Source organism: Epinephelus moara, chromosome 1, assembly GCF_006386435.1.
Source record: "Epinephelus moara isolate mb chromosome 1, YSFRI_EMoa_1.0, whole genome shotgun sequence".
In the NCBI taxonomy this organism is placed as follows: Eukaryota; Metazoa; Chordata; class Actinopteri; order Perciformes; family Serranidae; genus Epinephelus; species Epinephelus moara.
The window spans coordinates 16898923-16971011 of record NC_065506.1 but is presented as its reverse complement, the minus strand read 5'-3'; the positions used below and the strand labels follow the sequence as shown (position 1 = coordinate 16971011).

General features: G+C 41.5%; 1 protein-coding gene across 2 annotated transcripts; it reads left to right on the top strand.

Annotated features, from left to right (window-relative positions):
* The first annotated feature begins 14096 nt into the window (after positions 1-14096).
* insyn1 (inhibitory synaptic factor 1) lies at positions 14097-71472 on the top strand. Of its 2 annotated transcripts, none has more exons than XM_050046145.1 (3): positions 14097-14615; positions 15174-16815; positions 70268-71472. In XM_050046145.1, the coding sequence occupies exons 2-3, from the start codon at positions 16672-16674 to the stop codon at positions 71084-71086; spliced, it is 963 nt and encodes a 320-aa protein (XP_049902102.1). In that variant the 5' UTR covers positions 14097-14615; positions 15174-16671; the 3' UTR covers positions 71087-71472. The 2 variants fall into 2 exon arrangements, with proteins under 2 accessions (XP_049902102.1, XP_049902094.1); XM_050046137.1 differs by having other exon boundaries at positions 14097-14869.
* The last annotated feature ends 617 nt before the right edge of the window (positions 71473-72089 follow it).

Here is a 72089-nt window from a genome sequence, read left to right as displayed (position 1 = left end):
TGAAAGATACAAATAAAACTGGGCTGACTGTTAAAGTACTGATGCATGGTAATAGGACCAAACAGCGCAAAAACACTATGGGATTAAATGTTATTATGGATTATGTTTTTTTCTAATCTTTCTGTGAATTTGAACCTTTATGTCCTATCCCTAGCACAATTTGAGAGGATTTGTAAAAATCTCCCCGGTCTGCATGAATATTGAAAACATTTTTGAGTGACATTCCCTCATCCAGTTTCAAGTGCTGTGCCAGTTTGAGAGGTGCCAACTGTCACAGCTAATGTAAATGCAGAGTCGGTGACACTATGCTTTTTGTTCGGCAGAGTGAGGATGATAGTTGCACCTGCAAATTAGCAACTCTTGTCACACACACACACACACACACACATACACACACAAGGGAAAAGTGTGTATGCATGTGTGTGTGCGTGTGTGTGTGTGTGTGTGTGTGTGTGTGTGTGTGTGTGTGTGAGTGTGAGAGAGAGAAAGAGAGTGAGAGAGATGATGTAACCTGAGCTGCTCACAGCACTCTAATGCCTCATTTCCTTTGCATGGTTTGACTCGTCTAGACTCAACTCACTTTTGTTACTAGGCCCTTTACTTTAGTTCGTTTTCCACTGCAGACAGTACCTGCTCAGTGTTGGTGGGATTATCATTCTGATCACCATAGCTATGCCAAGTGAAACTGCCATGACATCAACTTCAGTGCAACAGTCGCTGCATCCTTTCATCAGCAACCAAACAGAAGAACATCTGGACTTTGTCAATTGTGCGGGGTCTGCCCATTGGTCCGACAGCCCATTATTCTGACATCCCATTGTTCTGACCATATTAAACCCATTGTTCCGAAGTCCCGTTGTTCCGAAATGCTGATCATGATGCCCTGTGGTTAAGGTCTGGTTAGGTTTAGGCACAAAAACCACTTGGTTAGGGTTAGGAAAAGATCATGGTGTGGGTTAAAATGAAAAAGAAAGTGGCAAACGCATAAGCCGTGAGCCTGGTTCGCCTCAAGCCTTTCCCAGCTGACCTAGAGCCGGTCGCGGAGCCGCCGGGAGCCGTTCAGCACCGCGGAAAGCTCCCCACACAACCCAGACCCCAGAGTTAATAACAGAAGGTTATGGTGTTTCACTCTCTCCTCTCTACAGTATGACACTTGTATCTCGACCAGTAGCCTACTTTTGTTGCGTTGCTGATCCTCTATGGTACACAAATACAGTATAGCCTAGTATAATCACATATCGGAACAACGGGATGTCGGACCAATGGGCTGTCGGACCAATGACATGGAGCCAATTGTGCAACATAGTGTAAGTGATTGTGGGCACTATCGACGGTAGCTTGACTATCCAAAAATAGCAAGTTGTGCAGGATGTCCCATGTTGTGCAAGGGAAGATTTTCAATGACCAATCAGTGGTCTGCAGTATTTAATTCCACCTTTTAGTATCAGCTCAGCTCGTTTGGAACCTAAACCTAAGGTGACTCTAAAAAAAGTACCAGGTACTACCATCTAAAGGGTCAACCGATTTATTGATTAGGTCGATTAATTGGTTTGACAAACTATCGTATCGGGACGTACCTTACATCACCGACTGTAGCTGAAGAGGGGAGGGTTGTGTAAAATGGAGCCAAAAAGGAGCTGATCAGCGGGTACAGCTTCAGAAAAGGAGGTCCCCTTTGCTGCATGACTGTGTCTGAGTGTACTGTTCTTCATTTTAACATGTATTTACATGAAGGTTTTGGCTGGACTGCAACAGCTAGACCAGCACTGTACCGCTATTAGCACTAGAGCGAAAGTCTCAGTCTGTGTGAATGCCGCTGTATCAAAAAAAAGCCCTCTCTTGTTTCATACACAGTCCAGTCATTTACTAGTTTTTGACCTAGTCTTGTTTTTTATGTTTTATGAATCATTGAGACAGTATATTGAGTATTAAAAAAAATCATGTCAAATTACATTTCAGTTGTTTTTTGTTTTTTTTTACCAATTACAAAATACTTAAAAGTATTTAAATACATACTTCAAATGCAACTAACAGAAACACTGACCAACTCTGATCACTGTTTTGCATGGAGGCTCCATACATGAAGTCACGGTAATGTCACAACCAATGTCAGGTTGATTTTGAAAAAAGTAATCACTGAAAAAGTAAAAATCACTCCCACCTATATCATTCACGGCCAGTTTGATGTTTATTTCCAGATTTAACTGTTCATTAGTTTAGACACTTGTTTAGTGACTTCCAGCATCAGACACTGACGAAAAAAGCTGTCATTTCACATCTGCGTGATGCACGGTCAGTTGCTGTTATTGTTTAACAGTGCTCTGTGGTCAGGAGGAAACGTGGCGGGTCAACAACGAAAGTTAGGGGGGTACAAGTCCAAGTAGGGTGGGTGGGAAGGTTGGTGGGATGGGTCCAACAACCATAGACTTTCACCTGGGAGACTAGTGTTTGTTTCCCATTTAAATATAACCAATGCCAAACCAAGTTTTTTTTCCTTAACCCAACCACGTGCTTTTGTCGTTGAAGGAAAAAAAAACGTCTATTTGCCTTGCTGTGCCAATGTACAGCGCTTTGACTTGTATGTTCAGGTAATTTCCAACACTGTTAATTAATTTATTTATTTATTAATTCATTGGCAGGGAAATGGGGAAATCGGTCGATTATTATTATCATAATTATAATGATCTCTCAAATATCCAATGTTAGTTTACGTCTACCACCAACAACTTTTGCTAATGTAAAACTACAAGAGGAAGAATCAAGTTGAGTGAGGTCATGCTGTACCATGCAGTGCAAATGCAACTAAAAATGATTGGTTTGGGTGTTTCAAAATGACTATACCCCTTTGATTGTGTTATCCACATGGTTACTAATAAGTTAACAGATTTTCCATATGAGNAAATAAATTAACTCTTCTGCAAATGCAAGATGGGGAAAAAAAAACTCAAATTGAACTAAGGAATCACTTTACCCCAGTACTCAAAAATAATGCTTACCATGATCAAACAACAAAGCTTGCACAATGTAATTTTAAATTCAACTGCTGAATAATTTATAGACATATAGGCTGCATAACCTTATATTGAAGATGTTTTGTATAACCTGCAGCTTTGAATTTCTCCACTATCCTTTCCCCTTTATCTTCCTGATCAAAGGCTGGATTTTGCTTTGACATCATGTACATCTGATGATGTACATTTTTCTACCACTTTCCACAGTGCAAGATAAAGCCATTTTCTACTGTTGCTATGAATCACAAATTTCTTAGCAGCTCATGCAGCAGAATAATCAGGGAAAACGAGTCCCATAAATGCTGCATAGAAAGTCTGCCATCACAAAAAAATATTAACATATAAAATCATTACCTGCTCGCAATCAAAGTTAATTTTACTAACTATTACAGCAGTATTCAAACTGCTCCAAAAATATCCAAATACTATACAGGTTCAATGTCAACTCATCAGACAATCCAAAATGACCTGAGTATTTCTGCACATTTGTTGAGCAATTAATCAGACCAAGATTTATCTCAGGTGTCAGATAGCTGAGTGCTCTTTACCCATTTTATGCGTTTACCTTTAACAGAAGCCAGCAAGAAATACATAAACACCAGCTACTTTACAGATAAAGAACACAGATGGGTGGGAGGGGATTGGCATGTCTGGGTATATGTAACACCAACATGGATTTTCAGTATGACAATAAATAAATTACAAAGTGATACATCAGCCAGTGGCAGCTATTGATGGGAGAATGTTGATGTATTCAGGTTTCTCACTGCATATGGCTTTCTATCCTCAGGGCAGTGGAAGCATATATAATGGAAGCCACAGCATGTGCTGCCTCATTTCTATTTCCACTGCATCCTCACAGCGGGAGATAACCACAGTGACCCACAATAAGCAAGGCCAAACCGTGACGGCCCCCGTCCTCAGTCGTGCAGTGTGGACAGCACTGTAAACTTTTTGGCTCAATATGTATGTTATGCTGTTAGGTTGTTAATGGCAGCTGAACACTTCTTATTGATATTTCACATTGACATCTCTGCAACAGCAAAGCACTGTAAGAGTGTAAAGCATCAGCAGGATGTTTCAACTTAGTTATTGAGGTTATGGTGATTAGTGTTGTGTCGTTTGCAAATGTTTTGTTCAGAATAACAAATTTTAGGGGTAAAGGAACTGAACTGAATCACTTCCTGAAATGACCTATGCATTTCTCAGTTCAGTTAAGCTCTCAGGCAGTTGTGAGTGAACGTGCAGGGACTCGCTGAGTGAGGAATTTAAGTCATTCAGTGATTCGTTCACTAAACGTAATACACTGGCCTGAGTGATAGACAGTGGCTGCCTTAAAGTCTCAAAGTGGGAAGTAGTACCAAATATTTTATTTAGTAATTAGATGTTGTGATAACATACATGCTGTTCCAAATAGGTTAGGAGTTCATCTTTCAGTTTGCTTTTCAGTTTGCAAACAGTTGCTCAGCTAACTAGCTTATCTGTCCTGAATGTACTAAGCATCACTCATGTACTGTGAGGAAACCGTGCATGTTCAGTGACTCGTTCACTGAACGAACTACACGGTGAACGTATGACCTTAGTGAGTTGCTGAGTCACTAAAGCTCCACCCCTCTCCTACTTCTTCCTTCTCATGTCATGAACTCTCAAAGTAGGAGGCAGTTCCAAATATTTTACTTAATGATAAGGTGTCACGAAAATATACGAGTTCAGCTTTCACTTTGCAAACAGTATTTTTATCCAACTAAATTCTCCGTTCTTAGATCACTGGTTAGTGAGCTGAGCTGAACTGAACTGAACGTTCAGCTGTGTTTCTGTTCAGTGAGTGGGACTATGTGCAGTCAGAGCTCCAGTCAAGCACTGAACTATTTGGTGAACAGATCTTTTGAACAAATCTTTTAAATGGTTAAAACATTTTTGTGGATTTAGTAGACTGAAAAGAACTGCTTTGCCCATCACAAATGGTGACCAACCTTCAAATTCACTTCTAGACTCATCTGCGTATAACATTTTAAATGTTGCAGAACTGATGACGTAACTCATAAGTTAAACCCTACCGATTTTAAACATCAAAGTCTCTTTGAAGGTCTAGGAAAGAACAACTGCATATGTGAAAGTTGTATGAAGTCCTTTATGGCTCCAGAGGGAGGCTGTGTGGAATCTGATATATTGCCTTAAATGATGTCACACAAGTCTGCAAGGATTGGGTCTAAAGACTACATGTTAGAAAATGAAAATATCTGGGCGTTCTGGAGACCTCTGTAGCCCACTCTCTATCTCTGCTTGAGGCTAAAGGCTGGAGGCTACATTAGCTGCTACCAGGATAACACACCTGAATCTCTGATGAAACTGTTGGCAGTCTAGCATTGTGGGTATGTACTAGGTTATGCACGGAATATGAATGTGTGGGGGAAAAAATAAAAAAACAATATTTCTGATTCTGCTGCATCTGTTTTTATCTTTTTTAAAAACTGCCCGTCATGAGCTGGATAATATTTTAGGAATGCAAAGCTAAATCTATAATGTTTTTAACGCAAACCTGGCGCTGTGCCACTGCTGCTGTCCAATGAAAAACCAACAGGCAGAGGCCTAGACAACAGAGGTTGGTCAAAGACGCTGAACTGCAGCCACGTGGTGGTGCATATCCTTGCCCCAGTAATTTTTTCAATGGGGACGTTCTCACCCTGAGATTTATGCTTGATTTGATAACCGAGGCTACGATTTATAATCACAAAATCTTGTCAACCCAAATTAATTAACAATTGTTTGGACATTTGCCTAAATTGCAGCTACTTGTAGTCACTGAGGAACAGAACTGGATTGTTGTCATTGTCAACTAATGTGTTGATTATTTTCCCTTTTAACTAAGTAGTTGTTTGGTCTATAAAACTTCATAAAAGAAAAAAAACAGTCAGTCAGGGTTCCCAAGCCTGAGATGACGTCTTCAAATGTCTTTTGTCTACAACCCAAAGATATTCAGTTCACTGTCATAGAGGAGTAAAGAAACCAGAAAATATTCACATTTAAAAAGTTGGACTCAAAGATCTTTGATGTTTTTTTTTAATTACTCAAAATAATTTATCAACTATCAAATTAGTTGGCAATTAATGTAATGGTTAACAACCAATTAATTATTGCAACTCTAAAAACACACCAACACATCAGACACGATGCTGCATATCGGTGCAGAATTCTGAAACACAACAGACATAACAGCATTACTGATATTTTGCCCGGCAGCTTTGCTTACATCTTCAAAAAAACAGAAAGGTAGCAACCAAAAAAAAAACTAGACTCTTTTCAGCCTCCTCTACAGTGTCCTTTTTATCTGTCCCATGCTGTGATATCCTCTCAGAGGATGAAATTGGTCAGCCAATTTAGACTGTCCTGAGCCCTGCTGAATGCTCCATTAGTAATTTTGGATTAGTTTTGATTTAGAAAGGATCACTGCTGTTTCAGCTGTGTGACAGGTGTTATTTTTCACAGCTTGCTGGGGACTTTGGTCAGAATTCTTCTGCAGTACATTTACAGATTCAGAGTTGTTTTGCTAACTGCACTCAAGCATCTCTAATGCCAGGTTTGGACTACATGATATGTTGTCCATTTCGACACTTACAATGCCAGACTGGGCGACTATGGAGTCAGAAAATCATGGTACGTCAACAACCAACTTTCACTGCTCATCTTTCACAACGTGTGTGATGTCATGGGATTATTCTAGTCCTATTTCTACTATAGTATTATTATTATTATTATTATTATTATTATTATTATATGTTTGTCTACCCAGTTTCTTCTCCGTAATGAAAAATTAACATTCTTTGCTGGCTTGATAAAAACGCAGTACTCACCAGGTCACTAAAGTGCCTCTGCTATTTCACACCAGAATTTTCCCTTTTTAACTGTCGTGGTAGTCTCTGGAGGAAACATCAAAAAGGCTGAGGTTTTGTTGTTATATAATTAACCTATGGCTAAGCCATGCCCCCCTCCACTCACTCGGACAAACTATCAACATTGAGTGACTGGGCGCTATGGCAGGTGTCACAGTACACGGCATTTCGCAGGAGGCGACATAACGATCAGATGTCACTGAAAAGTAACCAAAAAGGGCCTAAACTACGCATTGGAGGGATATATTCATCATTTTATAGTTGAGAAGGTCGATGAAGAGCTTAAATTACAAGCCATAATTTACAGGTCACAGTGTACGCTTGTGAACCGCATCTCGTTGCCTTCGCCATCAAAGACAACAAGTTAAAGTGCCACTGAAGTTAAGGTTTTTGGCTCAGAATATGAGAAAAAGATAACGGCCTTTTTACCATCTTTACCAAGAGTGTCTCTACGTTAGTTTGGTGCTACTGTATTTACATTGAATCATTCAGCATAACTTTTGCCAACATTTGTTATCTCTGCGATAACAGATTAATGAAGCTAAGCTCCAGAAGTTAACATTAGCTTAACTAGAGCCCTTTGGACAACAGCTAACAATGATGTACGATCACCAAAGTACAAAACTAGAACAAAATAGGCTAATGAACTCCCAGCAAACAAAGTGACATGATGAACAACGCAACTAGGAGCTAACGTTAGGCTAACTTTAGCTAACGTTAGCTAGAGATGTTAAAGATAAATTTATATTTCTTTCCAGCAAAGTGACAATATGTTGCCTCAAACACAATGTTGACTTACCTTAGAACAGATGTAGACATCATTGTTAATCTTATTCACGTTGAGTTGATGTTGTGGTCTAACGTTACCGCACAACTTTATCCAAAAGAGACACTTTTCTCGGTTGAGATGTGGTTTAAAGTGTAAAAAATACACCCCGTCGCCAAACCTCTCAGCATACCTTGTTTCAGAGTTGCATGTACCCCATGCACACCGTTGACCATTTTTAAACTTCAAATCTCTGAAAAAGCTCATAAAACTGAACAAAACTGACTTTCTGTAATGCATTTCAATGAACGTCCCGGCGAGTGAATGGCTATACGCACTGTGATTGGCTCATCGCGTTTGAGGGTGGGACTTAGCCATAGGTCAATTGTCCCAGGCCCTTAAGAGAGCAGCTCGTCCTTGCGGAAATTTTTCCCAGTGGCCACTCGTAGTATTGCAGCGAACAAATCCCCAGTAACTACTGTAAACGAGACGTCTGTAAAACTGTTGACAGGACACTTCAAACTGCAAACAACGTTAATTATGATTTTTACTATTTTAAATCTTTTGAGCCATGGTGGTTTTATAATTATTAAACTTTCCTAAAGCCCAGAAAAATTTTAAAAATTTGTGATGTCATCACAACGTAAAGTCTATGAGGCGAGCAGAAGTTTGCAGACGTGGCCAGCGGAAGAAACACTATTGTGCATATTCAGTGGACCGCATACTGCAGAAGTAAACCTGGACGCTAGAAAACTTTCTTGTCGTATACGTTAGGATAGCAATTCCATTAAAATGAATAGGCAACATGTTGGCGTCCTGTATCAAGTTATTATTAAAATCCATACAGTTGTCCACAGCAGCTGTTCGCTCTGTGTTCCGTAAAGTGACAGCTATGATGGAAAGAGTGGTTGAAGACAAAAAGAAATCAAACATGCTAGTCTTTCTGTCGGAACAGCGTAAGGTGTCCCAGACACGCCATTGGTTGTCATCTACTTTGACAAACTACACGGGATAAAAGAACACACAACAGTCATTGTTGTTCATGATCCAGGCAGACGGATGGCCGGGTCAGACCATAATCGGGGTGATACCGTATAGTCTCAATCCTGCATATTTAAACAGTCTGGATTACTACTTCTATCCACACATGCATGTAGGTTCTTTCCCTTTGTGCAGTAGGCTTAAATAACTTTTGTGGCATGCTGCATTTGTATAAGAATCTGTACAAATTTTTTTAATAGTAAACAAAAACAGTAGCAGTCACTCACTATTAGCTTTAGCTGTATTCACACACATACAGGCTACCCCATCACTTCACACTCTAAATTATAGAGACTAACATTGATCTGGGGACAGGGAGACTGAGTACTGAGCAATAATAATTTCAACTCAAAAGCATGTCTGGACACAGAGCCACTCTTCTGAATGAGACCACAGGCCCTTGCAGACCAGGGGCCCCAGTGCAGCCATATGCACTGACTATATTTCCACCGCTGGTGAGGAAAGTAAATGAGAAATCAATCAAACACTTAAGCTTCATTTCATTGTGTAAGAGCACTGATCCATCACAGGGTGTTATGGTCTGAGACAGCCTCTGCTCCTCTGCATGCTGCATGGAGAAAAACACACACACACACACACACACACACACACACACACACACACACACAGAGGACTGAAATATCAAAAGGTCAGCAGACAGGCAAGAGGAGAGACTGGTGTCGTTGTAAGACAGGCCAGGCCTCTGAGCTCTCTGTCCCTTAGTGTTCATCTGTGTGAAATCAAGGACACAACTGGAAATCGTAAACAGGGCACGGTGACTATGTTTGGCCATGCATATTGCAGATGCCAGATGCGCCTTCCAATTCCTTTGGTTCATAAATCATCATTCAGTCTCAGTCGTCATAGATCCAAAAATTCAACTACGGAATTATGATGGCAGAGATTATATTTAAAAATACTTAAGCCTCTTAGTGAGAGTACATTTTATCAGTGGAAATGATTTCACTATACATACTTTTAAATAAATGATGCCAGACATGAAGTGACTGCCAAGGATCTCTTAATTTATTCATGACTCTGTGTTGAATGTGTACTGAAAACTGCAATTAATCCCCCTTTGATTCTGCATCATGTTATCGTGTGGTGTCTTCACACAACAGTCATGTCATGTAACAATTAATATTTCAGTGCATCAGGCGTATAGCAGGAACATGCAACTTTTCTCTGTCTGTCCACCATTTTAGTCCTCAGTCAAGAGCAGAGAAAAAGCAACACGTCATGACTACACCACAGTGCCACACAATGGCCAGGAGAGGAAAAACATAATGGATGTAGATTAATTAAAGGGATAATTCTTAAAACACTATCTTATCTCTCAACAAAAGTGAGAGGAGGGTTGTGTTTTCTTCTTTGTCTGTTTGTTGGCGAAATATTTCAAACATATTTGGGTGAAACTCAGAGTAAAGACAATCCTTTGCCCGTGAATCAGCTGAGTGGATTTCGATGATCAGGATGTGAGATTTCCACTACTAGACAGTGTTTATGTGTTGCTGGGAGAGTACCATGTGTGAGCACTAAACAAAACAGTATCACGCTAGTATGTTTGAGCATCAAACCCAAAAGAAGTCACTAAAGAAACATAAACTGCGATTAATGCTGCTGCATATCCAGACTTTTGCAATGTGATTTAAAGCTGCAAAACTTGCATCTGGTCCATCACATAATTTCCTGTGACACATCCCCTCCAAGCCAGCTTCAAATTCGTACAGTTACTTCACTCTCATCTGCTGGGAATGGACAGTTAAGGCTCAGAAAATGATACAGATTAATAAAAGATAAGCTCATGATGAGGATGTGTGTCAGCTATGCAAATGAACTCCACCTTGAAGTTCGAAGATGAACTAAGAATGTTGGTTAGCTGATGAACTTGGTTTTGTTTGAAGCATGTAAGACCTATATGCCTTGTACAAGACAGGAGAAACTGTGTGTTAGCAGCTTTTTGAGCAGTGAAGAGAATCTAGGGTATTGAGGACTAAATGAAAGCTAATTAGTGAAGAGGAAAGGGTGATGTATTGCTGGAGAGGAGTTGGTTTGGGGGGAATATGGTCGCACACAGATTCTTCAAATTGAAATGAAAAGTTACTTTTCAATGTTGTTATCTTTTTTTTTTCAAAGTATATGCCTACAATATACAAATTTCAAAACAGGATATCTCTTAATGCACTTTTATCGAAATCATTTTCTGACTTCCTGGAAATCATGAATTTTTCACCTGTAGGTGGAAATACAAAAGAATTATTTAAAGAAATTTTATTCAAATATTCAAAACTTTATGATAGGAGACTCAGTTTATTCCATAGACATCTAACTGGTTTTTGATACCAGTGTCATGTCTTTACAGTAAACAAAACCACCGTCAGCAGCCAGTTAGCTTAGCTTAGCACAAAGTAGCATTGGGTACCAACTGAATAACATCAGTACTGATTCACATTAAATCCATCCGTGCCAACCTGAGAGCACATCTGGGTGAGAACGCTGGGTTTAGACAAGGGGTGAAAGTGCTGTTAAGGGCCCTGGGTTCAACTTCAGACAGGAGGCGGAAGTGCCCCAAAGCCGGGGAGCCACCCACAGAGATCTGCGGAGGCTCCATCGGCTTCCCAGTGAGCCAAAACTGATGCTGCAGCGATCTGCCACAATAGCTCAGCATCTGGTCTGTTTTAGTTTCTATATTATTTTAATAATAGCCTAGAATCACTGCTAGATGAGCAGACGCACATACACTCGCGCACACACACAAAATCAGACAGACAGACAGAGACAAAAGATTAGCTCTGTGTGATTAGAAAAGAGCAGATGAGCAGAAATGTGCTTTAGTCTGCTATATCGCCCCTGCAGCTGGTTAAATCATTAACTTTCTGTTATTACAGAGAAAATAAAGTTCCCAAAAAAAGAAACCACTGGATACCGGTATCGGTTCAAATGTGGATGGTACCTTGGCACAAAGAACAGAAACAGAGGGAAACAAGTAGCCTGGCTCTGTCCTATATAGGACAGAATAAGACAGCTCTTTTAAGTCTATATTTCTGAGCAAAAATCAGCCACCAGAACAATAAATCTGGACTAAGCAAAGGCTGGGCATTACATGAAGGCCAAGCATGGCCCACCATCCTGTCTTACTTTTTCAAGGCCAATGAACCAACAGTAAGCCTAATTAGTACAGGAGGTAATATTCCAAAATACCTTTCCCAAAGAGAGATGTTTTGGATTGACAGGCACAATGGTGTGTCACCTCATTTCTTCTTCTGGACTGATTTCTATGTCAGAGGTTGAGCCTCCACTTGGAACAGACTTGGCACCTTTTTAATTTTGGTGTCTCTTTTCTGTGAGACATAACATATTTTATTCAGTGTTTTCGACACTCAGGTCATTTCTGTATCTTTTTGACCTAGTGTGCTGTTCATAAATAAGTGAAAGTACTCTAATATATATCTCACCCACCCATGTAATCATATATGTGTACACTGTGTGGACAGAGGCAGAGTATATAGTATCTGTATCGATCACTGTTATTTCCCTCTCTCCACTTTATTATAAAAAATAAATCCTGTGTACATCTTGCATCAGTGGCTGTGAACCCAGAAACTGTGGGGGAAGGTTGCCAAAAAAAGAACAGTAATAAAGACTGTTGATCCCCGCTGTAACAAATAAATATGTGTATGATATCTTATTGGGAGGTAAACAAAGCAAGTCAAATAAAATCTCTCCTGGGCTTTATTCTTATGGTACCAAATTACCAATATAGTTTCCTCTGGATAGGAATGCCCAGCCTGGTGTTTATGTGTTTGTATTTGATGTGTGTGTTGTTGTGGGTCTGTGCCTACGTGTCTATAAGTGTGTTTATGCATCTCTGTGCTTGTTTGTGAGCCTGTGCCCAACCAGAAAAAAATTACGTTCTATAAAACGTCTCCATAAACGGCGTGGCACAATAAATCCAAGGCAGAAATATTAAGTGGAACCAATATTTTGCTGGACCCACTCCAGATTCCTAGTAAAACTCACGAGTCGGGATGACCTTAGCATTAAAAAAATATATTTTACAGGTGGAAATAATCCAATTCCCTTCCAATGAAGGCATCACTGACATGGAGCTATCTGTGCTGTGCACCTGGGCCTTTCCACTGAGAGGTCATTTAGTATATATTCTCTCTTTTAGGGAGAGCTCTATTAAATACACCATGAATATCCAAGCAAAAAAGGTATTTTTGCAATGTCAAGAAAAAAGAAAACGACAGCAAGGAAGAAATGGGCTGCAAACTGTTGCTGTGTTCTAAGAAGGGAGGCTCCCATATGTGCAGAGAGACTAAGCAGTGAAGCTACAAAGGAAACATGCTCAAGGACACCTGTTTCTTGCAGGGAGCAGTTTGTGAGAAGCATCTTGTCTGTGCAACGCTGCAGCAGCCATGTGTAAACGCGAAGAGAGACACAAGATCCCCATTGCAGTCCATCAACTCCACACAGAGCCATGATGTGCTTTAGAATGTGACGACATGCTAAAAATTTGATGAAGTCCTAAGATGACACTATGACTGTGTACTTTGAATAGGATAACATAGAATATGGAGTGTTTATTATATTTTTTTAAAAAGCCAAACGTGATCATTTATTAATCAAAGAAAACATGTGAAAGAGAATTTATTAAATTGCAGCGAATCCGTCCAATTAGCATCAGCGTAACGTCTGTGATGCTAGTAGTTGAAACCACAGAGGGCCCCAGTATAAATTCATCTGCATGGAGATTCACCTAACCTGAATTCACTCTGCATTTCTCTTTTCTGTACAGTTATCTGCCAAAACCCTCTGGAAACTGGCGTGCATTGCTCAAGAAGTTGTCATTAGGAATTTGCTTAACTGTTACATTATCTCCTGTAGAAAACTAATTTCATATTAGGGTAATTGCCTCTGGTGGGCTTTTGCAGGGCTGTTGTGTTGAGGAGAAAAAAAAAAATGCTGATGAAGAGGACGGGGGAGAGAAAAAGTCATACTGGCCCTCCCTCCCTATTTCTGTCTCTCAGTCAGATGAGGTCATCAAACACCAACCTGCTTTGTATATTAATGATGTAACAGCCAGGGATTTTTGGACACCCCGTCCCCAGAGACTGCTTGGCTGGAGGCAGAGGAAGACTTCATCTTGATTTAAGAGAGAGATAACACCCTCGATAGAACTGTGACAAAGGCTCGATAGGCAGTGCGAGAGGAGATAGTGAGGGAGTGTAGACGCCAGCAGAGAGGAGAAGACAGGAGAGGAGGGGACTGTGCAATACACTGTGCCTTTAAAGCACCAGGCCCCTCCTCCACAGAGCCGAGCAGAACAGCCGAGTGGTGCTGGCAGGAGCCTGAGCCCCACGATAAACTCTGGCATCAGCTTCCCTTCATCCGGCAGTCAGCGAGGACACAGTGAGGGCGCAGGGGCAGAGAGACGGGGACGGAGAAAGGGAAAGAGCAAGAGTGACAGAGGGGGGGGAGAGAGAGACAAAAACAGGCAGATAGGCAGAGAGGGAGAGGCTGTCATAGGAATCACACAGCTCCCTTTTTCACAGCAGCAGCTCAGCCGCTCTGTCTGCTGCCTCCCGGTGCAGGCGAACGCTGATGGGGATGACGGGTGGCGTGTTTTCGGCAGCGCAGTTATCTGAGTGATGGTAGCGGCCGTGGCGGCATCACAATCCGAAACAGGAGCTCTCCTCGCCGCTCTGGCTCTTAGTCATCTTCAGCCTCCTCTCTCCCTTCTCAGAGTGCTATCAGGGCCATTCATCGTTCCCATCTCATGCCTCCTGCCTCCTCCTCCTCCTCCTCCACAGCTTCATCCTCCACTTCTACTCCTCCTCTGATGAGCCACAGCCTCAGAGTGAAATAACCCTGCTGATAGAAGCTTCTCTCTCTGTCAAGACAGTAAGTAGGGGAGGGAGGGAAAGAACTGCGTGTGTGTGTGTGTGTGAGAGAGAGAGGGAGGGAGAGAGAGAGTGTGTGAGACAGAGAGAGAAAGAGAGGAAGAGAGAACAGCAAGGCAGCGAGAAGAGAAGATGTTAGCGTGTGCGACAGAGGGACTGCTAAAGAACCAGCAGGTTGTGTGTAGCTTGAATGATCCTGCTGTGCGTGGACAGTGAGCTCTGGGCATAGCAACAGCAAAGTGATGCACAGGAAAGGTGAGTAGGTGTGTGTTCTGGTGTGTGTGTGCGTGTTTGTGTGTGTGTGTGTGTGTGTGTGTGTGTGTGTGTGTGTGTGTGTGTGTGTGTGTTTGTGGAGGTGAGACAAGTGCTGCTGAAGCAAGAGATGCATTTTGACAGCAGCTAAAAATCATCAGCGCAGTTAATTCCCGTCCATCTCTGAGTCTCCTTCAGTGTATTGTTGTTGCTTTTTTTCCGTGCTGCCATGATTTAGTGGAAGAGAAAGGAAAAGGAGGCTGAGACATTAGAGAATAAGTGATTGCTTTCCTTCCCGTCTGTCCAGGTGCCATGTGTGATTGGCCAACGCACCCTGTGGCAGTGGCATCGCCCTGGATTTGGCGAGAAGCTCTCCCCCCTGCTTGTTCTCTGGGGCTCCTCTGGGAAGCTTTCATGGGATTTATCTCTTCCTGCTGGATGGCACTGAGCTCTCTGCCTCTCTGAAAAGAGTCCAGAGAGAAAACATACACTACAAGGATAAGAAGTAAAATAATTATCCAATCACAGCACAAGGAGGCAGACCGGGTTCCCTTAGCAACAACTGAAGGAGAGAAGAGAATCCTTTTCTCCGTTTCTGCTCCCTTGGTTTTTGGGCACACCCCTGTGGACTGCTGTGGGTCAGTGTTTTCTGATAGGACTTGGAGAGCGCTGTTGCATAAGACAAGCTGCCACCCAAATTCCAGGGGAAGGTGCTCGTTCGCCTTCCAGCCCCCCTCATAACTGTGTCTCATAGGCACCATGATTTTTTTGTTATCCCTCCACAAATTCTCATCACAAGTCACGTTCCGCTGGCTTGGAAATCAATTCATTCTGATCCCACGCCACCTGGAATAAGCCCTGCTTTGGGGCGAGATTGGACGCTCTGTGAAAAGACCCACACCTACCTTCCTCCCTTTCATGGACGAGAAATGAAGGACAACATGATTAAGTCATCATCTGCAAAGAAAATGGATGTGGAGCAAAGTTTATTTTCAATGTGAGTTTCTACTGAGAATCTTTTTATTTTTCCTGGAGGGGGAAACGCCACAAAGCACAGAGGAATATCCCCCTTTTTCCAAACAGGATCTGTCCTTTTCTCTCTTAAAAAACAGTAGCCCTCAGTGAAGGACTATATTTAGAAGGCAAATCTCATCCCTGCTGGCCACCAATAATGTAGAACACGATCATTTTGAAAATTGAGCCACTGCCGGGAGTTCTATTTTTCTATCTATGTTGGATAGCTTTCTCTATAAGAGGGTTAATATGAGCCCCTTTTCTGCTTTCACTTTTGTATGTTAGCCTGCCATTATGTCACTGTGTTTCACAAGTCAAAAAGGTTGTACCGGACAAGTGAAAGAGGGGCAAAGTCTCTTCCCTGCATAGACAGGTGTTTTAAATAGCATCTCCTCGGGAACAATTTCAAACGTACACACTGACACATGAGATGAGTTGGCTCAACACGATTATGTAAGAGTTTCATACCAGCTTCAGCCCATGTGTTTTGCCTCTTCCTTTTCCATGGATTTACAGCGTTTGACTTTTCCCATGCTCATTTTCTCTTCGTTTTTGGAAGCGTCTACCAGAGGGCATGGATGTCAGAGTGTGACCCTGTGCCGAGTGTGCGGGCGAGGCAAGGTGTTTTGGCTGCCCAGGTGCTTTTAAGATGTTGAGGTCTCCCTGCGTGGCCGGGGCCCCTGTTCGGATCAGTAGCACTGAGGCTCCTTGTAGCCAAAGACATGGACCCCGACTCGGCTCCCCCACGCCCTCAGCCTGTTGGCCACTGGCCCCACGTCGCCCTGTAAAGGATGTCCCTCAGCAGAGCTCCGGCCCGGGACACCTCTGAGACCCCCAGCCCGAGAGAACGCATCCGCAGCCACATGAAGATGGTGATCGACCAGCTGGACGGCATTCTCAAAGAGCTCAAGGATGTGGCCAAGGAACTCCGGGAGGTGAGGTTCAAAATCAGCTTACGCATATCAGGCTTTTGGGGTGGGGTGGGGGGGTTTAGAGAGGAACAGGGGGACGAAGAGGCGGAGGCAGGGAGAGATTGTGGGTGCCAGGTGGGTGTGCTTCTCAAGTAGGCTGCATTTAATTAAGTGTAAAATTATTTTTCGCAGCATGGAGATTTTGATTAAGATTTGAAAGTGATGAGATCTCACTTTTTTATTTTTTTTGTTTTCTAGCAGGAGGATATTGTTGATTACAACCGCGGCGAGGCTGTCTTCCTTTTCCAATCAAACAATTGCTTATCGCCAATTACAAATGTCCTTCATGTGTTCAGTGGTGTCTTGTGGGAGGTACAGTAGATGTGAAGAGCTGTTGAAAAGCGACAAAGCCAGGCTGAAAGGAAACACAGAGGCTGGCTTAGATAAGATACAAGACTTAGCGCCGCAATAGTTATATAACCATTTTGTTAAGGATCAGCTGGATTCCTACTGTATTTTTGCAACTGCCATGGTAACACTGGGAGATTTGTGTTTGTGTGTATAGTACACAGTTTGAACAAGGATCAGCAAAGACAGATAGTGTGCGTGTGCATGTGCTCTTATATGCATCTCCAAGAATATGGACTCAACAAATGTGTGTGTGGTGGCTGATAATCAGAGTACATCTGTTCATGTTTGTGAGAGTACAAAATGGCCCTCATCATCTCTTTGGGATCTTCCCCCTGCAGTGTCCTTAAAGCTGCGAGCTCTTCCCACAAAGCTCCTCCAAAGAAAGAGATAAAGGCAGATAGAGAGACAGAGACAAATGAAACTTGAGCAAACAGTTGTGTCTGACCCATCCCACATCCTCCGAGCACATCACATGATTGGCCTCCCACCTGCTTCTGATCAGGGATGCAGAGGGAGTGCATGTGTGTGTTTCTAAATGTGTTGAAGAAGCAAAATGGTGGATGTTAGCGCATGTAATGACCTGAAGGAGGAGGAGGGTTTTGAACAGTCGGGGTGAAGCTGCCATAACTCACTCGATCACCACACAGAAACCCCCCCCACCCCCACCCCTCTCCTCCCTGACTCCCAGCTCTGTCCCACTCACCACGCTCTACTTTATGTACTTGCACAGTTGGAGGTGCAAGGGCACAGCTCACAGTGCACCTTCTCTCTGGTGAGCAGGAGAAAGCCGGCCTGCGCGCAGGAGTGATTGATGATTATGGGACAACTGCAAGTGGAATAATGCTGGCTGGAGCTATTTATAAACAAAAACACGGCCTGTGCCTCTGCCAGCTCCAACGCATATTACCATCCTTATCCCAGACCCCATTAGAGAGGGCTCTGCACAGTGGCTCAAATGTCATTTTTTATTGGGAGAGCACAATCCCACATATTGAAATGGCTAAGGAATCGTATTAGCTGCAGTGGCAGTCATAATGCTGGTATCAATATCCTGCAATTAACTGACCTGTGAGAGTGCAGATGGAATCAAAGGGAGATGAAGAAACAGAATCAGAGTAGCGCCGTCAGACGCATGGAAGCCTAATGTTCCATAAAATCTCTCATTCTTGGCCACATGAAAGGAACAACATAATAGATAACAACTGTCACATAAATAAATGATGAATTGCCGTGTGAATGTAATGAAATAAATAACTCAGTGAAGGAGCCGTAATGACTGATTATCACCCACAAGGTCTTTGGGGAACTGGGAGATACTGCAGTGCTCCGAGGAGTAAGAGCTGACACTCCGAAGCACGTAGCTGCCCAGAAATGAGGAAGTTACTGGTCTGTTACGATACTTACTTCACGGTGCTGTTTTCATAGCTCAAAATCACACGCGTACAGTGTCATTGTGCCAATTGGTGAGAAGCTGAATTAAAAAAGTCATCATTAGTCACACTGCAACAGAATCTGCCTACATTCAATTTTCTGATTGCCCATTGCCTAAAGTATTGCATATGTTGAAGCATATTGCAGTCTCCAGTTAGACCATTTAGTCCATACCTTCACACCAATTAAATATAAGAGGTTGTGGGAGGTTTTCTCGTCCAGTTTTAGCCATCTGGTCTTCATAGCCTTTTGCATCAACCATTAAATAAACGTTTGTTCTGCAGATTTTTTTAAGACCATTAAAGTGCAGGGAATAATACCTTCATCTCTACGTTTTAAATGAGGACTTACAACATTTATTGGTTTTAATTGATAATTGACTTCATACCCCAAGGAAAATTTTAGGAGGGCCAAAGGGCAATCTCACATTCACAAAAGTAGTTGACACAGAAAATCACTTGAATAAAGTTTATAAATCCAATTGATTGGTTTAGTTTGTGAAAAGTCCAGGGGTGGTCATTGCCAATCATTCAAAAACAAGAACAGTCCATTCTGAATGACTACTTTCTCAGCACAACGAGCACCAATAACAAAAGTTATGAAATATGTGACAAAGTCAACATGATGGTATAAATTAGGAAATAAGGACACAGGTTGAAAATGAACAGAACTATTCTTTTAGAAAGAACTTCACCTCCTCTGATTCTACCCCAAAGTGACTTGCTTTCTACATAAAGGTACAGAAGTCTTAAAAAGGAGAAATCCATTGATCCTACTTTCTTCTCTGCCAAAATTCATCATCCTGAGTCTGAATCACTACAAACAACACTCAGCACAATCTACTTAAACCCAGTGGTGAACGTACCATTGAATTTTAATCACTGTCATGTGAATGAGAATTGTTTTTCTTGTGTGGCTTCAGAAACCTGCCTTTAATAATCTCTTATGCTGCATAATTGTTTCTATTGAAATTTTAGCCAATGCTCAGCAAACAGCCATTTTTAAGGGAGCCTAAGAAATGAGCCATAATGAATGTTAAATTAAACAGCAATACCAAGGAAATTTCCATTTAAGTATGGGAGGGCTTGTGCTTTTTTTAGTCAAATCTTCACAGAGTACAGCAGTATTACCCATCTTAGTACTCTGATCCCTGACTACATTAATGCTGGTTTTGTGTTTTACCAAGTAAAGAGGTAACATCGTCATTCCACAGAATTAACGCAGCAGCTAATAACATAACAAAGTAGTCCCTGATTGGCTCTGTTTAAACAGGAGGTACAATATACCACGTTCCTTTGGCTATTTAGCTAAAGGGATTTTAAAATCCGCAGACATTTAGGAACTCAATGTGGCTACCTACCCCCAAGCAAGCAGATAAATACATATTAAATTATACAATGTGTCTTAAACCATGCTTTGACCGTATTATACTGCAATACAGATATAACACTGTTTTATTAGAGAGAATGTTTTGACTTAAGCATGTGAAGCATCACCGTGATAGTCTCAGGCTATGAATCTCCTTTACATGTCAAAGACAAATCTAACATAGCACACAGTTTTTCTAGATTGCTCCCTTCACAAGCCTATTACAGCCAAATACTGCCTGTCTTACTTGTGAATCCCATTACAGGCTCCATGACAAGTAAAATGAGAAGGATCTAAAGGAAGGACATTGGAAGGTAATATACTGATAAACCACTCCATTTGTAATAATAACAGTGGCAGGAGTGGCAACTCCAGAGGAAATAATTCATTTGGGTATCATTTCAACCTTGGACTTAGAAGTCTGAGGATAAACAAGGAGGGGGGAGATATGGCACCAAAGTGAAAGCAAAGCGACCTCTGAAATTTCTGATGTTGAGTTGTTGATTTTCCTAAAAGTGAATTTCACTAAGAAAAAAGGGGCAAGTAAGGAAACGCAAATGTAGGAGTGCACCCATGTTGGTTATTAGAGAGATACAGGCTGGTAAATTGAAAGAATTTAATGAAGCGCTACAAAAAAAAAAGAGAGAGAGAGGCTGGGGAGAAGATGCAGAGGCACGGACTGGGTGGAGGAAGGGGGCTGGCAGTGAGCTACACATCTTTATATGGAACCAAACAGGAATGATGGACTGTTATTATGTGGATGTAGTTATTATGCAGAATCATACCACGAGCAGAAGACGGTGCGCGTCTGTGCGCAGCTCAAGACAAATGAACACAGGAAGGCAATCAGGACTCGTAGAATTAAAGCTCTAAATGAAAGGAGTGAATATAAGCTGGACAAAGAGCGATTATCAGTAGCAGAGTACAGCACGTTCAGGACACTGGCCTCTATCAGTCAGCCTCGCAGCAGTTGTCTGCACAGGCTCATCGTGATACTGGAGACTGGCTTACTGCTTCGACTGAGCCACAGGCCTGAAGACAGAGGAGGGAGGCAGCAGGAAAACACTTGTGTCAGGTGAAAGCTGTGTCCTCCAAATGTCAGCTTTTTAGGAATGAAGTCCTGAGTAACCGCTTTATTAATGAGACTGACCACCATGCAGTTTTCGAAAGTGTTTCATGGATGCGTTTGATCTACTGAAAAAAAATCATCTGTGAGCAGCGGCAGCAGCAGAACTATCAGCCTTTTGCTTGTTTCCAATACAAACAGTCAACTTTGTGCTCGACAAGCTAAGCCCACCACTAAATCTGCAGGTGCACATCTCATTTAAATTCACATTAAAGAAATGGGGTGGTCTATTCAATTTCTATTCATCACCCAATACCACCCGCCTGATCCCATTGGCCTGGCTGTCAAATCAGGCATTTGTGCTAAAATGGAGTCTGTCAAAGAAAACTGCTATGTGAACGGTTTGATCAGAAAGGCTACCGTGTTGGCACTCTTTCATGTCTGAGGCATGCTTAAATGCTGCATTGTTAAAGCTCTGTGTGGTATCCAAACAGCTGGCCCCAGATCAGCCAGCCAGCGAGCCAAGCCAGCGGTGTCTCCTTAGCGAGACTGAAACCAGTTATGACACATCCACGTCGAGGGGGGAACCACGGTCCCCTCTCTGCTGAAGCTGCCGCGCTCAGCACTGAACCAAATCTGTTCCAAACCCAGAGGCAGCCCAAGAGAGACCAAAACCAAAATCAAAGGGCCTTTTTTTTCTGCAGGGGCCATATCCTCTCCTCACTATGTGTTTCCCCTTGCTGCTGCTGCTGCTGCTGAGCGGGGCAGGGAGCAGCAAACTGCCTTGCAAGAATCCTTCAACATTTAACCATGAGGGGGGACTCCAGTAGCTACCAGCTCTTTCACTCAGGGAGCAGAATGATATAAAGCACGTTGGTGAATGCACTCTCATTTAGGAAATAGTTGCTTCTGTTACAAGGGAATATTTTGGGGAATGTTTCAGGGCATGGCAAAAATATTGGTACATTTAATGTGGGAGAACTGGGTCACTACAGAGGCACGTAAGTGCTGTAAGTAAGTAATTATGGTGAGATTTACCCCCAATTAAATGCTTGGATTAAATATTTACCCCAAATTAAGTATATCTATCTTTATAGCCACAGAGTTGGGGGAAAAATATGAGGAAAACAATTAAATTTACCTAAAAAAGTGCTTCCACCGTGCATGCCAAAGTAATTACACTGTAAATAAAAATCCAGTTTAATTCGACGATTAATGATGACTTGATGTGGCTGAGTATCACATCATCTTGGCAGGAGATTGTGGTTCTTTCTGTTTGTCCAAATGAATGTCTACAATCAGAAATTGCAATCAGTCACAAAGCTGTGTCCTGGTGGATCCCTTCCCACAAAGCAACCATTTTGACTTGGCCGCCAGTGTTGTGGGTCTACTGGCCAGCTGACCACAGCCCAGTGATCTCCATTGAGGATGGCCCAGTCTGTTCTCCACCAGAGAGTCCATTTACTTCAGATTGAGACAGTGTTTGGCCCAGGCTCTGACCTGAGAACATGTCGACCGGCTGTCCTTGTGGGCCAAAAACACTCGGGTGGGCAATGCTGAAAGCTTAACCACTCAGACAGCAAAGTACTCTTCAACCTGACATACCTGGGCCAAAGGGTTTCTTCTCATTAAAAGCCATTTGGAAGAAATGACAAGTACCCGCCTGCTGTGTCTGTCAATTTGTTCCTCCTTGTCTGACCTCTTTTGTGTGTGGAAATTAAATTCCTAAATTAAACTTGGTGACGTGCCTCCAGCGGAGTTCTCTTTGCTCAGGAAAACAACAAGAACACGGTACCTCAAGCCTTATCTATTCTTTGCTGAGCATAAAACACCCTGCCATCTCCACACCTGTGTTGCTGCCTTGAGCTGAGCTCCACATAAATGTGTCCGTTCTCAGAATGAATGGGAGGCTCAATTATTCTCGGGACTGATGAAATACTGCTTTGGGATTTTAAGTGGAAATGTCAGATTATCTCGCTTGATTCTTACCTGGTCACAGTCAACACATAATCTGAAACAAATGCAGCCCATCACTGCTTTAATGAAAGGAAAATATATACACATCCTGTGCATTTAGCTGATGCAAGACTAGCCTGCAATGCTAGCAATAACTGAATTTAATTCCCTGATCCCCATATTAAAAAGTAAGCAGCACTGAGAATTGAAGGAGAGCAGAATCAAAGACGGGAGGGACCAGCGGTAAACAACGGGTTAAGACTTTAGCGGCATCTAACCTTGAGAGCTGTGGAGAGAATAAAACGGCACCACGCAAAGCATTCCCCTGAGCCTCTTTTACCTAGCTCTGCTGTGGAGCCCCAGCTTCTTTAGGATGCAGGCCCAGCATATTGACTAGCCCATCATGCCTGTAAGACCCACTGGATTAGCTGGCCCTTTGAGCTCTGCCTCCCCGCGCGAACTCTGCACTCAGCATAGACTGTAATGAGGGCTTTAGGTTACACCTTTGCTGAGGTAAACATTCCAAAAATTGCGCTCGTCTTGCTAATTGATTTTTATCAGCTAACAAGCCTACTGTGAGCTAGTTACAGATAAAGCAGGAAAAAAGATTTTACCATGCATGTTTGTACTTTGAGATTGAGCCACGAACCCTTTTGTTTGTCCCTAGGCAAGGATAGAGCTGAACAGGAAGAAAAGGGGAGTTAAAGGCAAGGAAAAGAAAGACAGAGAATGTGTGAGAGAGAGAGAGAGAGAGAGAGAGAGAGAGAGAGAGAGAGAGAGAGAGAGAGAGAGAGAGATGAAGGGTGGATGGAGATAATGGTTTCTCCTGCTGCACAGAATTGCGACAGACTGGGTGGAACAGCTTAGATCAATTGTTGCAATTGTGCTCGTTCGTGGGCGTGTTTAGGATTGTTTTGGCCTATCTCTGTGCTGTGAATAAAACCAGTAGGCTGTAGTTAATGGTGTGAAAAATGGCATCCATCGAAGTGCACAAGCAGCCTCCAAGAATAGCTACATCATTTCATTGTGTCAAAGCATACTGTACGCAGAGGGACAGCTTGCTCTCCATTAGGCCTTCAGACTGACTGTCTCTTTTACCAGGTGTGGATACGTTTTTTTTTTAACCAGGAGTACAGATGCTGGTAAGGAAAAAACCGAGAGATACAAATATATAATGTGAAGAGATGCTATATTTTCCTCCATTTCCATAGCCTGTGAAAGTGCTCAGGGCAGCGTGGGCCAACCCACTCACCAGTGTAGCAGCTTAATCCAGCTACAATCTTTGGAACTGTGTTATACTGAGGGATCATCAAGAGGCTTTTTTTGTCCTTCCTTTTATTTTTAGCCCTAGTCTGTGATGCATCATAAATCAACCCAGTTTCAAATGAGATTGTTCAGTTTTAACCAGCAGAAACAGCTGAACTGAGATGACACACAACTGAGCATCTGTATCCTCTGGCCTTAAAAACACTTTGAAGTTTTTGCGCGTAGCATGTCCGTCCTCTTTACATGTAATGCCCAGCAGGTGCTCGCAGATAACTCACAAGATGTTTCCTAGTGCTATGTGTATTCAACATTTATGGGGAAAAAACATGGAAAAATTGTGCTGCATCTGGTAGTTTGTTCTGCATCTTGAGGAGAGCTGCGGATGTTTGACTTTTTGGCTTCAGATTTAATGTTAGCAGGTGAAAGGGCAGCCAAAATGGTTAATAACATTCTGTGTAGTGGAAAGGTTGTTGCAGTATTTCCCCAAAGTTCTTAATTGTAAAATGCTACAGCATGTCATTTGTCACTCTTTATTGTGGCAATCCAGTTGTAATTAAAAAAAGAGTCTAAAAATTGTCAGTAATTTGTCATAATTAAAGCAAATAAGCTGCTGCACAGGAAAGCTAAACCTGAAGTGCACTTATATAGAGTAACATTTAGCCTGACTTGTAGAATCAATGTGTGCCTGTAGTTTGATGCACTGAAAGTCATTTATTATGAGGGAGGACAAATCTTTTTTATTTTAGAAAATATTTCATAGGATTATTAAAAACAAGGATTAGCCTCTTGTTTACCTTGTTATGAAGTAAATGTGTTCTGATCGTATTATCCCAAAACACAAATGTCCAATGACCCTATAAGGAAGCTGTCAGAGTTCCACATAAGCACATTTGTATTACTAAGCACACTTCCCCAAGCACAGTTCCTTTGTGTCCCGAAGAAACCCGAAATACACACCAAGGACAAAATAAGGACACACCACCGTGGAAAACTCATTTTTTAAGGTCTATAAATTTTGGCACAACATCTGCGAGGTTGTCCTGTCTTCACTTAGACTTGTTTTATTGATTGCGTTGGAGTCCAGACAGCAAATACGCAAATTAAAAAATCTTCTCCACCTTGCAAAGGTTTGTCAATGAGCTCAGCTGCAATGCTGCTAAAGTGACATCACTATCAGACATGTCACCAATGTGTCATGATAGTTACAATAACAATACTTGAATGTCTTACTGTGTTTTTAAGGCTTAATTCGGCCCCGAAAAATTGTGCTGAGGTAATTGTACATGTAAAATTCATACATGGAGAAATCACTGAGGAAGTCACATCCAGCACACTGTCTAACTAAATGATCAACTTAAATACATAGAATAAAATTAGCTTTAGAATAGCGTAGGGCTGTACCCGACTTATGTGAGCAAAATTAGTTTTGGCTGTTCAATACAAAATATTCGACAATTCCTTTTTCCCATAAAGTTTGAACGAGATTCAGTGGGACATTCTGTGTGACAGTGGCATTCACGTAATATAGTAAACAAGCTTAACTGTCCGATAGATCGGAAGTGTGCATCGACTTTTTAGGCAAGACTAGATATCAAACAAAAGCCTGAGACCGTGTCGTAGTAAGTTGCTGTGAGCTGTAAATTCACCACGTCTAAGTAGAAGAGACAAGATAAGGGGCCTTATTCGTCTCTCCTCCTCTGTGACGCTGCATCCTGTCCACAGCCGTCTGTTAGAATGTGCATCATGAAATTCAAGAGCGCTCACTCTGCAGTAAAATCACTGCACACTAACAAAAAAAGGACTGCTCTACTTCACGCAATCTCTGTCGAGCGAGTTATCTCCAACTGATGATTCTAACGACATTATTCTTTAGTGTTTATTTTAGGGCTGTACAGAATAACTCAAAGCTTGGAAGCTGCGTTCATAGCATTGACACTAAAACTCTAAATCAACACTTGAATGCTTAAGAGCTTTTTTTTCTTTCTTCGCATATCTATTATTTCTGTTAAAACCCAGTATTTCTGCAGAGCTGCAAACAAAGATCAGGCTACACTTAGGTTTTTAGTATTATACTATTTGCAGAATAAGATTGCACTGGTGGCTGCATAGGACTTTTTCAAACTCGTGTGATACAAACATTTCCAATAACTCCTTGTTAAGTCCTAGTGTCAAAATTGATCTTGAGAAGATAATCATTTCCCACGTTTTCATTAAATAAAATATTCTGCTTCAATCTGTATTTGTTGGTGTTTAGCCTCTCAAAAACAAACTGCATCTTCAAAAGAGGGATCCCTCCTCAGTTGCTCTTCCCGAGGTTTCGACCATTTATTTTTTGGGAGGGTCGTTTTTGGGAGTTTTTTCAAGGACGGTGGGATGTCGTGTGCTGTAAAGCAAAAAAGTCAAATTGTGATTTGTGTTATTGGGCTTTATAAATAAAGTTGAATTAAATTGAATTGAAATGAATTCAACATTGCTGGCTAAGGAACAGTTCTTGATGTTTCAACAACACCTCCGTTAATTTTCTACCATGTCAGTAGTTGCAAAGACCAAGAGTTCAAAAAGTTAGTATTTCTACAAGCTAGCCAGGAAGATGACTCTTCTTACTAAGTTATATTTTGCCCCAAATAATACTGGTACTTGCTCTAAGCCTGTGTAGTGTAATGAAGCTCATAAATACAACAGATAGTTTTAGGTTTTTGTTCGTCTAATGTTAGAAATAATTTGTTGAAATTCAAATTGGTCTGGCTTGTTGCTGGTAATCACAGCCTGAGAGTAAGCACCGCCTCAGAACATGACATTAGAGAGGACAAAGTCTCAGATGTATTAAAGTATTTGCACATAAGTTTGTTGATGTTGAAAATTTAATTTAATTTGGCCTCAAAACACACGAAAAGTGAATTTGACTTTTATTGCTAAAAATAAAAAAAAATTTGTCCTCAGCTTTGGAAATACTGCCAAGAAAAAAACATAACTGCGAGTCCTGGCAAATAATGCAGGGATTGATATAAATAGTAGAGATAAATTAGTTTCTCTGACTGCGAGATCACAGATTACTGTTGGGAATAATAGGCTAATACTGAGGTAATGCACTTTGCAACAGGACTCCAGAAATGCCAAAACATTAGATTCTCTGACTGGGATTTATTTCTAATCCACCTAATTAATGCCAACTAGACAGAGATCCATTTAACATTTAAATGTCATTAATTACTTCACTTTGTGAGGAGCCTGTCTGTCTGAATATCAAAGCATGGCGTCTGAGCTTGGCCCAGGGTGTCATAGTTAATCTGCGTCGTGGACCTGAGCGGGACCTGTCTTCCTGAATTAATCAGATATTTTGTTTTTACTTATTATGCAAGAGAACATTTGAATCTCACAATGGATGAGCCTGGTAACAGTCTGCAATAAATCTTCAGAGCTTAAGTGGTGTAAGGTTTTTAGTATGGACAATGTGGCCACCTGGGTGCTGCAGAGCTAGTGCCAGACTGAGATATAAATTGTCCAAAGAAAAAAAAAAAAAAACAGCGAATCCTTGAAAGATCCATCATAGACAGCTGTACCAAACACACAAATCACGAAATTTAAACATTCACATCGAAAACGAGCCAAGTAAAACAGAGCGGCACACAGAGCTGCATCAAGGCGTAACACCTGTTCACTCAGGAAGACTCTTAGCATGCTGGGAGATGGTTGCATAAAAGGGTAATAAGAGACCTATGATTTTAAATTCCTACATTTCTGTGCTTTTGTGAACTATTTCTTTTATCGCTTTGGCTAAGTGGCTAGTTGTCGGCTTGCAAATTGGACTGGTGGTGTTAAATTTCATCGGTGCTGGCCGTCAACCCAGCATGGAGCGAGCTTAGTGTCAGAAAGTGTTGGAGGAGCAGGTGTTGAGGCTGCAGGTGAATTAGTTGGCCGTGATAATAAGTCATACTTCCAGTAAGAATTCAGCAGTGGCTGTGTTTCTGCTTTTTGTTCAGCTTATAAGTGACCTTTGTCATAATGTTTGTACACGTTTTACCAAAGCCACTGTGATTCCCTGTAAAGGGCAGCACCTTTACAATCTCTGAGTCTAAGATGTAAAACCAAGAAATGAAACCCTGTTGAGCGTCTTCAAAGACAGCCCTCCATGTTTCTGGAATCTCCCTCTCCCCCTCTTTCTCTCATCGCCTCACAGGCAGCTCACACTCTGCCAGTGGCACGGCATGGATGGCTGCCACCACTGTCATTGTCAATAGCATGACAACGCAGCATCTAATGCAGGGCAGGGCGAGATGAAAGAGGCACAGCAGAGAGGACATGCTAATTATTCAGACACACAGCTAAGAGCAGACGGGAGACAGAACATGTCAACAAACTGTGTGGGTGATTAATATTTTTTGTCATCTGCGCAGTCACCTGTGCAGTTGGCAGTTTATGGCCAAGATGATGAAGCCCGAGATTTCTGACTTTTATGCAAAGTAGACGATACAGCAAGGTCTACGAGGGTGAAAATTATAATTAGACTTTTTGGTCCGCTGTTATTCTCAAGGATATTAACTGGGGATGGGACTGCAGGTTGATGTGGGCTGCGACGGACCGTGTGCTGCAGGTTCTGATTAGAGAGGAAAAAAAAAATCCTAATTATGATTATGCAAAAAGCAGATTGGACAAAAATGAATTTACTGATGAATTCACTGATGAACATGCATTAGCAAATTCCCAAGGTTAATAACCTTTGGACTGACTTCTTTGTTTCCAACACTGTGACATCCCAAACATTTCACTGTATTTTTTAAGGGAAAATTATGATTTGGTACTGAATATTTTATTATTTGAATTCAACAGATATCGGTCACCTTTACAAATATCCAATGTTGTCATGGGAACGGTCCATGGGATTCTGATACATTTCGATGTCATATATTAGGTACTGTATTTAGGCTATTGTTTGCAGTGTCACATGGACACATTGACTCATGGCTACTTGCTTATTGCTTTGCTCCAGTAAATACAATCATCAGTGATCACAGGTGGCAGGCCCGTGGGAAGCTGTTTCTGTTGTCAGATGGCTGCGTGATTATAAAAAGACTGATCTGATCGAGGGTCTCAAAATGCTAACAGCAAAGGCAAAACCATTAGCCTCTTTAGCTATTTTTACAGCCATCTATTTGATGAACATGCAGCTGTTTCCCTAAAGAAACATAAATATATGTCAACGATAACACCAGTACTAGCTTGATAAGACATATCCCATAATAATGGTGTTATCTTTATCTTATAGTGGGCTTTTAAGAGAGGAAGGATACTTTTAATAGAATTTTTAGATCCAACCTCAAATGTACAAACTTGTTTTCCTTCCTTATCTTACATTGTAGAAACACTGAATATTTGGGGGTTTTGGACAAACAAACATCATCTTGAGGGAAATTGTGGTGGGTAGTGTTTTACTATTTTTGGACGCTATAAAGACTGAACGAGAAATGGATTAAATCAAAAAACAATTTGTAAATGAATCGGTAATAGAAATAGAAATAAATTGTTATTTAAAGCCCAAATACAACTCAACATTTTCCTATGTAGATGGTTTGATTTAGAGCCCTTCAGGGGCCCTACATGAAAAACTGTTCACTGTGTGTGATGACTTGTGGTTTCTAATGTAAAGGCTGTCCAATAACCAACAATACAAAGGGTTATCCAAACAGCAATAACTCATCCCCTAGTTGCACCATTATCACCAGTAGACTGCATGATTTGCTTTATTAATTTATAGATGAAGATCAACAAAGAAAGCCATTTGAATGACAGATCCTATTGATTTTAGTAGTGGTTTCCTTGACCCTGGCCATTGAAGCTTGCAACACTGTGAGGTCCTACACTCTAAGATTGATCGAAATGAATATGCTTTGATTGACTAACCTAAGTAGTGCCTCCATCACTCACACAAAAATACACTACAAAATATATTCAATACAGCCTTACATAGTTGATCGTTAACCATAGTAATTTCTTTGATAAATCCATTATGCATGGCACGCTCATGTTCGCCCAAACTGACTCACGTGTACAGCCGCAAGTGATGCTCATGTATAAAGAACATTCACTTCAACACAAAAATCCACATTTGCATGCTGCGTGTGGTCAGGAAAGTATGAAATAGCTGAAGAGTCTGACAAGTAAAGCCGCTCCACTGTCCTCAATTCAACTATGAGTCACAGTTTTGAGGCTCCCAGTGAGTGAGCACAGATTATTCACTGGAAATGAGATGGCTGATAGAGATACTAAGGATGACTTTTTGGACGGGATAAGATACGGACTGATTTGCTTTTTCAAGTGATAAGTTATCATATTTGATCATCTAATCCATTCTGCTGTCCGTCTATTATTTGAAAACTATGGTTTCAGTGGTCAGTTCAGTCCAGTCTGTAGAAAAAATGACCCCCACAGAGCTAAATGTCCTGGCACTACCCCATAAATCATAGTGCCCAGTCTGCAGCTTAAGGTTTGTTACCATTCCTGTGTGCATCTGTGACTTGCCAAAAGGCAAACCATGTAACTAATTGACCTAATGTTTGAAGCCTGTCCTTGTTTAGCTTCAGAGCCATTGACATGGAATAGAAGGAGGAGGAAGGGAGACAGGAAGCAGAGGTGGAGCTGCAATGATGACCTCCACGGCGGCTATCAAGGTCAAAGCTGGAATTATAACTCCTAGAATCAGCTGTTCGTGTTGGCAAAGAGGGCAGCTTGATGGAGTGGTTTGCCCACAGTCAGGACTTTCAGAGTCAGGTGAGGGTGAAGACACTCAGGTCATCCATTGTTGGGTTTGCGTGGAGGCTTTTGTCAGCACAAAACAAATAGGACAAGGGTATAGCACAACAGCAGGGCATCCAATGTCCGTTTCAGTCTGTACAGGTGTCTGTGTGTGTTTGGGGAAAATATTTATAGACCGAGAATCAAGAGACGATGTGGAGAAGGAGGAAGAGATGGAGGCAGGGTGAAAGAGAGGGGGAGAGAGGAGGAGCTAGGGAGAGACAGAGAAAAAGAAAAGAGAGACAGACAGACAGAGAAGGTTTATCTCTTGGCCTGCAGACAGCAGTTCTTTTTTCAAAGCTGGAGCTGTGTGCACAGGGCTGGTGGGGGGGGGGGGGGGGGGGGTGTTCCTCTTTGGGGTTGGTGAGCCAGAGGGTCAGCAGTTCAACTCATAATTCTATGGCTGCAAGTCAGTCACACATGCACGACAATAAAAAACAGGATCGAGCTATTTAACACCTGTCATTCCTGCATCTGCACTGGGAGCTGACTAGAGTGGCTGTTAGCCAGAGCATAATTACAAGAGTTCATGAAGGAGGACGAAAGATTTCTCTTCATCCATCTGTGAGCTTGTAATTTCTTTTTTTTTTTTTTTTTTTTTTTTTTTTTAATAACGCCCTTATTTTTAACTGATGCTGGAATTTCACAAGTCCTTCGCCCTTAAGAAGCATCAGATCCATCTGTCTTGCGTCACTATTGCTTTGCAGAGTCATTTGTAACAACCAAAAATAGCTTTGGTCTACATTTAGTCAATGACATCTGCTATGACCTAAATGGAGGCGATATTAAATGGGCTGCGAGTAGCTAAATTTGTGGTGGCACACACTCTTTAAAGGGAACTGTGTTTTCAGTACATCTTCATGTCTAAATTATGATAAAGGGAAGAAAAAAAATCAAGGGCACTGCCTACATCTAAAAACTACAGACATCTTTAAAGTCACAATACCCCAACTTGCCTCCTGCTTTCTTATGATGATCAGGGTATATGCAGGAATTCTGATGTTAAATTCCATACTTTAACTTCATATTAAGACCTTTTCATGACCATTGGTATACTTTTTAAAGACCTCATTGCATCTTCAACTTCTGACCGGTTACATCAGTGACACACTTGTATGTATTATACAAACTATAAGAAAGCACAACAGAACAACTGTTTGTGATAACTCCTTATCAATGCAGCGTAAAGGCCATTGCACACTGAGTCTGTTTTTATTGTCAAAATTGTTGCACCTGTATAAATAGATAAGACATCATGTTGTGTCAATTACATTTGCACACTGAGTCCGAAACTTTTGTCCGTCATTAAAATGTTTGGAACAGGTTTGATTTTCTGCATTTTAACGCATCTGTCAGAGCCTTTAGAAACGTTTGACCAAGAATCAGTGAAGAAAATGTATCGGCAGGACACAGCTGTGACAAGACAGAGGAACGGGGTGCATAGACTCATTTTATAACTGTGATAGAAAATTCTGGTATTTGACCTTTTTAACCTATAGCGTGCTCTGCATGTTTTGTATAAGGTAACTTGCTATGATGTATGATGATGTGTGTTGCTCATTTAACCCCTACTGTGACAGCAGTGAGAGACACCAAGGTCATGAGCCAGGGAGGACACCAAGTGTCCTGATAGCTCACTTTCAACAGGTCGAATAGTAATATTCAGGTGGATGATGACGAAGACAAGAAGGATGTGGCCCGCACACAGAAAGTGGAGGACAGAGAGGAAGGACAGCTCCGCCCTTCATGCAGCTGAGTTGCCAAATGAAAGACAGGGAGGAAGTGGTGACAGCCAGATAGGTAACTCCGCTGGAGCGAGGCAAAAGAGGGAAGTGTGTCTTTTAATTTTGAAACGTCTTGAGAATTTTCACAACAAGTAGAACAATAAAACGCATGGAATCAGTGTGCTAGGTTTCTGTGCTTAACGTTTTGTTGGGGTTTTTTTTTCCGGATGACTGACTAAAAAACTTAAAAAACGCCTCTGAAAAAAAAAAAAAAAAAAAGACTCTGGGCCGAATTCACAAAAGGACTGCATGGCTTTTGCGGCCGCTAAACCGGTAAAAATGGAGCAAACAGATACAAAGCACGCGCAGAGGGTGAAATGCTCCACTAACTGCGCTGCCAAGCAGATTGCGTCTCGGTGCTCCGGTGTTATTTGCACGTATTTAAATGAGGTAATATGCATATATTTGGCGCAAAAATTGCCCCTTTCTATGCAAATGAGCCTCATTGATAAACAACGTCTAATTCACTAACACCAGCGCTAATAGCCACGCAGTTTGAGTGAAGTAAATAACGTCTTTAGAAAGCTGGTGCAAACTGGGCGCTCCTCTGTGGAAGCCTCTCACCCAAACTTTCCAGTGATCGTGGCAGCAGTGATCGTCTGTTAAATCAGTCTGTAAATAATATTTTGACATTATTATTATAATCATTATTACTTTAATGGCATCTGAAGATATTGATGCGTTGAACAGGTGACAGTCTGCGGTCGTTCTCAAAACGCACTTCAAAAGCAACTTTCAATAATTTATTATACGAAATGGGGGAAACAAACGTGAACAAAAACGGTTCCATAATTCATATTAAATTCAAAAGATAACGAAAAAACAGCTACAGGTGAGAGGGAATAGTGATAAAGTGGTCAAACTTGGTGAAATCCACAGCCTCAACCCATCCGACACTGTTAGACTGACTCACCAGCAGACATCACTACATGAGGGTATACAGTATTCAGTACTTTGCCAAACAAAGTCTAATTAACTAATACCAGCGCTAATAGCCACACGCAGTTAATTACTGAAAAAAATAACATCTTCAGAAAGCTGGTGCTAACAGAAGGTATTTAAGGGTGTTTTGAGGAATGGGTTCACACCTCCTCGGTCAGGACCTCAAGCTTGCGTTCTCTTCCTAGCTGCCATTGTTCTGCCACGGTGTTCTTGGCGCAAAGCCAGCATTTATACTTTGCCATGTGTGGCTTATTGCAATCAGGGGCAAATCAGGGGCAAACTGCACTCAGCTGCCAAACTTTGTGGCCGTGTTTGCGCTGGTATATCATAAGCGCGTGAATAGGACATTAAGACGGAGCAAACTGCGGGTGCAAGTGAAGTGCAATTCAAGGTGCTATCAGCGGCCGCAGTTCATTCTTTGTGAATTCGGCCCTGAGTGTGCAAAGGCTTTAACTCAGATAGGTGGGAAGGAACAAAGCAAGAGAGAATGTCTTGAATGACTTCTTCAATATACGTCGCTAATTGCCTGAGAGGGTCTTAACAGTTGCAAAAATCTAGCCAACACAGCTGCAACAAAAAATTCTGTAGTTTTACAGGCTCATAATTCCAATTCATATAAATATTTTAGAGTTAAAAAAGACCCTTAGCTTAAGAAGGTCCTGTCGTAATAAGAATTAAAATGCCTGTGGAGTTAAAGCAGTGTTAGGTAGAGAACTAAATATCTATATCAAGTAAAAGTACAATTATTCCCATAAAAAAAATGACTCAAGTACAAGTAAAAATTAACATTTGACAACACTACCCAAAGAAAAGTAAAAAAGTACCTGGTTAATAAATTACTCAAAGTACGAGTTACTCTTCAAGCAGGCCAGGGCAAAANTTTAAGCAGGTATTCATTGTTTCATTTAAAACCCATTGTGGTGGTGTACAGAGCCAAAATGACGACAACTGTATCATTGTCCAAATATTTATGGACCTGACTGTACAACTGAGAAATGAATAATCTCCCTTTCACTCTCTATCTCTTCCTCTCTGCCCCTCTCCTCATCATAACATCAAAGATTAACGTTACACATGAAAAATTAACAGCGCTAACATTAGCTGACTAACTACAATTTCACCTTCTGCATGTGCAACTAATTTCAATGAAGGGATTCCCCATGAAACGCTGTAAAGTCAGCGGACAAGTGTCTTTTTTTATGGGGGCCAGGGACACTTTGTTTGGAATTTAATATTAACAATGCAGCTAAGTTAAATTAAAATATATCTTTATATGTAAAAAGCAGTATTTAGGATCTGAGGTGTATTCATGAGTGATTGAAAAAGGGGGCAAAACAAGATTTTGCATGAGGCCCCCACAAAAGCTAGAAACTGCCCTGCTAGCTGATGTGTCTACTAGATAAGATGTAGCTGTCATGGGGAGAGACGCAGCATGTTGACAGGGAAAAAAAGGTTTGGAGAGATCTCATTGCAGCCTCATGTCCCACAGGGGAGGAAGAGGAGCAAGTAAATAAGTAAGTGGTTAACGTTAGTAACATGATTTGAGCTGTAGCTGTGCTTTGACTCTTATAGTTTACAGAACGTTATCGTCAGCTTACTCGCTTTAAATGCAAATGACGGTTGCAGAATCATGAGCGTTCGTTAGGTGTAACTTTATTATGACGTTCAACAGTTTACTAAAAATCTTATCTCACTGACTTTGGTAGAATTCCCTGTTGCCACTGCCGCAGCCATGAGGTCAGAGGCTGCCTCTGCTTTGTGTGTGTGTGCGTGTTTCATTTTCATCGCCGTTTATTGTTACATTAGCAACTCTTTATTTTCCAACCACTTCTCAGGCAACTTGCAATTACCTATCGTTCTCACACACACACACACGCGAACAAACAATGCCAGCTCAGCGAGCCAAGCACATAAACGAGCGCTCAAACATGGCATAAAATTTGGAGGAATTCCATCAGAATCCCACTGCGAGCCTGATTAAAAATAAAGGTAATAACTACATTCAGTAAAAACTTTTAACTTACAACTTTTTTTTTGATCAATTTAAAAATTTAAACACACTATAAAATTTAGTACTTTTGAAATTTGCATTTAAGACTTATTAATGCTTTTTAAGGGCCTTAATTTTCACTAAATTGATATATCAACTTTAAATACTTTTTAAGACCCAGATCGTGGACTCCCTGTTGATGTGCTGCATTTTCACTTGATACAGAATATTGGGGCAGACCATCATTCAGAAATATAATCTAATGTAATATGTGTTAGAACGGAAAATGATTTGTATGTGATGGAGGGCTAAAGCACGCAACTAAGACACAATTTTCCAGAAAGTACAAGAACTAAATTAGTATTCAAATTGGATTTTGATTTAAAACCACAAGAGCATTTTTAAAAAGCGCACTTTGGGGGGCATTTATTGCAATGTAAATGTTTTTTCATGGAAAATTAGCATACAAAATGAACAAAAACCTATTCTTTTTTCATCCTGCTGTGACTTTAAGGCATTTTACAAGGAAGTGCAAGAAGTGCTGAATTAAGTACACCCACTGAGATACTGCTTAGAATCAGCAAAACATAAGACAAAATATATACATTTACCTCACATAACTGTTTTTGTATTTCGATTGTTTGTGCATGTGTATACACATTTAATATTATATGTAAAAAGACCAATTCAGCCCATCAAATCTGCCAAACAGTTCATGTTTAGAATGATACCTAAATATTACTATTATTATTTATCCTCTATTGTGGTTATTAATTCATACCATGTTAAAAAAACAAACAAACATTAACACAAATTAAAAGCACCTCTTTAACAAAAAGGCTGAAATTATTAAAGATTAACAATAGACAAATCAATCTAAATTGATTTAACACTTGCCTATACTTCTCAATAATTACTGAGCAATCTCCAAGGGGAAAAAAATTAAGTCAAACTCCTCAGTTATGAATGTGAATACAACATGGTCAAAAATATGGATTGTCGCTTTAAGCATCAGAGCACAACATGAACACAGCAGTCTGGTAGGCGACATGTAAACTCTTTATGGAGAATTATGCGCTTTGAGACACAATAAAATTCCCAAATCAATTAAGGAAACTCTTGGCAAGCCTGCGAGCGATAGCCATATTTCCCCACATTTTCTATGTAAATGAAAACCTCATTTCCCTACTTATCATACCACTTTGCTCAGATCAATGTATCCTCTCTTCCTGCTTGGGAGCATGTCCCACAGTGCTTTGTATCCATGGCTAAGTTGCCATTATGATGCCCCACTTTGATTTCTCTAAAAAAGGGATCTCATCCTCCCAGAGCTTCATTTCTTAGTTAACGCTGTTCCTCCTGATTGTTTGAAAACTTCAGACAAAGCGTTGAATGGAAACTTAATAACTAAAGATAAACCGTTTTTGACATTTAGAGCTACTTTTTTGAAGTGCAGAAAAAATAGCGTGCTCATCAGGGGAGGCGTGTGTCTCCAGAAGAAGGAAATAAAAGAGTGAGCAACATGCAAGGAATTCTTGTTTTAAAACTTTTTCTTAGTCGTCTACTTCGACACGAGCAGGAGGAAGTGTGACCTTTGCACATAACATTGCTGTGAATTTAAATCTCTCACAATGCTCTCCAACCCAACTAATTGATGCCTGCAGCAAAAAGACAAAAAAATCTGCTGCTTTGACACGTCCATGTGAAAGCTTAGTGGCACTCCTGGACTAGTACACCTCTGGGAACTTCCACTCTGTCAAACGCCCTCTCCACTGCTTGACCAGATGCAGCCCATCCGGACACCTGGAGGAGGGTGACACCATTACCTCTCCCTCAGTCTAATTGCATGGACATAACATTGGCAGTTGGGAAACTGTTCTGGAGCCAAATTCTGGAGGTGAGGTAGCAGGGGCTTGATGCTCTGAAATTCATTGTGACAGTCCGTGCCTGATTGACAGATTGATAAAGGTTGACTGTGGCCTCCACTCGCCGCTGATAGACAGGCTGTTTGCCACGCATCCATGGGGCTCCGGGGAGGCTGGCTTTAGGGTCTGGAGTGGAAAACAGCTCAGGAAACATTTAGTGTTGGATTTGAATCTGGCTGTAACTGTTGGTGGTCAGGCAATTAGATATACACAGTGCAAAACCCAGCCTCATGCTGTTCTCTGCCCACTCCTGCCTGCCTGCCTCAGCACTATACATATGTATGAGCTCAGGAAGAGAAGAGAAGCAAACCCATAAGACATAACTATTTTCATTTTTTAAATTAAAGGTTGTCATAAAGTCATACTTCACCCCCCAAATGGCTTTTTGCAAATCACTAACTCACCCTGTGTTACACTGAATCCATGAAGAAAATTTCTGTCATGCCTCCACAGTGAATGAAGAGTCCAAAATCAGAGAACATTTTTGATGAATTAAAGTCATTGGGATCTGTGTTAAGAACCGCAAAACTATATCAAAACATCAGTTTACAAACTCTCACACAACTTGTGCAGTATAAGTCTGATTTATCTAGTCGTATGCTCAGAATTTCCCGAACAGACAGTCCTTTCCGACAGCTCCGACGCTCACCTCAATGCCAGACTCTATTGACAAAAACGATAATTTTACCTTGTGGAAAACAGGAGCTGCTGGTCTACCGCAACATTGATCAATCAGTTTATGTATGTTATTGTGTGACTCAGGTGTTGTAAAGGGTTTGCTCGGATTCACCAAAGTCACATATTCAGACAAACAAACTACTGATCGAGGCCGTGGCAGACCAGCAGCTCCTGTGTACAGCAAAGTAAAATTACTCATTTTATCAATGGAGTCTGGTTTTGAAGAGAGCAAAGATAAGTTTCTTGTATAGACTGTTTCAAACTGGACAACATAAACATTCTAAATGGGTCCCTTTGTATTTCCTGTTTGAATGTATGTTAATGCAGAAGCTGACAGGAAGTAAACAGGGACCAAAGTTGTTGCCCTAGCAACAGAATAGCAATGAAACGGTCCATAGTTCAGCTCACTGTCAGAGGGCTGAGCATTTGGATTCTTTGTTCAAGAATAAATTCAACATAACAAGGGTCGACCGATATACAAATGGTCCTTTGGGGGAGCAGATATTCCTTTAGCAAGTGTTTCCCACCACTGACACGCTTTGACTCTTTTTTAACCAGTGTATGTCATATTAGTAGTTTCTGTTTGTCTTATTGGCTTAATAGTTAAATCCATGACTTCTCTTTCCATCTGTGTGAGCAAACAAACTCATGGCGCCAACGCCATGTTGCCTGCCATGTTTGCCACCACGGTTGCAGTCTGACTGATGAATTTAAACCTGCTTTTAAGCACTTTAACATAGAAAGGGGAGCAACAAAGATCAATAAAAGCTGCTTTCACTCCACAAATATGTTGTTGTTGTTGTTGTTGTTACTGTTGTTGTTGTTGTATTTTATCAGTGAGGCTAGCGGAGTCAGAGGATACATTATTGATTTCTGATCCTTGGACACCAGTGAATATCCTTGAGGAATAACAAACTTTGTTGCTTAAACTTCTGGTGTATTAAAACACAGTTACACAGTAGCTGAGGTTTTGCACACCGAGATCTGGTGCAATCAAGCCTCCCATCTTTAAACAAACAAATAAACAAATAATGTTCAAGCGCTGCATTGTCAACAGTTGTGCATTGAAATGAGGTGAGCAGAGGTAAATCTGCGTACCACTATATTCTCTTGGAATGATTGGCTTCAAATGCTCAGGGTACTAATACCTCTGATCCATGAAGATTTATAAATTGGATTTAATTTTCTATTCATGTACATCTCTCAATATGCATGTCCTTTATCTTGGACTGACAAATAAAAAAAGCTGCAGATAATTTCAGCTTGATCATCTTAAAAAATAAAAAAGGCAAAGGAAAGAAAGAGACAGCAAACAATTGGAGGTTGCCTCGGGTATCATCTCTTTGAGGGCCATTGAGCCATTAAAGGCGAAAACAAGCTTCAAGGAAGGAAGGAGAAAGGAGTGCTGGCACCGCTAACAACATCGTCACTCAGCCCACCCACCCACTTCTTACCCTCCTTTCACACCGCATTGTCAAAATAACTGTCAGAAATGTTTCATGCCTCTGAACTGCTGGAGAAAATGTCGGACTTTGTGGGAGGTGCTGTGCGTTCACAATATTGAGGACAATAAAGAAAGAAACAATCTGGCATAGCAGTTCAATTTAGAAATATCATTTATTTGATGAAAGGTGCAGCACAGCAAGCCTTTGCAACTCTTTACAGTGAGACTCCATTTTGAAGCAGTGGAGAATTTTTCTGACGAAGAGCCCGCTGTAAACTTTTGTGACAGCCAGTGGCTGTATTTTCCATCCATTTTATACTTTATTGGATTTCCTTCCTTTATCTGCTATTGCTGTATTTAGTGTTGATGATTTCCAATGAGAGAGGAAAAATAGGCCATCGGATTCTCTTAATTCACCGCACACACTCTGCCCCTGTCATTTAATTGATAGATGCACGCTCTGTCTTTTTTCACTCTCTCCCACTCCCTACAAAGCTATCCATTTATTGCCACTTTCATTACTCGGAGCAGAGCGGTGAGTTTTTGAGATCAGTGCTGGGTATCTGGAGGCTAATGAATTGGGTGGACCGCAGTGATTGCGGGAGCATCTGCCTTCGCCATCTGAGGACACATGTTCAGAGTGACAACAGAGAGACGAGGAACTAAAAGCTACTGCTGCCGGACGTGTTACATAGCATTTCTTGTATTTGTCCAAATTTATTCCTTCATTAGTGGCCAACTGGTAATTGTATGGCTACAGATGGAGGCATCTTAACATCAACTATGCACACGAGAGCTCTTGAGATACATGTGTGGTTGCATGTTTATTCATACCACTGATTAAAATGCCTTCCTAATGCCATGCAACTTGAGAGAATAAGCATTATTAATGTGCCGTCTCTGAGCTGGATCCCAGCAGTACAGTAGCAGGGCTGTGCTGGTGTAAGTATGGGCCTAAAGCACCCTCCCAGCAGTCATTAGAAGCACCCAATCAAGCCCAGACACATGGACTGTTGCTCAAGTGCCAGAATTGTAGCCAGAGGCAGAAAAAAAAAAAAAAAAAACACAAACATTGGTCCTCCAGCAGGTATAGGAGCAGTTCAGGTCTGGTCAGCTCAGCTCAGCTCTCTCAGAATTGGAAGGGTGAGTCCAGTTCCTTATTTTTTATTGGTTAAATTTAGACCAGTGTCCTACGCTGCAGATGGAATACTAATCAGGCCAGTGTGAAGTGAAGCCAAAGAGAGAGCTGCAAGACACTCCACTCCTGTATTCCTCCTCCATTTCTACTGCATTAAAGCTTTCAGGCTTTCAGGACACTGTACTACTGAAGTAACCCTAGCCATAAGTTTAACTGTAGCCCAGAGATATATTGACTACTTCTCACACAATTATGAGCAGCATTTGAAACACCTCAGGCATTTTAGTGACACATAAAAGTCACTTAATGTGATGCCGATTTTCACCACTAGACTATCCAAATAAAGTGTGATCCATTAAATGAATATTTCATATGCATTTTGATGGGATCTATTAGAGACTCTGCAAACACTACCTGGTGTTTGTTGCCCTGCCCACATGCTCAGATTTCCTTCCATTTCTGCATTAGAGAGTGAATACTTTTGAGGCCCAATCAGTCATTTGACTTTATAAATTATTGAGCAGGTACAGTATATTCACATACATAATTCACGAGTTTGAGTTGTGGATGGGAAATCAGCATTTTGTGCGTTTCTCAATCGATCATATTTCAGAATATAGGCTGCTTCATTGCAATATTTACAAACATTGCTGATGTAGACAAACTTTTTACAACACCGTAAAAACAGACTCAAGTTGTGGTCTAATGGTAGCTGCTATTAAAAGTCGTGTCACTCAAAAACAGTCTACTCCAATATTTGATTTTTTAAAAACATATATGGATAATTCATGCTCCCTTAAGTGCTTGCATGGAAAGCCTTCCTGGCTACTTATGAGGGAGCATGTCCGGTAGATTTTTACTGCTCGTTTCTGACCAATATTTCTATGTTAACGTCAATAACACAGCTCTACTATAACGATTACAGGAAAAGCTGGAGTAACATTTGTGGCTGACCGAGCACACCAACCCCCATCTTGCTCCCTCTCCTTTTTTTTTTTTTTTGCTCTGGAAATGAGAGCAGATGCCAAATGAAACCACTAAGCAGAGCAGCACTGAAATAAGAAATAGCTGTAACCGGGACACACTGGGTGAATATTTAGAGCAATGTACATATTTTAGCATGCCATTTCAGGTCATTCCAGGTCAAAGCCTGTGCCTGCACTGATTTAACTCCAGGTTTGAGGGCACGTGTATGTTAAAGTACAGAAGAGGAGTGCCAAGTAAGCACACTTTTGACAATTTGCGTTATTTTCTGGGAGATGGGGCATGGCTGATCAAAGGGCATGGTCTCTGGCTCCTGCTGTCTCTTTCTCCTCGTCTCTGTCTTTCTTTTTATCATGCTCTCTTAGTCCTTGAACCCCCCTGAGTCAATAGAGACACTCCACTCCACGGGTTCTAAAGTCAGGGGGCCAGGGAGACGGTACCCATGTGTCAGCACTACATTTGCTCCAGTCTGTGCGAGAGAAAGATGGGTTAGGAAGGTTAGGATAAGGGCGAAACAAGGGTGCTAAAGACAGAGAAGGAGGGAGATTCAGGGTGCTTCATCATCTCCAGTGACAACTGCACACAGAGGGAAGCAAAGTACATGTCCACTTACAATCTGCAACCTTATCCAGCAGGCTGCCAGCTAGCGGTCACCTCGCAGACGTCTGGCCAAGCCCATCTATTAACCCAGAACAGCTGGCCACCTTCCAGCTTCGACAACTGCGCTTTTAATTGCGCCTGTGTTCTGCGTAGGGGGGAGGGGGTTCGCTACGATTACATTTACTTTTCAATCATCACCAATGAGTCTCACTTTACAGGATCAGTGCTCAAGAGACACGGTATGACAGCTATGTAGACAAAACACCTGCCATCGTTAAAATGTAAAATAAAAAAAAATAAAAAACACTTGAGAGAAAAAAAACAATCATAAAATTACATTTAGTTGAATTTTTTTACTTTAATAACCCCCCCCCCCCCCACACACACACACACACACACACACACACCTCAACCGCTGAATCCTGTCGATGCTGCAGAATGCGCCTGCATCTACATAATACAACAAAACTAATTTCCCTGTCTCCTGCTGTTCTTGAGTCCTGAGAAGATGAAAATATTCATTGCTGTTGTCCTGAACACAGCATAATCATCCAGGATTTATGCTTCTAGCTTGTATCAAATTAATTGTGCATGGAGTGAGGAGGGCGAGAGAATATCTCATAGAAATGGATTTCACCATGTCATCACACAATTGCATAAAGTAAAACTATATTCCTTGTTTTCTTCTTTTTCATCCCAGCAAAGTCCACACAGCTGCTGCCTCCACCAGAATACTGAATGCAGCTCACAGATATGGTGCAGCATTACATATTAGCTAATTTCCAGGCTTGTCAGTGTGGTGTGGTGTGGAGAGGGATGGTATGCACAGCATTTACATTGAAATGGCTATGCAAGCCAACATATGATGAGCCTACTGCCTTAGGATTATCCCATGGCTTTGAAGTCTTGTGTTGGTGCAGGGGTTCCTTGTGCCTAAACACTTAAACCACGAGGTGAAACCTGACAGGAATTATTAACGGATGTCTACTGTTTTCAATAGATAGTGGCGACTCTATATACTAAGAAATAGAACCATAGTTAAATAGATCTACACTACTGAATTCACCACCTAATTTGATGATCAATTAATGAAAAAATAAGCTTTTTAAATGTGAATATTTTCTTTTTTTTTACTCCTCTATGACAGTAAACTGAATATATTTGGGTTGTGGACAAAACAAGACATTTGAGGACATTATATTGGGCTTTGGCAAACACTGATTAACATGTTTTGCTATTATTTGACATTTTATAGACGAAACATCTAATTTATTGACCAAGACAATAAATGACAGATTAATCAACAATGAAAATAATCATTAGTTTCAGCCCTACAATCAAAGACTTAAGTGAAACTTGGACGTAACATCTGATGTTTCTAACAGGATTCAGAAGAGTACAATGAAGCCTGGAGTGTGGTTTATCATGACTGCCACTGTGGATAGGATCAAAAAATCCAAATTCGGGCCAGAGAGCATCAGTGCTCCTGAGCAAATCCTTTGAAACGCTCTCTGTCATCTTTGTGAATTATTATTATAAGAATTATCATCATTACTCTCTTTCCATGAATTACGTATTACTTTTAGTTGCGCTCATTAATCATCATATAGATAGAAGTTACGTCTCGATTAAAAGAGTTAAGTTCCGTGTGATGGAGCCAATGGTGATTCAATGCATCTCTGGAGCGCAATTAATAAAGCTGACGATGTCTTAACACAGTTCATAAGTTTGAATATGTGAGGCAAATAACTCATTGCTCTGACATGATAATAGCTTTGTAACCTTAATTGAAGGGATGAGAAGTTTCGTAAGCATTCATAATCTTCACATTGGAGCTCTTCTTTATAAGTATAATTTTCTATTGTTGGCCAGGGATAGTTTCTCACTTCCTCAAAGGTATTAGATAAGAAAAGGTGTGTATGGTGTAATTTGTCATTTCTTCCCTCTTCTATATTAAAAAAAAAAAAAAGAATTGGCAAGCCTCCAATTGAAAATGTCCATTTCACAAACTCAAATTAAGAATGTTAATTAATTTGCAGTGGTGATATCAAGCAACCATGTTAACCCTGAGGTAGCAGAGGCTCAATTGGTGTCAACCATGCAAGTCCTCCAAATTGAGCTACAACATCGACTCCCTCCAGAGTGACACATATAAACGTTCTCTGACTAACAGGATGACAGTCTGTGCCTTTTAAACTGTTGGAAATAAAACAGAATTATTTGACAACACTATAGGTGCGGTTTGGTTGACGCTTGAAGATCCACTCATTACTAGAAGTGTATATCATATAAAACTTAAGTAATGGTCAAAGTTTTTTATAATTTTTTTCCTCCGACTCCAGCTGCTGCAAGAGGCAGCAAAACATCCTTTCATTTTATAGTTAGAGTCTACTTATAAAAATCCCCACTGCATGAACAGTGATTACATGAGCCTCAAAACCAGCCACAACTCAGCCCTGAGCAGAGTGACTGTCTGCTATTGACCAATCAACAGACTCCAGTGTTCACAGCTCCACCTTTTAGTACCAGATCTGTGTGCTAGGTACCCCAACAGAGGGGTGACCAAATATGGGGACAGTACGGAACAGTTCCATTGGTACCATCCACAACTTTTCACAGTGGAGACGAAAAAAAAGCGAACCAAACTGAACTGAACTGTCCCGCTTGGTGGACACAGGACTAAAGAGAGCTATGGTGACTGGCAGCACAAAATGGGAAGGTTTTGCTGACCCATTAATCCATCCCCACCTTGTCCCTCTGGGGGCTTTGTCACTTTCTAAAAGCCATACCTGGCTTTTAACTCTAACGGTCATAGTTACTACAGGTTCCAAACCGCTTTGTCATTTGGAACCTAAACATATATTGTTTCGGTGCATTTGCTGAAATGCCCGTTTCTGTCGTTTTCTTGGGAGGACAGCCTCAGTGTGTTCTCCATCTTTTTCTCCGGCTTACTGGAAAAGCAGTGAGGGTTAAAGGTTCAAACTATTCCGATTTGATGTGCGTGCTTGAAACTGTCAAGACCACCGTGACCATCTTGTAAACTTGCACTACTGTATATTGAGCCAAGACCACAGGTCAGGACTTATTATGATGTCATGTGAAAGTCATGCTTAGACAAAGTAAAGCCAGTGCCACAACAGCAGCCCCCCATACTAAGAAGAATGACCAAGTCATCATAAAAGATTGGATAGTGTAGAAATAAAAGATTGGAAATAGAAGACTGTGTCACATTCATAAGCCCAGAAAAAGGGAGGGGTTGACAGTAAACCCTGTAAATCCATTTGGTTTTTCAGACATGGAAGGAGAACGGAACTGACAATAGCTTGAGGGGCCAGTGCTCCACGGAGTGAATACCAGAGCGGAGGAGAGGAAAAATAAATAAAGAATGTGTCACCTAGTGGGAGGAGGCATCGAGGCAGGATCTGTCAGAACTCTGCTGCTGTCTGCAGATTAGATCTGGGGCTATTTAAAGAGGGAGTGCACGCCAAAGCCCCCGACGCCAGTGTCCACACTGCATCCGCCGTGTCTCTGACATCATTGGCAGCCATCACCTTGTGACAAAAAACATGAAGCACAAATGATGGCTACAAAAGAGCTGGGCAGGAAGGGGGCATTTTCCTCTGCCGTGACTGACCTGATCACGTTACACGTTCTCTGCATCCGTGTTGATTCACCGCATAAAAGCCAAGGTCACACGAGAGGGAATACGCCTGATGATGTCAGAGATGCAGTCAGAGCTGCAGTACACATTTTTAAGGGTTATTGTTGGCCTATAAATAAACATCTCTAACCCTGAGGTTAGACGTTCGGGCTGCCATCAGAATAATCACTGTTTCCCATCAGGATCAAAGTAGCATGAGCCAGCCTGGCAGTCAGACTGATTTGGCGTGCGCTCTATGTGTATCTGTTGCGTGTGTATGACAGTGTGTTTTTATTTGAGAGGGAAAAAAGTGATTGATGCATGTGTTTGCGTGGGTGTATGAGTATCTGCCAGAAGATATGAGATTGGCTGTGTGCACGGGAGTGTGTGCGCATATACTGTAGTTCTGTGGGTGCCTATTGTGGGTGTGTGCTCTTGCGTGAATGCACGTTGTTTGTGCGCGTTTTCTGTCCTCCCACAGTGGATTGATTAGATAGAACGCTGTTGGCGAGGCCCCCCTGTGTGTTTGGTCGCATCACTCTGTCTGTCGGTGATGTTTCTCTTCTCAAATAAAGCAACATTAGCCCAGTCATGTTTGCCTCCCAAACATGAGCCAAGGATGATGAAGCTATGTGCACTACCAAACTGCAAGGCCTCATTTACCCCGTGATACCTTCTCCCTTTCCCCGCTGCCTCACGCTCTCGCACTCCTGTCTCGCTCTCTTCCTCCAGGCTGCAGCAGACTGACTCTCTGCTACAGACTGAGTCATTCTCAGCCAGTCAGTTATCTCTCCATCCAGCCCTCAGATTTCACCACCCCTTTTGTTGTCATCAATCAAAGCTCGGCTGCCAGAGAGAGAGGGAGAAACCCTGAAAAGGTGTCAAAACAGTGGCCAACTAAGGACTTGCACTTGTAGGTTGGCGCCGCATTTACGCACGGACACAGAATGCATGGATTATTAATGCGGCCCCTTTTCAAATGTTTCCAGGAACCTTGTAGAATGGTGTGTGAAAAAGAGAGGAGCTTGCGTCAGAAGGCGCCTTGGCGAACACCGGTTGTTGCATCATGCAGACTTGCAAACAGGCTCTACAGTAGGTTCGGAGGAGGCGATTTGCTGGCAGGCTTAGCATACAGGGGAGAGGGTCATGGAAAAACCGCAGGTGAAGACAACGAAGCTGAGGGAAGCTCAGTCTGCACAGATCCTCACAAACGTACCCCCACAGATGGCTCGACGAAGTGTCCGTACTATGCCTCTACCTGCTAATTACATGCTGTGCCTTACTTCACACTTTCTCTTCCCTACAAATGCCAACTTTATTGAAAAGATGAATATGCTTTACATGGAACAATACATCTCCATTCTTCACTCCTTCCAATTTGTGTCAACAGCACAGTACAATGGGCCCTCTGTTTATGTACTGGCAATTTAAAGCGTGAAAGCAAGAGATGAAGTGAGAGGAGAAAAGGATGGAAAATTGCCTCTCCTGTCCTTCACCTTCACTGTACATTGCTTATTTGTCTGTGGTAATTGGCCCTTTTAATGTTTCTGGAGAATGCAGGTAGAGAACCCTACTGTGTTATGCATTTCCTAACAAGACAGCAGAGCAGAATGTAGCAGACGGGAGAAAATCTGATGGATGGGTGATGTATGTTACGGTGGACTCTACACCTGGCTGGCCACCATGAACTTCCCATTTACATCTATATTAATCCATTCTGGAACTGCACATATTTTCCCATCACTGGGCAGATAATTGATAACTGGCTGTAGTTAAATGCAAATGAACTGAGTTAACCATGATATATTTTTGTGATTATGCATACTAAAGAAAGAGATGGTTATCTCGTGGTACGCCTATGTCTGGACAGCCATAACCCCGACAATGGGGATGAGAATTATCAGAAATGAGTCCAGAAAGTAGCAGAAAAATATTAATAGTGCACTAAAATACTGCCCTAGTTAAACAGAATTTTTTCTCTCACTTTGGTAAGATTTGTTTACCAGGCTCCTCTTGCCGGAAGGGCTTGTGTGAGTGAGGTAGCGCTTTTCCACACACCACCATGTTTCCTTGCCAACTCTGCAACCTATAATTATCAAGAGACGTGCGGGCACGCACACACACACACACACACACACACACACACACACACTAGAATGCAAATCAAGAGAATTGTTGGGAGGAAAATATGCTGTGGTATTGCTCTGAGGGGAACATATATGTATTCTCCGCAGATTTCAGGCAAGTAATCAATATGTTTTTGAGCTTATGAGTAATATTTCAATATGTAATTAAAGGAGCTGATCCATGCACATTGACTAATTGTTCTCGCTACGAGATGGCTGATGAACTCCATCCAAAAGAGGAGAGAGAGAGAGAAAGAGAGAGGCTGTTGCAGCTTCTTAATGGGGAGCCATGCCAGCACATCTGGATTTTGATGACTAATTTCATATTCAAAGGCTGTATTTTATTTTGGAATTTTGTTAAAGTTCATTCTTGCTCTGAGAGGAATTCGACTGAGCATAAATGGAGAGAGGATATGTTAAACGCACAAATAAATGCGGGAGAATATGGGATGCAGGGAGAACATCTATTATTATTTTGCTGTTCTGGCTTGCTTAAGTTTAATTACACGTGACATTTTAGAGCTGCAATCAAAGCAGTACATTGCTGTGAGGGTTCTTATAGCATTCAAAATATATTCTCTGTGGACCTTATCAAAATGCAGCAAATGCCTGACTAGCTTGTGAGCGCACGTTCTGTTATAGGGCTCTCAATATCATTCCCTCGCTGGGTAATGCTTGTTCAATAACATAATACCAATGATCAGAATTCAGCCTACTCCCCTCAGAGATGAGACACTAATTGCTTTATTGATAAGTCTGATAGCCCACTGGTGGTTGATGGCTGACGTCTCATATCATCACAAATTCTGCTTGTATCAACGTGCAACACACAAAGATTAGATCACGCCCAGTACCCTCGCCACCTGCCCCCACCTGTCACCGCAGCAAGTTTTCACCCCACACTTCTCATTGTATTTCATAGCTCATCTCACTACTTACTCTAACACAGCCGAGCTAAAAATAGGCAAAGAGTTCAGATAATGACAAAGAAGGTCACTGCCTGCCTCACTATCTCCGCAAGGTCTGGAAAGGAGCCGGCTGATTGTTCATTTCTATTGTTAGCGACAGCAGACTTAAGAAGATGTTATCCACACATTACGGAGAGATGTGTTGACATCTGTCACCCTGATGATTGATTGCCTGAAGGAGATTCGTCAGTTTGCTCCATTTTGGTTGCTGTTTTACAAGATGCAGTGTGTGTGTGGGTGGGTGGACAGGAGAGCAGTCTATAAATAGAGAAGCCGGTGATGGTGAGGGAGTGATGGAGGCAGGTATGTGTGGCAGCCAGATGGTGCCTTGTGGGGAATATCTCCCAGTGATTTTGTTTGCAAATAGGTCTCTGTAAAGTCGCCGACTCCTCTCCTCCAACTTGCCTGCTGTTATAGGCAGAGCTTTAGGAACTGCCATATCTGATAAAGGTGCTGCAGACTCAAAGATGTCCCGCCGCTTGCCGGAGAGAGAGTGAAAGTGACGCACTGTGACAGGTTTTGTCACTCTCTGAGGCGACCGCCCTACAGATTGTCACAGATAGAAATGGCAGAACCCTGGAAGCAATGACAAATTGTTTTGAGAAAAAGAAGTAGGAGAGAGAGTCATGCCAATATCTGTGGCCTACTTCAGCGCTGTGGTGGGGACGGAGGGGAGCGCACCATCACTCAAGATCTTTGCTTTCACTTCCCATAAAGGAATGTCTAGGTGTCCTGACCCCTCACGGGTGGGATTCTCTCTGCAAACAGAAATAACTGCAGATTTAAGATATATGTTGTTTGGGCTAATCATTAAGCTACCTGCACAACTCTCAACATTTAACTTTACCTAATTGTATCCTGAAGTGTGACACAGGGCTCCAGATTAGCTTCTTAAATTTTGATTGCACCACTGTGCTTAACTTTTTCATTTAGGTGCACCAGCACATAATAACAGGTGCACCCAAAAATCTTTTAGGTGCAGCAATAATACATTTTAAGTGTTATCTTTTTTTGTGAGTTCCCATATACATTAGTCATTTCTTCACACATTATGTAAATGACTGTAAACAGGAATACAGATGCAGATATTTCTTTTTCTTTATTTAAACCATAGCACTAACAAGAACTTGCAACAACCTATCTAAAACTGCCCTGCTGGCCACACACCTATCATGGCACATGACCGAAAGTCCAGCCATGCACTGGCCACATTCCTTGCAATAAATGCAAAGCATAATGTTGAACATTATATCACATCTGAGTCACAGAAATTGGACAAGCCATTTCAGGGTTTCCCACACATTCATTTACTTGTGGCAGCCCGCCATGATCAAAACATGTGCCGCCACGTTTTGATTTTCTATCATTGGAGCTAGACCATTTATTAGGAGTGCCGTTAGTATATATACACCATTCGGCTATTCACTGCTACACACTCTCACAGCGCAGAGCATACTCTGGGCATAGACGAAGAAGCAGAACATCAGTGAAACTTGACCTTTCATTGTGCTGGGTAGGTTTGCTTTCTCTCGCCTCTGCAATAGCTACTCCTCTCATTGATCGATCTGATCTGATCACCTCTGATCGGATCAACTGATCAATTATCCACCCTGCGACATTAAACTCCACAACTGCTGCTGAGGAAAAAAAATTAACTCATGACTTCTGCCTGCGCTGCATTCATATATCATAAAAACCTCTGAATTTAGAGAGGGGACACAGACTGATAGACAAGGACACACAGGCAAGAAAAACAAAAGGAAAAACGTCATCAGCTACCACCACACATAGAGTGTAATTCTGTTGGAAACACTGCATTCTTGGCAAAAAGCATATATTTTGGCCTTTTTGTGTGTGTGAGGCTCTGGCTCTGAGTCAGAGTCAGATGAGGCTGTCTCAGCCGAAGATGTTGGGTTAGGATTAAGCACCTTACCGGGGACAGGGGAGACAGGTGGTGGAGTGGTTACCTCCACAGATGATCTGGGCTGTCTGGTCTGGGCTGGGCCTGTCAGGGTCGTTGACAGGTGTAATGGGCACCGCAGCATTTTTCCTGATGAAAAAACAATCAATAGTTCCCTTCATTTTGAATTAAAGGTGTTTTAAGGTTGCAGAGAAGAATATCAAGATCAGTGTCAATCAGAGGCAAAATAAGGGCGGGTCTTCACAGAGTTCGGGTGGGGGNATTAGGCTACACATACACACACACAGAGACTGACCTGATTTAGGCTACACATACACACACACAGAGACTGACCTGATAACAGACAGACCTGTCAGGCGCACTGGTGCAACCAATGAAAATGTTTAGTAGCACTTAAGTGATTTTTGGTTGCACTCTGGAACCATGTGTTACATAGATCACTGGTTGGAACAGGATTGAATGATGTATACCATTCTCTTCCAAAGCTCCTCTGATTTGAATTTGGGGATGTGAGCATTTATTACACCTAATTTGTCAACAATCCTAGAGGTTGCAGACGATGTATCAAAACAACACATGCTTCGGTTGTCTGATATCTATTAAAGATAAGCTTAAATGTTCTGTCACAAAATGTCCACAGCAAACACATAATCTTTGCATCCTGTGATTCTATACATACATATGTGCACTACGGTCGCCCCTAAAAGACCATGATCCAAGTTATTAGTGGAGACCGTGACTCATCATTGTGCACAGAACACTGCAGGAGCAACACCATGGCAGGCTGTAAATGTTGCAAATTAAGTCTTGTCTCAAAATGACCAAACCGCAAAACTAACAGTGATGGAAGTAGAGAAGGGTGATGGCAAAGCTGGACAGTGCAAAGGAGGGCAGCAGGACTTGTGTCTGTTGACTCCCAGATCCGATGCTGACTGTCAATGAAGTCAGCTAAACTACTTTTGAGCTAGATGCTGATAGGACCTCCTGTACTGCCGTCCAGTGTGACTGAATGTTCGAGTGGCCGCACTGTCAGCAGCCTGGCAAGACAGATGCCGCAAGGAATACTAGGAATTTATAACTGAACTTTGACCGGGAGACACACACCTTTGCTTTCTTTGTGTGAAAGTGAATGATAATGTGAACAAAGGCATTAAAATGTGGGTCTTACAGGTCAAACATGAGCCTCAGGTAGGCTGATATAGGAGTTTAGTGTGGGGCAGTGCACTGAGCTCACACTAACTGGGCAGGGGAGTACAGTCAGTGCATCAGTCTAAGGTGCCAAGTCGACTCTGAACATCATCATTTTGGGACAACCTTAATGTGCACATGAACAATTCTATTATTAGAAAAAATAGAAGTCAAGATTCTCTTTATGTCATCAAGAGAGCAATCCCTGATCTGCTCCACTGAGTGAGCGCGAGTACGACATTGTGAACACTGTAACAGAAGCCAGGGTGATTTCACGGAGATATGGGCACATTTTCTGGTTCGTAACTGCTAGCACCACACCAGATAAAGCTCATTTGGGTGTAAAAGCTCAAACAAACATTTTACGAGTACACAAATTCAATCTCCAATTATTTTTTAATAGAGCTGCTACAGGTTGTTTTTTTTTTTAAATCACTTGAAGTCTTCACTACTTAGGGTTTTTTTGCTCTCCCATCAGTACCTCAGGAGAAACAGGCTCAGGATTTAATATATGTCTAAAATCTGAGGATTAATGATTTTTTTTTTTTTATTTCTTCTCTAAATTTACTGTGGAAGTTTATATTTAATGAATGAAGTTTGCCTTTGTGAGGCAATATCAGTTTTTGTTTTTGGAATTGTTTTAAAGTTAAGTGTTAGCCTACTTAGAAAGTCAATAATGCCTTGGGCTAATGCATCACTGTAAATGGGACCCTATTATAGAATATCTGTTACCTTAAGGTAAAATAGACTGTTTACTTTAAACGGCTCACTCCTCCAGACAGTGAGTCACAGTCACAGGCCTGAGGGCGAAAATGCTTTGTTGATGAGGTCAGAGACGACCTGTTCAAGCTAACAGAGTGGCCACAAGTAACAGTGTGAAAAGAGTGTCTAAGAATAAGCATTAACCATCAACCCTTGGAAGTGTGGATGGCCTATGACAGTGGTAAACCACCCCAGGTACCATTTCTGTTACCTGCCTACAAGATTAGGCCTGTCTCAGCTTGTGATCACCATATTAATAAACAGGGAAAGTACAGAGCCCAGAGTTTGCTGTGGCATGGAGATAACAGTGTCACTATCAGTAAAAGATGAAGGTGATACGCTGGCATGATACGTTTTCCTTAGTGCAAACTGTATTAATTGCCTTACAAACAGCCGAGAATTGACCGAATGCCACGATGTATTATGCAACCATTCTGCCGACCACATGCATCTCTTCATGGCCACAGTCTTTCAGCAGGATAATGCACCATGTAACTAAGCATGTATCATTTCAAGATTACGGGGAACTGAACATGCCTGTCCATGTCAGTGTGTTTCTACCTGTATATCGAGCGCTTAAAGTACAGCACATCATCCTCTACTGACATGCTATGGTTCATGAGGAATAACGCTGCTGCTGCAAACACTGGGAGAACCTTTGTCTGTGAGTTCAAAGTGAAAACAAAGAAGATGGAGCAGAAATTGAATAGCTCTAGATAAATCCCTGAGGTCTACCACCGCCGCCATAAGCAGCAAAGAGAAGGTTAAAATAAAAATAAATTGCATAAATGTTTTTTTTTTCCTCTGAGCCTCAATGTTTTCACTTCGGCAGGGTAGATCCAGCTTTATTTGGTGGGTAATGATATATGGGTTCACACAATAAAAGAAAATGGGAGCACACTTCCATTAAGATAAGCGCTGCAGGCCAAGGAAACCTAGAAATGCCAGTGGCATATTGATTGCATGCCCTGTATTAATAGTAGGGTTAGCTGCTGCTCTCTCAGCCTGGACATTTCATCCAAAGCCACAGCCCAACAACAATGAGCAGCAATGAAAACTAACCCCAAGTTTTAACCAAATGACAAATTGTACAAGTGCTGAACAGCTGAAAGACAGCTGTAGTTAAGTGCACAGCAGCGCAAAGTCCATGGTGGAAAGGTTAATTTGTTCTATAGCTCAATGTTTAATCAAGGCCTAATAGTGTAAATGAGTACGCTGACGTCTGTTAGGTTCTTTAAAAAAAATGCTTTATAGTCACTGTTGGTGGTTCCTTAGGGTGCTGTCAGACCTAGAGTTGTCTTGCTTTGGTCCGAATCAGGGACTCATTTTGTTACAAAGTTGCATAATTGCCTAGAGTTGGTTCGTGATCTCACAGCAGCATTTACAAGCGGACCAGATAAAATGCCTTGCTCGAGAAAGCTGCTCTTGACTGGTCAGAATTTCTGTGCAGGAAAAATCCAGGAAGTAAACAAAACGTTGAAGAAGAGTACGCTTGCAAGATGAATGCGACACTTTCTAATGTCACAATGGAGGGACAACTACGCAGGCTGATTTTAGCGCTGGTCATCGTGGACTATATTGGTCAAATTGTTCATTGTTCAACCATACAGTTTGAAAATGAGATGCTTACTAGAAAACAATGTTTTGATGCATTGGATGCCCTGAATACTTATATTATGGCAGTACAGGAGGAGGCACATATTAACAATCCTCCGGGACTGTAACATGCTCATGTTTGACCCAAACAAAGCGTAATGCTACTGCAGTTGGTTCGTATCGAGGTCGGAACACGATCTCACCACAAACAAACCGCACCAGAGTTTGTTTGTAATTAACTAAAGTTCGTTTGCCCCTTAAGTTTGGTTCATTTGGGCAGGTGTGAACACAGCAATTGCACTTGAGTGTGCACCAAGACAATCGTACTGAGACCTTCTTCAAGAGGTGGTCTCGGTCCGATTGTTTTGGTGCGCACCCGAGTGTGATTGCTCTGTTCACACCTGCCCAAATGAACCACATTTAGGGGGCAAACGAACTTGAGTTTGATTGAACACCCTTTTTCTGTCAGTGATGCTAAATGTGTCAGATAAAAACAACTATCATTTCTCTAGTAAGCACAGACTTTTAGTGAGTGGATATTATGGGAGATGTTGGGTATTATGACACTTGTTCATTGTGACTCACTTTAACAGGCTGGGTTTTAACTTGTGAGTAAGTGTAGCTGTGAGTCTGTGTAACAGTATGGTATCATGAAAAGCCACAAGCAGCTAAAAATTAATCATTTGTGGCAGGTGCAATGAATACAAATTAACATTGATTATTGATCAGTGATCACATGCATATATTTCTAGGTGTAAGCTTATTAACATTATCAGCTGTAAGTATGGTAATATAAACAGCAATAACAAAGCAAGCTCCTGAGCCCAGAGAGCGTTGGTTAGCTATCCTGCATTGTATATACAGGAACAGTGAATTTACATTTCAGTGAGGGATTTATACTCTCTGTTGTTGGCATGTTGTTGATGGATATGTCTTACTTCATCAGGGTCTACGAGCTGTGTGTGTGAACAAGGACAGCTGCTGCACAGTAGAATAGTGCTGTTGTTAAAAAAAGTTACAGCCATGCGCAGCAGATTCATGACTGACGTCTGAATGAACGGAGGGACATGCTCATATAATTCATAATAACCGAATACATTATTGCACGTGTAGCAGAGCTGCAGATGTGGCCTGAATGCTGAATAGTTCGGGTAACGTGTCATGGCGTTTATATGTCAATATTTCTACGGCACATTGATAACAGCTGCCTCTAAATGATTAGTACATGCTACGCACTCACTCACTCACTGCACACTACAAAGCACGAGTAAATACATGTGTATATATTTTGGTAGGTAATGCCGATACTGTCTCCACCACAAAACCAACAGTATTGGTTGTTCAAAGGCTTAAAACAACCTCTGTCCATGTTTTCCTGACAAGTGACCTTTTGAGTCTATGGGAGTAATGACTGTCCTCTCTCGACAGAAAAGGCACAAGTGGTGTGAAGCTGTTACACCTCCATAAAAAGGTTTTGGAGGGAGTTTGTGGAGGATAGTTGACAAAGTACATGGCTTTCAGAACACATTTTACATACTGTCTCCTTAAGCTTTTCATGAAATCAAACTCCCATTTCCTACAGTTTTGGGAAATCCATTTTTTAAATTTTTTTTACAACTATTAAGATTTTTTCTGCGACAGCCATTTGATGTATTTATGTTCAGTAATTACCTCTCTGTATTGTGTTTTTTTTTTTGTGGCAGTCAGCTGGATTCAAATTATATTCCCGCTCACTAGGGATTCACAGAAAACAATGTATGTGTGTAATTCAGCATAGTTTTATCTAAACCTTGCTGTTTGTTTACTCACCTTATTCTGAATCATTTTTAACGCTAACTTTTCCTCCTTTTACTAGGTGTTTATTGCAGTATTTAACTGTGCATGGGTCACTAAATTGACTTGGGCATTTCGTGTTTTTTAACCAAGAATTCACAGCTGCCTAAACTTTGCCAGACCCAACTGTGTCGGATCAAAGAGCATTGAGACATTTTTAAAATGGTCATATTGGTTGTTTTAGAGGGCACTGAAAAAGCTATGACCTATTCTGTTGTGTAGGAGGACATTGGTGAACAAAGTTCTGTTGATGCCTTTTGAAAACCTAAATTGACTTTGTAACTTCACTTTATATTTACTGACTTGAAGGTTTTTCTATTTTCTTCAGCACAGTCAGAATTTAGCAGCCAACACCTTTCACTGCAGGAGCTGCAGCACCTCTGCACTACAGTACACAGAAACAGTGGTTGCTGCTTGCTTAAGACAAATAGTGACAGTGCGTTGACAGTGTGAAGCTGTTACTGAACTCAACACAAATTACGTCAATAAAGAAATCTGGAATGTTATGAACACATAGAGCAACAATGATTTAATTTACTTCCCTGGAACTAGTGTGTCTAGATGTTCGCAGCAGTTGTAACCTGTTGACATAGGTGACAGCAATGTAGACAGCTGGAAGGAGTCTGGCAGCTATTATGGATGATACCTGAGTGATTAACACTACGCAGCACAGCAGTGTTGTCCAGTTTTACACATCCACATATCAGATCCTCTGGCAACAAGCTGTATATTCACATTTTCTTTTCTCGTCACTGACAGAGCTGATAGATCTAACTGCAGAATCTTTAAGGGAAACAGTGCAAACATGCTCTCTGATAAAAAAAAAAAAAGGAAAGCCTTTGGGGTAGTTTTGTTGCACCTTGGTGTATTATTCTAGGTTTTTGGGGGTGTGTAAATCCATTTACACCCCTGGAATTGTGAAATAACACCCATTGCTGTTGCATGGAAACTGTCATTAGGCAGTATCATCTCTCCCCAGCTGAGCAGACAGACAGTGATAGGAGCCATAACAGGAATTTGGAAAGAAGGATTTTTAATTACAAAAAGAGAGCAGGTGATAGCTTCTGCATGGTAACACTAGTCATGGATCATTTCTCACCCAACCATAAATAGAACTCTCCGTCTTGTTGGCTGAGGGGAGTGGATACTGCAAAATATTTTGCTGAGTGGAGGGTTTGCAGTTTCATCCTCACTTAGGATAAAGGCATTGATGGCTGTGTGTGACTGTATATGAGCGATAATGTGACTATGAGAGCGAGGTGCAAATCAACTCTGATGTTGTAAAGAAGTTTTATTGTAGGCTATATTTTTCAAAGATGTGAATATGTTCCTCGCTGATACAAAAGTGGAACAAAGCTGACAATGAGATCCGAAAAAGCTGCGGAAGTTAAATGTGCAAAATAAGTTTGGATGAAGAAGATTATTTTCCTGCCAATCAGTCTTTCGCCTGCTGCCTGGCTGTCTCCCCTCTTTCATCCGTCTGTCCCTCCATCCATCCTCCATCTTTCTTATGTTCCTGCTTTGAATAATGAGGGTGTATTACGACTGTTAGAAGTCGAGACTATAGAGGGATGCCTGTTTGTTTCAAGTAAACTAACATAAGGACATGCGTAAATAAATACTTGTGTGTGCCTAACTATAGTTACATCTGCCTAAGACCAAATTTCTAGAAGTATCTGCAACATAAGATCTCAATGAAGCCTTAAAGGTGGGCTTTTAGTTGGCATTTTCGAAACAAAATGTGTAGATGCTTACTTTGACAACAACTGAGACAAATACCACCAAGTGCACCTTATTGTCTTTTCAGTTTCTATCATTTTCCTCTGATACGGACCATCTTGCAAACTGTTAATTGCCTATTCAAACTACTACTGCTGCTTTTGCTGGTCAGTGCCTCTTTAAAACAATTTAGGGCCAAAATACGGGCCAATTCCAAGAAGCACTTAAAGCTATTATTCCAACATAAACTACATAAGATGTGCATATTTAATTTTCAGTCAGTGTTAATTTATGCTTGACTATGCATACCGTCCGAGGCAAACAGGTTTGGCAGCAGGGAAAAACCGTGTATATAATGTTGTGATATTTTTATGTACTCGCATGTTCACAGCAGTTTTAGTGCTTAGTATTTACCGCTATGGAAAGAATTACATGAGGCATTGTTATTGTAAGAAATAAGTTTAACTGCAGTAGAAATCTCGATGCATTTCCCACACAACACAGAGAGTGTTATTAGGGACCTATGATTTCCCTATGCGCAAACACGGACAGAATCTCAGGAATGACAATAAAAATTGAGTGTAAAGTGTAAAACACATAATGTTGTGGAACTGGCTAAAATGCAGATGCAATTTACAAAAATTGCAGTTTTCCCTACCATTATAAGCGTTTCTTCACAGCACTAAGTGAACAGAAAAAAAACTTTGCTGCTATATTTTTATGTGCAGATACGCTGCTTCTTTCCTCTGCTCTCCATGTGTTTCACCGAGAGCGGTGCTCAGCTCCTCCACAAACACAGGCAGGGCCACACCGGGTTACTTGTCACAAGGGCTTTACTCTGTTATGCCTGTATCTGTCTCAAATTTTAGAATCGGCAGGATTGATCACAGAGGTGTAGGTGATGGCTAGCTTGACTGCAGTCTCTTATTCTGTCAGCCAGGCTAGGTCAAATCCTGTCCTCTTGTGCTTCCCAGGTGGTCCAGAGGCACTGTCTGAGGTTTTCTTGCATCAAGCTAGCCGCCACTTGCATCTCTGTGGTCAAACGGGCAGCTGGAGCTAAAGTAGGAGTGCATCTGGAGTACAACTGTATTCTGACCTGTAAATGAATTGAAACAGCCCAGCATACAAACATGACTAGCACAGCGCCATTTCCACCAAACACTTTTGGTATGATATCTTTGAAACCAAAAGTAACCCTTCAGACATAGTTCCTAGACCCTAGTGTTTCCACCGCAAACAGTACTCTTAAATGTGGGCGTGGTTGTTGTCACTCACTGCTCCATCCAGCTCTCACTGTATTTCCTCATTACTGGTGACACAGATGGAAGCCTGCACCTCGTTTATTTTCCACAGAACGTAGATGCACGCCAACATTTTCAGAATAAAATTTTGTCCTTCTCAGGCAAGCTCAGGGGTTAATGTTGCCGTAGCCCACAGGAAGGACGCTCCACAGCACTTTTTTTTCTCCAAGTGAGGATTAGAATACATGCCGTTCACATAATCTGGGTGAAATTAATATATGTAAACAGCTGAAGATCCACCCATTACTAAAAGTGTGTGTGTCATATAAAAACTAAAGTACTGATCCAAGTTGTCAGTGAGATTTAAGGTGTGTTGATTGATTCACGTTGTCATCTCATGTATTCAGTAAATACAAGTTAAAAGTTAACGTTCCACCTTAAAAGTTTCCAGCAGTCGGCCCAGTGAATTAAGTTATTTTTTCTCCAACTAGAGCTGCTGCAAAAGGCAGCAAAACATCCTTTCATTTTATAGTTACAGTTTACTAATAAAACTCTCCACAGTATGAGCAATGGTAACATGAGCCTCAAAACCAGCCATAACTCAGCCCTGAGCAGAGTGACCATCCGCTACTGACCAATCAACGGACTGCAGTGTTCACAGCTCCACCTTTTAGTACCAGATCTGTGTGCTAGGTACCCCAACAGAGGGTTATCAAAAATGGGGACCGTACAGAACGCTTCCATTGGTACCATCCACAACTTTTCACAGTGGAAACGGAAAGAAAGTGCACCGAACCAAACTGAACTGTACCTGACTGCTTGGAGGAAATGGGGCTTATGTTTGCTTTCTAAAATAAAGTGTTAACACAGTGAAAATAAAAATAGGAAATAAGATCATGAGGAAAAAAATAGTGAGTGCTACACTGGGTTGTGACACTATGTAATTAACTGTAAAAAATAAGGTGCTCTTCAAGGATCGGGCAAATAGTCATATAAAGATAAAAAGCAACGACTGGCCAGCTCACTTAGTGTAGAACTCCATGGTACAGGCAGGCAGTCCAAAAATGCATCCAAGGCATTCTGACTTAGTTAAAAATCCTTCATTAGTAAATGGATAAACCAACGTGTCTCGACTAAAGTCTTCATCAGGGTGTAAAATGCATGCCTGCTGCCTGTACCATGGAGTTTTACAATGAGTGAGCTGGCCAGTCGTTGCTTTTTATCTTTTTAGTTAATAAGATAAATTAGATGATATTCACAGGAAGTATAAACACGTTACCTGCGTCCCTTACAAATTAAGAAATCCCACTTAGTTGTGAAGGAATTTATTAAATTATTGAAAATAGTGCAATGTTGTTTTACATCAAATTCACTGAGATCCATTAAATTATTAATATTTTCCACATCCACCACCACATTATTAGACACTCCTGATGATGAAAAAAATGTGCCTCAATGGTAAAACAAGACTCAGAAAAATTAAATCATGAGTACAGAATTCGGGAAAATCAAAACAGAATTGGAAAAAATTTAAACGGATTACATAGGGAACTCTATCATTAGTCATCAGTACAAAAATGGGATAGCCATGTAGCTACTTATCTGTACTATGTGTCTTTTTTTTCTCTCAGGGTAGACTTGCTGCTTATCTGCTTACCGGTTTGGCCTGTAGACAAACTGGCAGTGTGAAGTGTCAGGGTGAGGGATTTACTGCTGGATTGGGCTGAGCCGGTTCCTGTAGTGTTGTATTCTGCCAGAGAGATTCTCCCCTTTTTTCCCCAGTTTGGGTCAACTACGTTTACCCTCCAACCCACCACACACATAAACACACACACACTTGCCACGCTCAGACACACTGTAATCACTTTAGACCTTCACTGGCCTTCTACAGAAAGACACCATGTTGTTAATGAAAACTCTACTGAGTCATTAAAATGGGTCAGTGTGGCCTGGCTGCGCTCACATGCACACCTTTTATCCCCGCATGTGACCAGCGTGACCTGACAGTACTCAGGCCTAATCCGAGTGCTATCTCAGGGAAGCAGACAGACTGAGGAGCCCCGTAGCATGGCACTACCATCTTTCTCTGGTCATTACCGGCGCTAGGCCTCTCAACACGGATAGAAGCGATGAAGGAGAACCTCAATAAATGATTGGTGCACTCTGCCAGCACCAACGCATGCTGCATCTGCTGCCTCCCTGTTGCTGGAAGACAGAGTTCCCATCTTGCTCCCGCACTGATTGTACAACCCATAACCTCTCCAGCATAATAGTATAAACCTTCCAAATTTGGCCATACAGCAGGTGGATGAGTCTGCCCAGTCTAATGACCTAAATTTGGCTAAGGAAGTGGTTGATTTTCCAGACCTCAAGGACGGCAGAAGCCCACCTCTTCTAAAGCCCCAGAGGGATAAACGAGGCCCATTATACAGTGAAGTTTGTAATGATGCTTTTGATTAGTGAGTTGTCAGGAGGTATTGGCCCTATGCTCATCACAGCGTTGTTTAGCACTTTAAGGCCTCCATAAAGATGAGTGTTTTTTGAGAAAAGATGAAAAAGCAGGGGGCATGTGCCTAATGAAGTCTCAGGCTTATAGGCCCTCTCATGACAGGATAATTACACCAAATGCTTCCAGCGAACACTTCAAAGGACACTTCATCCCTGTGCCAACACCACGCAACGCATCTCACCAATCAAGATGGCCTGACCTAAATCAGGTTCCCCTGGCTTGTCTGTAATGTCTCCCGCCCACAGACCCACTGGACCTCTGCAGAGTCAACTGCATGAGAATCACAACCACACTCACTGTAATTGAAAAGTACAATTAGAATACAGGAATTTGTCTTTCTGACGTTGCTGCAAAAAAAAAAAAAAAGACAAAAGGCGCAGCTGTAAAAATGTCCAGTTCTATTAGCGTAATAATCCAAAGAAAGTCCAGCTTTATAAGATGATGTATGATTTTATCCTAGATCGCAATATAAAACACAGTAGGTCGATTGTACTGAATTTCCATTATCAAGAGTATTGTGCCAAAAGGGACCGCTGCGCAACCAACAATAAAAGAGGCTCTGCAAAACCAGACTGCACCAACCCTTAAAAGATCTTAATCAAGCATTGGCATGGTTGATTCTGGAAGACACGATACCATTTCAAATAGCAGAAAACCCCGGCTTCTTAAGATTATTTGTTTTTCACAAAAGGATGTTCAGTGAAAATATGTGTGTCCTATCTGGGATGCAGTTAAAATATTTGTTTCTTGCCTGAATGTAAGGTATCGTGTTTCCAATATGTTCCAGTGCCATTTTAAGAGTTTCAACATATTTTCATGATAATATTGTAAATAGCAATTATTTTGGCTAGAATAATTATGGCATTAAATTTTGACCCCGTGGCTATTTTATTTTTACATGGAGTGACTATGAAAGACTCACCTCCTGGAAGCTCGCAATGTGGCTGCAATTAAGTTTGTAGTTTGTTCTGTGGCAAAGTATGGAAGTTACGGTTGAGCAGGTGGATTTCAGTGAAGTTTTCACAGCAGCAAGAAAGCATCAAAATGTCTATCAAAATTCTTAAACAACTCCTGAAACATAATTAATCATTCTGGTGTGCACCATCTGCTCAGTAGATTCTAAATAATCATCTTTCTTTTCAACAAAGTATGTCTGAATACTCTGCATCTGTCTCAGTCTTCATACATGACCTTGTTGAGCTCACAAGTAAGCATGTGCATCGGCCCGCCTCCTGCTTCATAAATCGTCTCTCAGCTTTCATGTAATGTGGCCCAAACTTTCAGGCCAACAGCGCTGTGCAGATATCGCACCGTTCTGCATGTTGTTCACATACTGCTGGGTAATATTAAGTACGTAACGAGAAATTTCAAAATGCTCCCAAAGTGCTGTTTCATCCAATAGTGAATAAGATGTCTGGAAGAGATTGCACACGTTTACGAGTCACTGGACAATTTTTATAGTGAATCCAATAAATATTTTCTTTTCAGAGTAAGTCGGGGATGATAAATTAGCTTCTGGGGGATAAGATAAACCATATCAACAATGTGAGTGGCTTGGATGGTCCCCTCTTCACGTCTTGAGGGGAATTAAACTGAGGGGAAGTAAGCATGGGGTAAGGAGTAAGGAGAAACTGCAAAACTGCAGGAGCTAACTGCATTAAAACAATATTTGCAAACGTTTTACTTACGAAGCCAGCATGCAAGGCTATTTTGATAATTGCTGAGACTTCCTAACTGGCATAAACCGCTTCCAGCGCTGGAAGTGTAGCACAGGGGCAGGCTGGAAATCTATTGTGACATGTTGAGAAAGAAATAACACTTAGATGTGTCTGAATGGCTCCACTGAACACATTTTAGATTTTCCCATGAAAAAGCAAAGCCATGCTAGACGTCGGATGCTGCATAATTAACAAACACGCACTGCGAACTTCTCTCAGTCTACTCTGAAAATGACTCCTGGAAGAACGGGTGGCACAGGAACAGATGGAGAGAGGCCACTTGAACACAGCGTAATGAAGCGATCCACAGAAAATTCACTCATACAGCGTGCATTTCAAATGAACCCAGTGAGGGTGTTATGTCTCATTTATTTTGGTAACTCACACCTGATGTATTTTTTACACATGTACAAAATGCATTGCTACAGATGCCATATTTAGGAGCTATTTTTATTCACTGATAAATACTAGAATATTCAATACAGCATCAACTTGGAGAACATGATACTGTGATCATTGCAAACTTGTTAAAGATGCACTTTTACATCGTGTTTGTGTATAAGACTTGCAAAGGTTGGCAACCTCCATCTGTTTACTAGACGGCTAACAAAAAATCTTTTCATACAGAAAGCCATCAATGCACATCAAAACAAGCTTCTCCCGTTCAACATCTGTTTAAAGATCATCAGAGTGATTAGAACATGTGGTAGATTTTCCACTTCTCATCAGAGGCAATTTCATACCCAAATTTTCACATTTGCCGATTTTGACCTCAGCCTGTAATTTTCAGCAACACATTAAACGGTAGTAGTGGTATAAGTTATTCCAGTACTGATGTTCCACTGCATTTTCAATTAGCATTAACAGAGGACAGGCGCTCGCTTGGGAGAAAAGAAACAGGTATCCACTCAGGATAAATAAATCATGATACCAGGCGGAGCTGAATATTAGCGAGAAGGACTCTTGTAATGATAGTGGACAGTATGGAATCTATTTCCCAAACCACCACTCTGCCTGAGAAGAGCCTCTTCTGAGATTTTTTTTTTTTTTTTTTTTTTTTACATTACTGACCATCACTCTGTGTATGATTATCCTTGCCTGTCTTTTCCATCACTGTACCTTTCTGCCACAGACAAGGCTCCAAGTGGCCTCTTTCACTCTGACCCTCAATTACCCGGCCCAATCATCTCAGACAGGTGTTGAGGTACAGTAATAAACCCGCGCCTGATGCTGCCGAGGCAGCCTCTCTTTTAAAGTACCTCTGAGAGCTCTGAAATGACTGAACTCAGTGTTGATCAGGTGCAGTGACCACAGTTGACTCGCGGCTGCCGGCTGATAGTGTGCAGTGAATAAGAAAAAAATAATGTAACAATACCACTTATTGCTCTGTATGGACTGTATAAACAAGATCAGATGTGCTTCAGGTTGGCTGGGCAACCCTGCCTCGGCAGTGAATAAACTATCTTCAAAAATATTATTGAAAAATAAATGTTTACTGTAATTTGTGTGCTTATCACTCACACATTGAATCATAGATATTGTTATATTCATCATCATAGTTTTTAGTAGCTTCCACTAGACACCATTTACACTAAAGAAAGCAAGTTGTCAGCAGAGGCATTGAGAGAAAATTAAAGACTAAAGATAAACTCAAATCCCCAGCACTTACATCCACGCTTATACTATACATTACTGCTTAACTGTGTTGCAAATGGAGTCTTTTCAGTCACAAGGATGTGCCATCACTGCATCATAAACCTTGCAGAGTGGTAGTGCCATAAAGTCCACGGGGGATACACAGCCTAACTCCAGAGGTTTATCACAGCTTCAAGCTGCATAGCCGGAATTTTAAGGAGACAAAACACAATGAGAAGTCAAAAATACTAAATTCACGATTAACAGTTAGTCAGAGGATATGAGTCGGTGTAAATGTGTAACTTTTTGTGTTATCCACCCACACAGGTGTTTTCAATTACTCTGACTGATTAGACTCATGTGCACAGGATCATTAAGTGTTGGTACAGTAAACATGAGCTGCTTATTGCATAGGAAATGAGCGCTGGAGTAATTCTGTTTACCCGTGCAATGTTTGGTCGAATTTCTTATCTTAAATGGGGCCTGCTATTTTACGGTTGCACTACAGGACCTACCATAAGATAATCTCAAATAGACATTTGCTATCTGCCTCACTGATGTGAAGTTATGGTGTGCAGGTGTTCCTCTGTGAAATGTTTCATTGGAAAGTCACATAATTACTTTCGCCCTCTTCTATTTTTGACTCTTGTAGATTTTCATAATGCATTTTCTATTTTTAACACATTGTGCGCATTGTTAATGACTGGCTCCTGATGTGTTCATTCATCCTTTGTGCTAAAGCTATCTGCTCCTCCTATTCACTCCATAGCTCCTTCATCACACATTCTCTGACTGGAAGAAAAAGCAGAGACCAGTGCTCATTGTTGCTGCATAGAGTGTGTGCTGCATTGTGACCTAGAAAGATTCGGCAGAACCCTTCGAGCTGAGACACTTATCAAGCTAAATTAGCCTACATACCGCAGGCAGGGGTCAGGCTAACCAGCGGTGGAAGCTGCCGCAGCTTACAGTTAACACCCGGCAATGCATTTTAAAATGGGAAATAAGCAGGGTCATGATCCGCTGCAGAGAAACAACAGCAACATTTGGGTGATGTTCGGCGACTAGACACATTATTCTTACAATTCCTTTTACATTTCCTTTAAAATGTCACCGTATAGTGTTTGTGTTTAAACTTTTCTAAATACATATCTAAATGACATTTATTTAAAATGACTTTCTGTTCATTGCAATAACTGCTAACCAACCAAATAGTCTATATTGGTGTCACAGCAAAGCTTGTGAAATACATTTGCCAGATAATTTCTTAACTCATTGATTAAATTAAGTCCCTCACTCAAGATGTGTAATCACGTAAACAGAGCAATTCAGCCTCCTCCGGGCCGGAGAAACATCTTACATTAACAACTCCATGAGTAAAAAGTCGGCAAATCACACAGCAAACACGTTGAGTAATTCAAGGATTAGAGATTTCATACAGCCCAATTCCCTCTGGGCAGTCTGCCAATAGAGAAGCACGGTCCAGGTACTCATGAGGTGTACAGTGCCACAACTGGCAGATCTGCAGAGAAGCTCATTGACAGATGAGCCAATGCCATGCATGCAGACATATACAGCAATATACAAATGCAGGAGGTGTGACTTAACGGCATAAAAAAAGGACTCATGATCAGCTATATAAAATGCAGCAGTGAGGAGAATAGCAGCATCTAGTCATCCTTCACAGTGTCTCTCTCTTAAATTTGCAGCTGGTAATGTGAGTCAGTGTTCTTTATTTTTGGTTCAAGGACTCAGTGAGCAAATTTATGTTAGATTCAAATCATCATCTTGATATATTTGCACAAGATCATCAAGCTCCTGGATGTCAGTTGCCATATTTGCAGAGATCATCACCTGAGCTTTTGGTGAGCACGTTATCAGTATGTTTTCGTATACAGTCTGTTACTCATAATTCCTCTTTTAAAGTTGGACAGAGAATGAATGAGGATTTTAATTCTTACACACAGAGATAAGACTTTGTGCTGTTGATACAAACTGGTCTCATTTGTAGTCATAAGAGCCAGAGAGGAGCAAACACTGCAAATAATTACAGAGGCATTAAAAAAGGATGATGTCCCACAAATCTCGGAGTCAAACTACACTTTCTCTGCTGTTCAGCTGCAATTATGTTGGAAACTCATATGTGCATGTTTTTAAAAAAGAAAAAATAAACATTTTGGAGTTTAAACCACTGGGCTTAATTGCTGAACAGGTTGGGGAAATGTATCATTTACAAGCTGCAGGAACGCTGAGTGTTTTCATTTTACAATAGATTGTTGTTGAGAGCAGAACATGCTGATTGAAGGTGCTGAAATGTCAAGTATAGAGGGCTTGGATTTTAGGTGTTGTCAGCAAACCAGTGTGATTTCAGCTGAAGTGCTTTCTATTCATCAAACACTCACCGCTGTGGCTGCTGGTGACAGAAGCATTGAGGTTAATTCAGAGTTAACACTAAATTAAATGCTTTTACGGCGCACATCCTCATGCAGTAGGTGAAATTCTGAGATGATTTTGTTTGACATGGACATCACAATAGCACTAGGAGTAAAATGCACATCAATGTACAAGCATTAAAAGCCCTGGGTTAAGTGTGTGTGTGTGTGTGTGCCGTAAAGCTATATGTCTGTGTAGGGCCATCTCATTCATCCTGGTAGCCGCAGTACAGCATCAAGGCAAACTGAATCAGCCACCCGACTGAGGATGTGCTGCTTTCGCCACTCATCTAAGAGGCTTCTTCAGTTGTTCTCTCTCTCAGAGCTGAAGTAGCCTCTTTGACGAGTCACGACACGTCTTCACTGCTTCATCCTCATTCCAGTGGATATTTAATTTTGTCTTGATGTAGCATAAAGCTAATTTACAACACCTGTCCACAGGAGGCCTTGGTGGAAATAAAAACAATTTTAAAACCATGAACAAACAATTAAGGATTTATGGATGAAAAGTAGTGCAATGGCAAGCTGTAAAGGGAAACAAAGATCTATTAGCAGCTGTGAATAAATCTTAGCTTTTGTTAAACCTGCCTGTGGGGGGTAAATCAGCGGGATGCAAAGCATCTGGAAATTTCATGAAATGTAGTATCGGTTAAGCTGTCACAGAGATTTATAATGAAGTGAGTTTTACAATTAGTACTTTTCTTTAAGTTTATTTCATACTTTTATCAACTTTAGTCATTACAGTGAGTGCATTTACATACTGTATGTGTGAAAAGGCAGATCAGTATGCATTTAGCATTTGTAGTGCTTTTTAAAGTCCCAAAATATGAGTAATAATGAACCCCCTGTGAACATTAAATGGGCCCTGTGGAGTTTCCTTGTAAACAAACAGAAGTGATGTTTACATTCAGTGTTACTCACCGAAACACACTGTGTGTATCCTTGAGGTCTAACAAACATGTCAAGTGCATTTCCTTCCTCATAAAGCATTTGCAAAGCCATTTTTAAAGTATCTTTAATTCTGCATGTTTACCAGCTTGCAGTCTTCTTCTTCCCTGCCTTTGCCTGAGCACAGATGCATATCTTTCCATGTCATTTTCACCTGTTGATCAGTGATATAGCGTGACACCACTGTTACAACTGTGTATAGAGTCCCTTGTCGAATGCACGAGATAAACAAAATAGGGACTCAATCACCAACAAAAAAGCTCCATCGCACTACTAAAGGTCTAAAAGTCCATGAAGAACCCTAGAGTAATGCAGTGGTTGTGCAAAGAGCCCTTTATTCTCCTGCGCTGCTATGGTGTTGTCATGTTAAAATCACACCAGAAGTGCATGTACTATGCCATATGTTCCATGACGCAACTAAACAAGTACAGATGGTTGCAGTCGTTTCCCATTTCAAAATGTTTATACATTGCCAAGCTTTGATGTCAATCTCACCATGTCTGCACAAAGTTTCATTGCAATCCATCCAGTAGTTGTTCAGATATTTCAATCTGGACAAAAGAGGTGGACCACCTGACCAACAAACCGAATTTGCCGTGCAGCTAAAAATAAATGTCAAGAAATTTCTGGATCGAAATTAAATCTCTTTTTGCCTTAAATTTGTTTCTCTATTAGAGATAGTCAAGTAATTCTATATTCCACTACCGACATTAAATTATTAAAGAGTATTTGGGGACTCAAGAAAATAATCTAATGTGAGAAAGGAATATACATTTGCTAACAACAACAACAAAACAAGTGAAATTTTAACTGGGCTTCAATTAGCCCTTTAAACCACATATCTAAAGTTAACAGAAAAAAATAAAATAAAAAAATCAGCAAACTTTCTGTTGCTGCCATAACACCGGTTAGATGCAATGCTGAAGGACCATCTCCAGAGCCCCACTCCTCCTACTCAGTTTAACATCTGCCCAATTAGGACACGCTTATACAGCAGCAGCAGCAGCCAACATCTGACACCAAACCTTTTACTGGTCCCAACAAACTCACACCAACACAGAAATGGCTCGACTCTGACGTTAAATCTGTTAATAAATGTAACATTAGTTGTTTGGAGCTAACAATTAGCCCTGTGACTGTGTGTGTTTGTGTTGGCAGACTCACCAACTGTCCTCAGCATGGAGCTCACACTCTTGCAGTAGTCCCCTAGTGTCTCAGGCTAAACAGAGAGAGTTACAGTGGGGCGCTGAGCAAAGCAATACACTGCACGCAGCTCTGCAATGAAATAAGATTTTACCCATTTTAAATAGCAAAGTAGAGAAGTTATGTTCACATGTGGGAGTTTGGGCGCCAATTTCTCTATATGTTGAAAGAACACTGATGTCAAGGACTCGAGTACCAATACCTATCTCTATCCTCTACAACATTTCATCAGTTCTCTCTCTCTTGTCCTCTCCCTTTTCGATTGCAGGTGGTGGGTCAGATCGATAAACTAACGTCCGACTTTGACTTTGACCTGGAGCCAGATGACTGGACAGTGGCCACAGCCAGCAGCACGTCCAGCAGTGAGCGAGGTTTGGGAGAGGCCTTCAGGCTGGACTTCCTCAATGCAGATGTGCTTTCTGATAGCTGGGAGTTCTGCAGCTACCTTGAGGCTGCAGGCGCAGCTGCCCGCAGACCTGGTGAGCAACCAGGAGATCTGCGACCGGAGCTGGGCCGCGGGACCATCCCCACCCAGACGCAGACCCCCACCCCGCCCCCCTCCACTGCCTCGGTCTACTCCCAGATGAATGGTGGGCTGCCAATCCCCAACGGGCCCCGCATTATCACTCCAGATTCGTCCAGCGAGGAGGCCAGCAGCTCCACACACAGCCACAAGACTTCTCGTACCTCCGGCACAAGAGAAAGAGTCCGCTTCAGCGACAAAATTCTGTACCACGCGTTGTGCTGTGATGACGATGAGGAGGAGGAGCAAGAGGAATTACAGGAGGACAAGAGTGGCTGTGCGACACCAGATAGCGATAGTGAACCCAGTCTCCTGTCGAGCTCAGTAACCCCCAAACGTTCTTCCTCTGAGCACTCACTCCTCCATAACTGTCTGGACCCTTCCTATGTCTCCTCGCCAATGAAGGGGACGACGGGAGCTCACACACTACCCAGGAAAGGTCTCTTAAATCCCGGCTGCCGCAAAAAACTGTTACGAAATAGCAGCACACAAACTGTCTCTGACAAGAGCACCCAAACTGTACTGCCCTATATTCCAACCAAACAGAAAACAAAGGACCACTGAGAAAGCCCTAAGTTTATCATAAATCTCATGAAGAGGACTGTGCATTATTTAATATTAAATACATAGCTCATAGATTAATACACAAATAAATTAATTACTAAATAAATAAATGATATATGGGAAATCACTCGACTACCTACAGTTATTTGAGGCTCAGGGAAAACATGATGAAATGAAGCAAGGCAGATCATTAAGACGAAAGTACTGGTGGACCAAAAGGTTAGTGCCTGTTTTAATGTCAAGAGATACACTGAATGGATTCCCAATGTGTAATCATTTGAAACAATGACAGAGATTATGAAAGCAATCATTTTTACTAGAACATTTTAAGTGTTCAAAAATGGAAGTTGATTATGAAGAGGTCCTTTCCCCTCCTCATACACTATTAGAAGTCACACAAAAAAAGAAAAGAAAATGCTTGTTCCTATAATGTGGATACAAAACGCTGCACATTCTGTACTCTGAATCTGTATAAACATTGTCTTTTTTCATGTTCCAGTTATTTCCAATGTCAAGGGGATTGTTGCTTTCAGCGGGATAATGTATCTAGATGCACATGTCAAGCCTCTTCCTCTCTTTGATGTCAACAAACAAGTTTGAGCGAAGAGCCAGAAAACAATACTATTTACCTGCCCTTGATTTTATAAATCATCTCAATGTGATCTTTTCCTGGTCTGTTGCAGAAACATAGAGACTGGCAGGCAGAAAAACAGATGTATAAAGTAATTTAAGAATGTGCGGCCCACAAAAGTGACATTTCCAATTTTTTTCTTTCCGTCTGTGCCTGCCAGTGATGCCATTAGACCTGGGATCCGAGCTAAATAGCAGTCCACAAAAAAAGTGCTAAAGGTTTTGTCTCTCCATTCAGTTGCTCAGTGGGGAATTGAACTCAGCAGAGCAGCATTTTATTCACAGGGCTAACGCCAATAACCATTCCTGATCGATATGTTAGAGGGAGGTTGCAGTGAGAGGTCTCTCTGCTGAGCATGCATGCCACTCTCCT

What these genes read in the sequence shown, in the direction of transcription:
- insyn1 (XM_050046145.1), top strand. Translation starts at nt 16,672, where the DNA reads ATGTCCCTCAGCAGAGCTCCGGCCCGGGACACCTCTGAGACCCCCAGC. An exon ending in TGGCCAAGGAACTCCGGGAG is followed by an intron (nt 16,816 to 70,267) that starts GTGAGGTTCAAA and finishes TTTCGATTGCAG; the next exon opens with GTGGTGGGTCAGATCGATAA.